Source organism: Hibiscus syriacus, unplaced genomic scaffold (genome assembly GCF_006381635.1).
Source record: "Hibiscus syriacus cultivar Baekdansim isolate YM2019G1 unplaced genomic scaffold, ASM638163v2 tig00116997_pilon, whole genome shotgun sequence".
Lineage (NCBI taxonomy): Eukaryota > Viridiplantae > Streptophyta > Magnoliopsida > Malvales > Malvaceae > Hibiscus > Hibiscus syriacus.
Window position 1 is genome coordinate 3,439,334 of NW_024063513.1, and position 67,434 is coordinate 3,506,767.

General features: G+C 34.3%; 3 protein-coding genes and 2 pseudogenes across 4 annotated transcripts; 4 read left to right on the top strand and 1 right to left on the bottom strand.

Annotated features, from left to right (window-relative positions):
- The first annotated feature begins 9,205 nt into the window (after positions 1 to 9,205).
- Positions 9,206 to 40,098, top strand: LOC120193917 (protein MOR1-like). 2 transcript variants are annotated; one of them, XM_039196338.1, is made up of 54 exons: positions 9,206 to 9,515; positions 9,631 to 9,736; positions 9,853 to 9,976; positions 10,867 to 10,946; positions 11,034 to 11,211; positions 11,299 to 11,363; positions 12,231 to 12,313; positions 12,406 to 12,491; positions 12,603 to 12,716; positions 13,307 to 13,426; positions 15,130 to 15,232; positions 15,480 to 15,616; positions 15,952 to 16,017; positions 16,101 to 16,228; positions 16,324 to 16,369; positions 17,175 to 17,246; positions 17,518 to 17,625; positions 17,713 to 17,818; positions 26,194 to 26,306; positions 26,424 to 26,511; positions 26,779 to 26,879; positions 27,052 to 27,159; positions 27,251 to 27,356; positions 27,480 to 27,559; positions 27,866 to 28,009; positions 28,105 to 28,180; positions 28,279 to 28,403; positions 28,493 to 28,603; positions 28,680 to 28,829; positions 28,925 to 28,999; positions 29,129 to 29,210; positions 29,305 to 29,420; positions 29,514 to 29,615; positions 29,718 to 29,789; positions 29,882 to 29,977; positions 30,060 to 30,161; positions 30,254 to 30,355; positions 30,772 to 30,954; positions 31,368 to 31,479; positions 31,577 to 31,653; positions 31,726 to 31,805; positions 34,740 to 34,787; positions 34,908 to 35,034; positions 35,703 to 35,825; positions 35,974 to 36,051; positions 36,895 to 37,053; positions 37,141 to 37,299; positions 38,266 to 38,363; positions 38,487 to 38,643; positions 38,743 to 38,856; positions 38,970 to 39,065; positions 39,147 to 39,218; positions 39,301 to 39,592; positions 39,681 to 40,098. In XM_039196338.1, exons 1-54 carry the CDS (start codon positions 9,356 to 9,358, stop codon positions 39,956 to 39,958), a joined length of 6,084 nt encoding a protein of 2,027 aa, XP_039052269.1. In that variant the 5' UTR covers positions 9,206 to 9,355; the 3' UTR covers positions 39,959 to 40,098. The 2 variants fall into 2 exon arrangements, with proteins under 2 accessions (XP_039052269.1, XP_039052270.1); XM_039196339.1 differs by having other exon boundaries at positions 16,101 to 16,227; positions 16,329 to 16,369.
- Positions 40,099 to 47,571: 7,473 nt separating this feature from the next.
- LOC120194422 (mitogen-activated protein kinase kinase 5-like) lies at positions 47,572 to 48,970 on the top strand. Its single transcript, XM_039196737.1, has one exon. The coding sequence runs from the start codon at positions 47,712 to 47,714 to the stop codon at positions 48,762 to 48,764; it is 1,053 nt and encodes a 350-aa protein (XP_039052668.1). The 5' UTR covers positions 47,572 to 47,711; the 3' UTR covers positions 48,765 to 48,970.
- A 2,083-nt stretch (positions 48,971 to 51,053) lies between these two features.
- LOC120194319 lies at positions 51,054 to 53,061 on the top strand (annotated as a pseudogene).
- Positions 53,062 to 53,236: 175 nt separating this feature from the next.
- Positions 53,237 to 57,334, bottom strand: LOC120194320 (annotated as a pseudogene).
- Positions 57,335 to 61,561: 4,227 nt separating this feature from the next.
- LOC120194341 (protein YIPF6 homolog) lies at positions 61,562 to 64,402 on the top strand. The gene is made up of 3 exons (XM_039196666.1): positions 61,562 to 62,259; positions 63,611 to 63,685; positions 63,888 to 64,402. The coding sequence occupies exons 1-3, from the start codon at positions 61,747 to 61,749 to the stop codon at positions 64,146 to 64,148; spliced, it is 849 nt and encodes a 282-aa protein (XP_039052597.1). The 5' UTR covers positions 61,562 to 61,746; the 3' UTR covers positions 64,149 to 64,402.
- The last annotated feature ends 3,032 nt before the right edge of the window (positions 64,403 to 67,434 follow it).

Sequence of the window (67,434 nt, forward strand, 5' to 3'; positions counted from 1 at the left end):
TTCAAAACTCCTAGAAAGTATCGAAACTAGGCAGAACAAAATGTTTAAAAGTATCGGTACTTATATAAAATATCGAAACCTTTGCAGGAGTATCGATACTTTCAGTTTGTTTTAGGTCAAAAAGTCCATTTTTGAGGGATTTAGACTCGAGATACCCCAACACTTCTTTAAATCACCAAATAAGAGTACAAGTGAGAACATAATTGATGTTTAATTCAACGTAGAAAAAATAATTAGGGACAAATAAGTTGCCTTATTTGATACTCGGTAACGATTCGGACACCCGAGTTCTTTTAGAAAAGCTAGTGGAGTCGAAAGTATAGATGCAGTCTAGATATATCCTAAGGTAGACCGCAAGACCCATAAAAACCAACTAACTAAGGCCGAGGCCTGACAAGAGATATGGTGTCCGATGCAAAAATTATGGGGGCCATATCCCATTAGACTAGAGGGGTGCGTGAGCTCTGAGATGCAATAATCCCTCAGCCACACCATGATGCCTACAGTAACGTAGAGAACGAATATCGCAAGGATATTCACTAAGCAGATCAAATCAGTGAACTTGATAGTTAGCTTTTCAGTAATATGCAGTTAGTATGTTTTAGCTATTAGTGTGTCGCTGAGCTACCTTCAGATTGTTTACATGGGCAGGTTAGTAGATCCCACAGGTGAGGAGCAGTAGACAGACCAAAACTTAGTTCATACCAGTGCAGATTCAGAGTACATCTCATAATTTTTGAAAGGGCATGTATATTTGTAAACTTTATTGTTTAGTTGAGTCGTAGTTTCAATATAGTGGTCTGCATTGTTTTGAAGTGTAAATATTTTATTTTGGATCTCCTTAGTGTACATAATTTTTATTATATTTTAGTTTATTTTATGGTATAATGGTCGTTTTAAAGAATCAGAAAGTAAGAAAAAGTTTGTCAGCCACTTTGGTGGTTTCGTGTAGCACCTTAAATCAGTCGACTGTGTGTCATACTGGTCTAAGGTGTTACAAATAATATAGATGATCTCCAAAAAGATACTCGAAAGACTCCTCACAGCACATCCTTATCTCTATCAGAACCTACGCATGAAAAACCATCACGCGCTAAGTATAACTTAGTGAGGCAGTAATAACTTAAGATGAGAAATAAACATATAAAATACCATATGTATATTAAAACATTCTGAAATAATTCATATAAAATCTCAAACCGTTTAACCCGATTATTTTAAACTATTTCTTCATCAGAAACCTAAAAAAATAATCTAATGGTTCTATCAAATATCATAATAATCCATATCAGACAGAATAATTATATTAACATTCTTTTCCGATCATATACTTTTCAAAACTTTCATATTTAATTTCATAGCCCAAAGTACATTTAAGATAATGCAAGGTACGTGAGTCAGACTAGTGTGCGCAATAAACATTTCAGTGCTTTTATTAGAATCAGACTATACACTCCAAGTGCAATCATATAATTTGCACCAATGATGCTATACATAATATACCAATGTACTAATCAGAATAAGATTCACTACACCTCATGGCATGCCAATTGTACCTAAGACTCTCAATGCAACATACAATGTGCTTCAAAATCATTTTATAATCAACATTTCATTATCCGAATCATTTTTAATTCATCATCATAAAACATAAATTTGGTCAGTTCATACCCTAAATCATTCATAAATCTTACTGAAAATATTAAGGAAACAATCCATAATTAAAAATTATAAATCATACTCGAAAATAATAATATGAGGTTGACTTATCGCAAGTCGTCCTCGATCATAATAAATAAATAAATAATATGCAATCACCTTTGCCTCACTACAAAACTCTTGTACAAACACCTACTCACGAGTTTTTTCCTTTCCTTTCGAGTCATTCGGATCGCTAGATTTTTCGTAGTCTGACAAAATTATATAATAACACAAGTATTTGAATCATATGTTAGTATCGTACTAACATAATCTAAACTTATTAATATAAAAATCTATAAAAATAAAATCAATACTTAATAGACAGGAAACTAAATCGCATTTCCAACATAATTTCAAACTTCTCAAAATATTAATTCAATTACATAAATATTTATTGTCATCATAAACCCTTTAACTTTTTCTAATTCCACAATCAAACAACTAATTATGAATTCTTTCTAGAATTCACCTTAACTTTTCCATTAACTTCACAATATCCCTTAACTATTATGACCATTTCACCTTAATTACTAAAATTTCCAGAACCTTAATAAATTTCTCAAATCAATACTTTAACATTCAAAATTCAAAATTTCATTCTAAACCTTCTTAGGATTTTCAAATTCAACATCCAATCTTTACAAACTTGCAATTTGATCCAAACTTAAATAATTAAACCAAAAATCAGCCCACCAAATGAAATTTCCAGCATTAAAATTTCTTGTTCAAAATAATACCAACATATTCCCAAACTCACAAACAAGTCCCTCAATTTTGTGACTTTTCGAATTCCACCTTGAAATTTACCAAATTTGAAATTTGGTTCCAAACACTTTACAACTTAAAAATTCTAGCCTTGCATAAATAAAATTTAACATTAGACACCCCAATTATCACATTCTTGCTATAATGTCCCTTAATTCTCACAACTTGCAAATTAGGCCCTTTTTTCAATTCAAGCTTCCAAATTATTCCAAATTGATATCCAAACCACATAGAATACTTCCAATATCAATTCTAAATTATAGGAAATTTTCAATATTTTCCATAATTAATCTCCTATGTCCGAATGCTTATTACTACCTAAGGTAGACTTTTTGTTTAATTCCAAGCATGAATTCAACCTCCTATGATCGAATACATGCATTTCCAATCATCACAACATCAAATTAAGTCAAAATCTAATAATTCCTTATAAGCCTTAAGTTGGTCGAACTTCATATCAACACGAATAAACAATTTCAATCATCTTACAAGCCTTATAATTAATCTCCAACCTTAAAAACATAATAATCTTTAATCAATTCTTCAAAATCAACAAACCCTACATAAACCCTAATCACTAAATCTCAACACACAAGCATCTTCACCATGCAATTTATATACCAATTGATAGAGAATTTCACGTAGATTAATTCTCTATCTAATAGCTTATTCCAAAAACTAATCATATAACTTGAAAAAGGAAATGAACTTCTCGATTATTCTAGTATATATATATGGAAATGAATGAATGAAAATGGAAAAAAATGAATATGAAGATTTTTCTTTTTACCACAATAGTTTCCTTATGTATCGATATAAAATAAAACCTTGACATGATGAAAAAGGAAAAAAATGAATGAAGAGTTTTATTTTTACCACAATAGGAATGAAGATATTGAATAAACAACTTAGTACTTCTCTTTCTTAATGATATATATACATATATATATATATATATCATTAAGAAAGATAATTAATCTAAAATATGGAAATAACATTTACAACCCTAATCCATCATCCTTCAAATTTTCATAAAATCTGATTACCACAAAAATTTGTGTTTTAAGCCAAACTATTCATCTACAGACTACAATATAAAACTTTTCAAAATTATATTTTTGATCCTATAACTTTTATAAAGTTTATATTTTAACCACCAAACTTTCAAAACTTACATTTTAGTCACAAATCAAATTTTGGGGTATTACAACTCTCCCCCTTTAAGAAAATCTATCCTTGAATTTTCCATATGTATTTACATACTTGAATAAAAGAGATGAGGAAACTGCATTTTAATGTCATATTCTCGTTCCCACGTCGCTTCCTCAACCTTATGGTTCCGCCAAAGAACTTACACCAGTGAAATCGTCTTGTTCCTCAGTTCTTTAACTCCATGAGCTAAAATCTTTACTGATTCTTCTTCATACGATATATCCGGTTGAATCTCAATTTCCTCTAGTGTAATGATATAAGAAGGATTCGATTGATGCTTCCGAAACATCGATACATGAAACAAATTATGAATCTTATCCATTTTCGAAGGTAAATCTAACTGATAAGTTATCGGACCAACTCTCTTTATAATCTCATACGTTTCAATGAATCTCGAACTAAACTTTCATTTGTTTCCGAATATTAGAATCTTTTCCCAGAGTGATACTTTGATAAATACCTTATCACCTTTTTGAAATTCGATTTATTTCCTCTTCAAATTAGCATAAGATTTATGTATATCAGGTTTTATCTTAAGATTATCTTGAATTACTTTCACTTTGTCTTCTAATTCCTTAATCATATATGGACTAATTATATCTCGATCTTTTAGTTCATACCAATTCAATGACGCCTGTCATTTTCTTCCATATAATGCTTCAAAAGGAGTCATTTTGATACGCGGCTGATAATTTTTATTATAAGCGAACTCTGTTAAATACATATACTGTTCCCATGATCCTTTGAAATCAATAAGATATACCCTTAGCATGTCTTCAAGAATCTGAATGGTTCACTCCGATTGACCATCTGTCTGAAGATGATAAGTTGTATTAAAGTTCAATCGAGTCCCTAAAGCTTCATGCAGAGACTTTCAAAATCTCAAAGTAAACATCAGGTCTCTGTCTGAAACTATCAAGACAAGTACTCTATGTAGTCGTACTATATATCTGATGTATAATTCAACATACTTCTCCATTGGTTAATCCTATCGAACTGGAATAAAATGTGTTGTCTTAGTCAATCTATCCACAATCACCCAGATCGAGTATTTCTTACCGGGTGTCAAAGGTAAACTTGTCATGAAATCCATAGTAACTCGTTCCCATTTCCACTGAGGAATGAAAATAGGTTGCAACAAACCCGATGGCATATGATGCTCTACTTTAACTGGTTGACAGGTTAAACATTTGGATACAAACTCAGTTATAGTCATTTTCATACATGCCCACCAATATCGGTTCTTTAGATATTGATACATTTGATTCCTTCCTGGATGTATAGTTAAAGGACTATAATGAGCTTCAGAAATAATATCTTTCTTCAATTCTTCCTCATCGGGTATGCAAACTCGACCCGATAATACAAACATCCATCAGACTTAACTTCGAAGTCTTTCGTTTCACCTTTCTTTACCTGCTCAATCATTTTTGAACATTTTTGTATTTTCTTTGAAGATCTTTAATTCAATCTAGCAATGCAAGTCTCAATCTTGATTCTACAACAAGTGCACAATCATTCTTCATTGACAATCAAACATCTAAAGTTCGTAAAGCAGAAAAAGTTTTTCGACTAAGTGCATCAACTACTACATTAGTCTTCCCAAGGTGATAATCAATAATCACGTCATAATCTTTTAGAAGCTCAATCCATCTTCTTTTCCTTAGATTCAATTATTTTTGAATGAGCAAATACTTAAAACTTTTATGATTTCTATAAATGTAGCATTGCTCACCATATAAGTAGTGGCACCAAATCTTTAAAGCAAACACCACAGTTGCTAGCTCCAAATCATGAGCCAGATAATTACGTTCATGCATCTTTAACTATCTCAAAGCATAAGCTACCACTTTACCTTCTTGCATCAAAACACATCCCAAACCATTATGGGACACATCATTGTAAATCACATAATCTTTGCCTAATTATGGTTGCACTAAAACTGGAGCTTCTGTCAAAATATTTTTAAGCGTATCGAAGCTTTCTTGGCACTTTTCAGTCCAAACAAATGGCACATATTTTCTGAGCAGTTTAGTAAGTGGAGATGCAATCATCGAGAAAATTTTCATGAATCTCCTGTAATAACCGGCTAATCCAAAAAAAATTCAAACTTCATAAACATTCTTCAGAGTTTTCCACTCAACAATTGCTTGTACTTTCTTGGGAGCTACTTTGATTCCTTCAACCGAAATCAAATGACCAAGAAAAGCAACTTCCAACAGCTAAAATTCACATTTTGATAACTTGACATAAAGCTTTTTATCCTGCAGTGTCTGAAGTACAGTGCTGAGATGCACATCGTGATCCTCTTTAGTCTTAGAATACACCAAAATATCATCAATGAACACAACCACGAATTGATCCAAATATGGTTAAAACACTTGATTCATCAAATCCATGAATGTTGTTGATTAATATATGACGATGATTAATACATTTTATAAAGAAAATAACAGTTTTACAAAAATCCCAATATGTTTTTACTATTATAGTTTTACTGTCAAATACTCTTATAATTAGAAAAATACTTCCAAGCTACTATGTAATTATAGGAGAGATTGAATTTTAGTGCCACTCTTCACGTGTTATCTAATAATTGAACCGATTTTAATTATTTTACATCCCAACACAATATAATTAATTATGAGATGTAATTTGATTGTATGATAAGTAATTGCCAGCGGTTCCGTATTTAAATTGATCGATATTTTTTATATGAAGCTAAGATGATTATAAAATAATATTTGTTTTAATTATTCTCAACCATTTGATAGTGAACACTCAATCACCCTACTACAAACGTTAGTGCTCGAACCCGTGACATCTAAGAACAAAAACGATTTTTTAACCACTGAAATGATGTCGACTTGTAATTTATATGTGATACAAAATTAAATTGTTTTTAAAAAGTTAAAGTTATAACAAATTTATTATTAGAGGTATTCACACATTTATTTTTAACAATGGTTATATTGAAAACTTATATATATATATATAATTTTACTTTAAAAAATAATAATTTAAATCGAGATGCTATATTTTCCAATTCTTAAAAAATGTTAAAAGTTTCTTCTCTAGTATAAAACGATTTCAATCATAAAATTTTCATAATATGATTATTAATATTTAATTTATTAATTATTTTTTTTTTCTGAATTAGATACAACAAATTGAGATTTCAATAGTAATTTTCGAGCTCAATCGCCTTGTTTGAACGTTTTAGAAACGAATTCAAATGTAAAATTGGAAAAAAACCCAAGAATAAATTATGGTAGTGGTCCTTTTTTCTTTTTGGTTGATCTTATTTTGGTCACTAGTTTTTAAAAATTACATTATGATCACTTTTAATTTTTACCCATTGTTCCGTTGACTCCTATTAGTTTGATGACATATTAGTAAAAATGTTTAAATTTTAACTCAACCCCTAAATTCTAGGTAGAATACTAAGCAAAACCCTAAACTTTAGATAACATATTAATTTAGGATAAATTTCACAAATGATATTCCGACTATGTGATGTTACTTTGTTGAGTCCATCAACTATTAAAACTTACAAAATGGTATCTAATTATAGGACTATGTTTTATTGAGCCCCCTGATTATTAAAAGTTATAAAACGATCATTGACTATTCATATGTTCGAAACTCGTCTTTTTCCGTTAAAAATTGATGATTGTTGAGTTGGACGTTAACTTGCTGACTGAGATGTGATAAAATCAAATTTTAATGATATATACTCGCACAATCATTACTTTCAATCATTTGCTCTACGATATAATATAAACGAATAATCAATCAATAAAATACAATTCAAACAATTATAGGATTGAATTTTAACATGTTAATGTTTAGTCTAGAAGATCGTTATTTATTTAATGAAAAAGGATGATTTTGGAACATATGAATAGTTTGGTGATCATTTTGTAACTTTGACTAGTCGGAGATCATTTTTATAACTTTTAATAGTTAGAGGTTCAACAAAATAATATCTTATAGTTGAAGGACCATTTGTGTTCTTTACCCATTAATTTAATTCATGAACCTTATAAAAAACATATGATTTTTGAATTCAATTAAAGTCTATGTCGTTGATAGTCGGTTATCTTTATTGATTGTCGTCATTGAAAATTATCGATTGCCTTCATCAACGGTTGTTGGATCTAAAAATTTATAATTTACTATTTTTTAACATCTTGAACGCGAATCTTATGTTCGTTTCACCAAAAAATAGCATAAACTTTACAAACTAATCTAAAACCATCTATTATTTTAAATAATAATAATAAATTTATCATTATATTTCTTCAAAAACAATAACACGTAATATATAAATAATAATACATTTATAAGAAGTGCAGCTGGTTTAAGAAAGAGATTTCAGATATATAAGGAGAAAACGAATACTTACTCAAATATTAGTAATATTTATTTAATTTACTTTTTTTAAATTTTAAATATTACCATTCCACGTCATAAATCAATCAATGGTCTAACCTCAATTAAATTTTAGTGACCACATCTTAATTAAATAAAAACGAATATGACCAAATATTATATTTTTTTAAATTTTAAAAAATATACAAAATCTAAACGAAAATGATCAATGATGTAGTTTACAAAAATTAAAATTTTATCATTATAATACAAAAATATCATATATAGATTTGTATTTTAAAAGTTTTTGAAGGGTTTTAGGCTAAGTTTATATTTTTTTACAATACACTAAGTTTAATTTGAAGTATTTTTCAGTGAAAAGAACGTCATATTCATATTTAGGAAGTAAAAAAAGAATGTACTAGAACATTTTGGACTCAAAGATCATCGATGACAATGGTGATCAATGACATAAATTAACGTTGACTGAAAATTGTGTTGAGCGGCAATGAGTGATGGAGGACTTTGTTTGTATTCATAGATCAAATTCATATTTTATCTAAAGTTTAATAATTAAATTAATATTTTATATGAAATTTAAGGTCAAATTAGTATTTTAAATAAAATTTAGAGATTAATTAAACTTAAACATTTTTTACTACCATATCATGTTATCAAACTAACGAGAATTAATGGTTTAATTATCAGTTTCGAAACAAGACTTATAGAAAACAATTAAAATTTAACTTTATCAAATCCTGTGACTAAAATAAGACAGACCTAAAACATAAGGGAAAAGCAGTGTAGTTTACACAAAATTTAAAGGGAAATAAACCGTGACCGGAAGAGTAACTCGTGTCCGCTCCGTGCAAATAAGGGCCCCAATATTTTCACTGTTCAACAAACGATTATAATAATATGTATTTTCACGCGTTGATTTGACGCGTAGTTCAAACGGTCCAATTATAAAGGGGGAAGCTGTTGAGGTGAAGTAGAGGGGAAGGGGTCGAGCGTGGGAAAGAAGAGGTTTTCAAAACGTAGAATTCAAAGAACCTCTCCATCGCTTTTCTGTTTTGGGGGAGGATTGATTATGTTGTTATATCCTACGCACAGCGTTTAGTCCCGTAATTGAAATTCAAAAACAACAATTTATCATTTGGTTTTGGTGTCTCTCGCCGGCATTCGGCAGGGAAACAAAAAGCGAAAAAAAAAGGGAAGAAGAAAATAGAATCCCCTTCGCCTCTTATTCTAGATCTGGATAGATCGATTCAGGAAAAAAAATTCAAGAACAAGTAGAAATAAAATGTCGGAAGAAGAAAAACTATTGAAGGAGGCAAAAAAATTGCCATGGGAAGACCGGTTGCTGCACAAGAATTGGAAGGTGAGGAATGAGGCTAACGTCGATTTAGCTTCTTTCTGCGATTCCATCACGGATCCGAAGGACCCGAGGCTTCGCGAAATAGGTCAGTTTTTTTATTTTTATTTTTTCTTAGATATCTTTTTTTTTGAAAATTCTAAACGCCTCATTACTGCTTTCCTCAATTGATTGGTGGATCTTTGTGATTTTCAAATGTACAGCTCCGTTTTTCAGAAAGACGGCGGCGGATTCGAATGCTCCGGTGCAGGAGAAGGCGTTGGACGCTTTGATTGCCTTCTTAAAAGCGGCCGACGCAGATGCCGGAAGGTGATGCCCTTTTAACTTCTACTAAACTTCTTTTGTGAAAAAAAAATCTTTTTTTGAATCTGCATTTTGTGAGGCTGCTTATGATTTTTTACTTTGAGTTTGCTTGATGTTAACAGGTATGCCAAGGAAGTATGTGAAGCCATTGTGGCGAAATGTCTTACAGGGAGGCCTAAGACTGTCGAGAAGGCTCAGGCAGCGTTCATGCTCTGGGTAGAATTGGAGGCTGTTGATGTTTTTCTGGTATGTTTGATAATTTATTAAAACAATTCTTATTCTTAAGCTAACTATGATCCAAATTAAAGTTTGAATGTTGTTGAAGTGGGTAGTAGGGAAAGAATGTTGAAATAAGAAGACCACTACTTTTATGTAGTAAAAGCGAAACTGTTTGCACACATTTGAGTGTGCCCATTCCCGCTCCACTTCTTTTATCCCTTCATTTCTTTACTTTGTTACACAGATTATTATTATTCTGTAGCTATGTACATTGTTACTCTTATTACATGGATGTAGGTTTATTAAATAGAATACTAGATATATATAACTTTTCTATACATCCATGCATCCATCTATTTCATATATCTAGACAGCTTTTATTGTTTAGTCCATTTCATTTATGTTGTTCTATATCTCTTACATTCTTTACGTGATTTATAGAAGACAGGAGCTCTAAAGAAATATCTCAAATAATAAAAGAGAAAGCATATCACTTTGGTTTCATTTATGAGAAGGGTTCTTACCTACATTTTGCTTTATCTCATTTTCTTTAGTTTTTTAAGGGCATTGTCTGTCTGGTATATTTTTTTTCGTAAGAGAGTGATTTAAGCTATTTTTTATAGGGATGCTGACATGGCTCTTTAATTATAGATCTGTGCACAATGCTTACTTTTTCCTGTATTGGGGGCCAAATATATTTTCATGTCATTTTCTTGCAGGAGAGAATGTTTCAGATCTCTTTATTTGGGATCACTAGACTCATTTTGACCTTTCCGAGGCTTTATGCATCTCATTTACTGCAATAAGTTTGTCCTTCTATTTAGTGAAAATATTTTCTCGTACTAAGGTTCTGAGGCTTTATGCGTCTCATTTCTGAGGCTTTATGCATTCCTTTATGCGTTCTGCGGTAACCGTAGGATTCAATGGAGAAGGCCATAAAGAACAAAGTTGCCAAAGCAGTGGTGCCTGCAATTGATGTCATGTTTCAGGCACTAAGGTTTGTGTTTAAGAGCCCCTTGACATGAACTATGAATCAATTCTATGGTTTGCTCCCTACAGCTGCTTATGGTCTGTTTGTATTTAGTGAATTTGGAGCCAAAGTTGTCCCACCTAAAAGAATTCTAAAGATGCTTCCTGAACTCTTTGACCATCAAGATCAAAATGTCCGTGCATCCTCCAAAGGACTGACTCTTGAGCTTTGTCGTTGGATTGGAAAGGATCCTGTAAAGTCAATATTGTTTGAGAAGATGCGTGACACTATGGTAAAATAGTATTAAATTAGTCTGTTCTAGATATGCCTTTTAATATTTATATTGAAATATATATATTTTTGGTTCTGCTGCCTGAAGAAAAAAGAGCTTGAGGCTGAGCTTGTGAATGTGACTGGGACAGCTAAGCCATCACGGAAGATAAGGTAAATTTCTTCATCTTTAGTAACGTAAGCATGCACTGTGCTGTTTATGAGTGTATTTAAAGCTATGCTTCGTTAAATCGATGCTTTTATTTAGATAAGTATTGTCGTTTCATTTCTTTGAGCATGTATTTGAGGACAGCTGTTGGTGCACTATGATAGGGTAAAAGAATGAAGTACCTTGAAGGAGTCGTGCATTTTTTCTTTTAAATCTTGAAGTTTATAGAGCAATCTTAACTCTGGTTTCTACATGCTCAAAAAAAGAAAAGAAAGGAAAACAAAGCTTATGACAATCAGAAGAAAGACAACACTTGAAACTCAATTTGACCATTATGGGATGTCAATAAAGGTTTAATAATAAACCATTAAATGACTCTGGTATAAGTTCAGAATCTTAAAGATTACTGTCAGGGATTAGTGAAATTGTTTTCTTTTATATATTCAAATAATTTATTGAATAATTTATTTGACATTTTACATTACTATTGTTTTCAGTCATAAATGTCATCTAAATGTATTAGCAAATTCAATTAAGAGCCTATTATGTTGTATATGTGATATTTCATGTCTTCTGTCTTATAGAGTTGATGATTACATGTCCCTATTCCATACAATAGTTATATTTTCATTTTTCACTTGTCTGTCTTAGCAATTTATGATTTTATGCTTAAGTTTGCAATGTTTATTTGTGATGTTTCATGTCTTCTGTCTGATAGAGTTGATGATTGCATTTCCCTATTCACTACACCAATTATATTTTCGTTTTTTCCTTGCGATTATCTGCCTTTACAATTTATGATTTTATACTTCAGTTTGCAATGTTTAGGCCAGATTTATCATTATCTTATTCCCTTCATTATGATTTTTCAGATCTGAGCAAGACAAGGAACCGGAACCAGAAACCGTGTCTGAAGCTGCTGGCCCTGGTGCTGTTGAAGAATCTGAAGCTGATAGTATGTTTTTTATTAACTTTGGATTGTACAATTTTCTTAATTTTTTTAATAAAGCTAATCTAGTAATTTTGGTTTGTATATCGTACTGGTAGCTCCTGCGGAAATAGATGAATATGACCTTGTTGATCCAGTTGATATATTAACTCCTCTGGAGAAGTCCGGATTTTGGGATGGAGTGGTTAGTGCTGTTCCCATACTATTTATTTTTAGTAATTGCAACTCTTAATTTTTATAGTAATTTTTCTGAAATTGCTAACCTCTTCCTTTATAAACACCGTCTGTCTTGTAGAAAGCTACCAAGTGGTCAGAAAGAAAGGAGGCTGTTGCTGAACTCGCAAAGCTTGCATCGACGAAAAAGATAGCTCCTGGCGATTTTGCGGAAGTTTGCCGGACCTTGAAGAAGGTTTACAATTTTCTCCTTCGTAATAAAAAGATTTCATTAGCCTGTTGTATTGGGATAATATAATTTTGTTTCAACCAGAACAGGGATGAAAGTGGTCTTGATGTTCCTACTGCATGAATGTCGATGTATTTACTACCTTCCAATCGAATTCTCTTTTTTCTGCCCCTCTTTTAGCATGCAAGCCAGGGTGTTATCATGCATCTTTCACTCGTATGAGGATGACATATGTCAGCACGAGTCACACTGTTTTTACTACTTCCTATCTAAATCCTGTTGCTTTCTTTGGTTGCATCTAAGAGGTTCTTTGATATTTCTACCATATTTGGAATGTGAAACCAAGATTGAATTGCGCTTTTCTTGATTTACTTGATGACTAGTGTAACTGCTATTTGTGGCCGCTGAGGTATTTTTGAGTACAAGGTTAAGTTGATAACAATAAATTCGTAGTATCTGTTGTGTTTGTGTTTTTTGTTATTAGATTAGTTTCTGCTTTGTTACCTTCGCTTTTCGTACTTTCCTTTATGATTTAACCTTTATGTCTGTTATGCCTTTGGTATCATGATTTGCCTAAGTTGTCTTTCATCTTGCAGCTTGTTACAGATGTAAACATTGCTGTTGCAGTGGAATCCATCCAAGCTATTGGGAATCTTGCACAGGGTTTGCGAACTCATTTTTCTGGTAGTTCGCGCTTTTTGTTGCCAGTTTTACTTGTAAGTGCCATATAACTTACATTATCATGAAAGCATTTAATTCCATGCTATGTTCCTTTTCCATTTTGCTACTGTGTCTTCGTTTATCATTTTTTAACCTGCCTCGTTTTTATTTATCATCAGATGTTTTGGTTGTGGAATTTTACTTTAGGTAAAACCGAAGTACCATGTTTGTCTGGTTGATACCCTAAGATTGAAAAGAACAATTTTTTTTTGGATAGTTAAAGCCAAAGTTAATGATCGTCTATTACAAACTGAAAAATAGAATCCTGAAAACTTTCTACAGAACTAAATTTTTGTTTTTTTGGCATGAAAGATATGATTTTATTGGGATCTTACATTAACAAATTGAGATGGAAAGACTAGATAGTTAAAAGGAATGAATATAAGATTAATGTAGTTAATTGATGAAAATAACCTAATAAATTAGGGAGGTTTAATTACTTTAAACGTTTTCATTAATGAAAATATTTTAATTAGTAATTGCTGAAACAATAACAGAATTACATAAATACTTCCGTAGAGTTTACAATTGTTTATCACATTGCTCATTAGTCCTTTTTCATTTCTTTCATATTGGTTTGGTTGGAACCATATTTGAGAACTTTACCTAGCTATTCGCTTGTTATAACTTATTGGGTATATTATTTTTACTGTTTAAGAAGTAAAGTGATGCAACTTGCGAGTTATGTTGCCTTGATATAATAGTTAAGCTCTCTTTATGTTTCACATTCTTTCTCTTTACTTTCTCTTGAGTGGTATTAACCTACATTATTATGTATTGGGCTTTCTTGTATTCTTCTATTCAAGTTAAGCCCTTCCACCTCTTGTCAATGGACTCTAGTTTTGATGCTTAGTATCAGTGCTCATGTGTGTTTTGTCTTTCTACCTAATCCCACGTGAGGTCCACTGGTAGGATCTTGTTGACTTACATGTACGGGGTAGTGTTAATTAGTGTTGTTATGTGACAAATATTAAGTCTACCTCATATTTACAAATTGTTTTTGGTTGAATGGTTTATAATGTAATGATATGTTCTTCCTGCCAACGAATTTGAGATCGTCATGTGTATGCCCTTGTTGAATTACACGTGAATAGAGTTAAGTGGTTTTATCTCACATCTATCGAGTATCGTCTTCCTTTTTTCTCTTATCTTATATTCAAGTTGGGTCTATGAGTAGGCCCATGTTGAGCTAGACATGTTGGGATGTGTTAAACGGTGTTATCTCTTATCTCTTAAGTTTTGGGTTTCTTCTGATCTTATATTGAAGTTTGACCCGTACATCTATTGTCAGTTGGTTCTAGCATAAATGCTTAACATGTTTGAAGTTTTTATCAAAAGGCTTCTCTTGTTTTTAGTATCACACTTCTCTGGACCTAACCTGGCAAATCAGGATCTTCTTAATTTTGTTTTTATGTTTTCTTCTCCACTCCCGTAGCCAAAAAGGAAAATATTAATAGAAAAATCCCTCAGCGTGTCCTTTGTATTTTTTGAGTTTCTTTGTCCCCCATCTTTGGTAACCAAGATGTTACTTTTTGTAAAAGTTCATACTGTTAAAGGTCCACAGAGTTCTCGAATTTACTTTCATATACTAGCCTGATATATAGATTTTTTTTTCAAATTCTTTTTCTCATTTATATTGGTGGAATAGGCACTTAACATAAAGTAATGGCTTGTGTATGGACTATTTCTTCTTATATAGGAAAAATTGAAAGAGAAAAAACCTGCTTTGACTGAGGCACTCACACAAACTCTTCAAGCAATGCACAAATCTGGGTGCTTAAATCTGGCGGACGTTGTTGAAGGCAAGTTTATTCTTATTTTAACCAGTAATTTTGCAAGTTGTCTTTATTGGGTAAAATAGTTTTTTGTCTCTTTTACTTGCAATGAAATCACTCTCTGAATCGTTTATTTTTATTTTCCCTGTTTGTTAGCAATTTTTTTCTTTTTTCTATTTGCATCTGCTTATTTCTTTCAAAATCTAAGTTGGATGGCAGACTTTGGTTATGTGCTACTTTCAGTGTTTATATTTTTCAATATGGTTTATTGCAGATGTTAAAACTGCAACTAAAAACAAAGTTCCACTTGTGCGTTCATTAACTTTGAACTGGGTGACATTCTGTATCGAAACAAGTAACAAAGCTGCGGTTCTGAAGGTGCATAAGGATTATGTCCCAATCTGTATAGAGGTCAGTGCAGTTTTTTTTATAATGCTAATCCCAGGTTAGAATATTTTAGGCCCGACTATTTTCATCTATCTTTGCTTAATGTCAGTCTGTCCATGCTGCATCCCTCCCCTTCCACACGGTAGTTGAAAAGGGGAACCTAGAAATATGTAATCAAGGGGAAAGGGGAATTTTGAGAACATTTTGAGTTGAATTATGATATGTGGCTGTACTGAATTTTAGAGTTCTTAAAATTAAAATTTACATATTCATCTCATTTAGAAGTTAATGCTCTTATTAGCCTTTTCTTTTGTTATTTATTGCTCTAACTATTAGAAGGTTATTAATTTGAATTGCAGTGTCTTAATGATGGGACCCCAGATGTCAGAGATGCAGCCTTCTCAGCACTGACTGCTGTAGCTAAGGTAATGTTTTCAGTTATTATGTTATCATCTCTTTAATTCCCCAAGATTTATCCCTGCATAAAGGTTCTCGTGCTCTCTCTTAGTCTGTCGGTATGAGGCCATTAGAGAGGTCATTGGAGAAACTTGATGATGTTAGAAAAAAGAAGCTTTCTGAAATGATTGCTGGATCTGGTTCCGTATCTGGTGCTGTATCTGGTGCTACTAGCTCAGGTGTATTTTCTGAATTACCATTGCAATTAATTTTGGATCAATTAGAACCCTTTTTGACTGGTTTGGTGTTTTTGTTTCTTACCTTTATTATGATATTCCAGCTGCTATAAAAACCTCATGGGGTGGTGTGTCTTCTACAGAAGTGAGTGCCCTGTTAAATCTAATGTTTTTTTTATGTTCTTACGGTATATACTATCCAAATTTATTTTTTTAATCTGTCTGACTAATTGATACATTCTTCCTTCCTTTATGTGGATCTGTAACCTTAGCAAGCAACAAATTTTCTAGAAGCTATGACAGAACCTATTTGGGGCTTAGTAACTAGCAAAGATGTTAATTTATGAATCATATTCCGATCACATATATATTCAAAAGCAAAATGAAATTGTTGAGTTTGGCACATGTGAAATAGCAATCTTCTGATCTTTTATGATTACACATGTATGATTGGAAGCATAAAAACATGATTTTTTTTAATTATGATGGAACATGGTAAACTTTGCAAAAGGCAACTTTGAACGTACCGATGATGATATTTCCATACAGTTCTCCATTTATTTACAGTTCATACAAGGCATGCTTAACCATCTTTCCTTAAACCTTCATTGATATTCTACAAACAATGGCCAAGTATGTTGATTGCTATGAGAACGAGCATCTTAATGTTAGTATAGATGGTCAACCATATAAATGAGGATGATCACCTTGCTGCCAGTATTGGTAAGTTGATCTTATAGGAAAATACATCATCAGGATTAAGATGTGGTTTTTTGTTTTATCATTTTTAATGGGATTGGTGATTCGAGTAATGATATATTTGCTGACACTTCATTTGAGACAATTATTTTTAGTAAACTTTTTAAATATTTTTATTTTGTCTGTTGTCTTTTGTATCATGTTTAAGGGATCAGAAACTTATGAATTAGCTACTCGCCTACTCCATGCAGGCTTCTGAAGGTTCATTTGTTAGGAAATCAGCTGCTAGCATGCTTAGCGGGAAGAGGCCTGTCTCTGCAGATGTAAGATTCTATTTTCTCGTTGTTATTCTAGAGCATTTTCATATAAATAATATCATCCATCCGTGAATGTTATTGAAGCATGTAATATTCTATAGCATCAAGGTTCTGTAAAAGAATTAGAGTTGACTTAATTCTGTGCAAAAAAAGATTGAGATCTTATTTCTGTTTCTCTATAAGTTTCTGCTTATTTTGCTATTATTCCTATTTTTCATTATTTTTTAAACACATTTTTCTAAGGCTATGCTGATTGAAAAGTTTAACTGTCTTTCAGCCTGCCAACAAGAAAGGGTCTTCAGTTAAGTCAGGCAACAATAAGAAGGTAGATGGAGCCGGACGGATGGAAACAGAAAAATTGAGTGAAAAGCCCGAGGACATTGAGGTTAACATATGTGTTAAAGTTTCTTTATTGCTATTACTGTAATAGCTTGAAATATCTTAGTTTCTTTGATTTGTCTGACAATTACAGCCAGCAGAAATGAGTCTTGAAGAGATTGAAAGCAGATTAGGTTCCCTTATACAGGAAGATGTCATTTCTCAACTGAAGAGTGCTGTATGGAAAGAGCGTCTTGAAGGTTGGTTTACCTTTTTGTAACTTGCAAATTCATGTAGTCATGCAAGCTAGATTTTACTGTGTATTGATAAATAGGGACATAGTGAAGCTTATATAGGATTGGTAACTTGCAAATTCATGTATTCATGCAGGCCATATATCTATATCTATGTATATGTTTATATTTTTTTTTGATAAGAATGACAGGCCTCCTTAAAAACCTCCTTCTTGATTAAAGAAGGAGGAAAAGAGTGCCTTAGAAACTTTATTACTCCTCCGAAATTACATAAGATTTAACATAAACACCATACTGAAAAAACACAACAGACTAAGCTACTCAACATACAACCAAAAACCTAAACTCAAACGATACAACGCACTGGAAACGACTAAACATCAACCAATTCCCATCTTTGCTAACCTGTCAGCCTCCCCATTACACACCCTTGGAATCAGTCTAATTGAGTGCACCCTGTCCGAGATAAAAGATGAAATCTCTTTAACTGATGGGAGGATAAAAACAAGGGCCAAAGCTGGGGTATGGACCCATTCCACAGCCGACTTACAGTCACTTTCCACAATCAACCTTCCAACCTTAACCCAACAAGAAGACATATAGATTTCAATGCCTCTCTTAATAGCCTTTAACTCAGCAACCGGCGGGGGACCCTGACCTACATTTTTTGAAAAAGTCAGAAGGGAGTTGCTATTCCAGTCTCTCAAAATACCTCCTATACCTCCATTTGAGCCATCTAGTCTAACAGCTCCATCGACATTCATCTTCAAAAAATCCATAGGGGGTGGAATCCAGCGATAAACTTGAAAATTGTTAATGTTGAGAGCTTTAATACCATCTGCAAGAGATGGATCACCAATCAACACATCCTCCTAAATAGGAAACTTAGGATACTTGGCTAGAAACCATTTAGATAACCTGAATCTAGCAATAAAAAATAGACATCCTATCCAAGGGGGAACCTTCGAACACCATTGCATTCCTAGCTTTCCAAATCGACCAAAATACTACTCCCGGGATAAATTTCCAAATCAACGATTTCCCCCTCAGCTCACCCCAAGAACATAGCAAAGAAGGTGGATCCTTTGGAAGGACTAAGGCTATATCCCAAAAGCTTGCTATCTTGTTCCAAAGTTCCCAAACATCACACGAAATAAATAAATGCTGAACTGATTCCACCTGTTTTTTACAAAACGGACATAGAATTTCATCCCCTAGCTGCAAACCTCTTTTCACCAACTCCTCTCTCACTGCCACTTTCTGATGAGCTAGCTGCCACAAGAAGACTTCAACACGAGGAGGAGATAAACCCTGCCACACCCCTTTTACCCATAAATCAGACCCCCCAGACACCTTGCCGAGTTCCTTTCTACAAGATTTCACTGAAAACAGTCCATCCCCGCTTGCAGACCAAGAAAGAAAGTCTTCAACTGAATCAGTTAGTTTAAAGTCCTTCAGTTTTGTCATTAAATCCAGCCACTGATCCAACTCCCAGTCACACAAATTCCTTCTGGTATCGATGTTCCACACCCAACCGTTCGAATCTGAACTTCCAAACTCAGCGACCATACCCCATTTATTTGTTGACAACGCATACATTCTAGGGAAAAGATTTTTTAAAGGAGACTCATCAGGCCATGGATCCGTCCAAAATGCAATAGACTTTCCATTTCCCAGTTTCAACTTGGAGTTTGATCTGATACGTTCCCCCTCCGAGTCGTTCTTTAGGAAATTGTTGGCAATCCCTCTCCAAATCCAAGAAGATTTGGGCGAAAAAACCTTGCAAATAGACATGGAATTACTACTTACTTTGTGCCTGCAACATAACACACTTTTCCACAAAGTATTTTTTTCATTGGCGAACTTCCACACCCATTTTCCCAAAAGAGCCCGATTAGATAGGTTCACATCAAGAACACCAAGGCCACCAGAATTTAGAGGCTTGCAGACTGATTTCCAATTAACCCAATGTATCTTCCTTTTGTCCTCATTATCCCCCCATAGGAAACTGGCCATTAAAGAATTAAGCTTCTTACCAATTTTACAAGGCATTCTAAAAAGAGATAAGAAGAATATTGGTAGGGATGTTAACACCGACTTTAATAAAACTGTCCTGCCCGCCAATGAGAGACAATTAGCTTTCCAGCCGGCTAGTTTGGAACTAAAATTCTTGAAAACTGGATCCCATAAGGCTTCTGAGTTTTTCTTAGCACCTAGAGGAAGTCCCAAGTAATCTGTTGGAAGGGAATCAATAGAACATCCCACCGAAGATGCCCATTCTGATAAAACTTCCTCTTCCACATTAATACCAAATAGCTTACTCTTAGCTAGATTAAGATGCAACCCTGTCATAACACTAAAAATCCTCAATACTCTCTTGACATTTTTAATCTGGGAGAGAGATGCTTGACAGAAGATGATCAAGTCATCTGCAAATTGTAGATGTAACAATCGAACAGAATTTTCAGATTCCCCAATAACAAAGCCTTGAAACAGACCCCTGTCCATTGCTTTAGATATCATCAAATTAAGCAGCTCACCTACAATGTTAAACAGTAGCGGAGATAAACTGCACCCTTGCCTAAGTCCTTTGGCCATGGGGAACTCTTCCGATGGAGACCCGTTTACGAGAACCGAGATTGAAGCTGTTGAAATACACTGAGATATCCACGACAACCATCTCTTACCAAAACCCATCTCTGACATTACTCTGATTAAAATTGGCCATTCCACGGAATCATAAGCCCTACGAAAATCTACTTTGAAGGCAACCCCTTTTAACCCTTTTTTCCTCCAGTAATCAATCCCTTCGTTTGCTATAAAAGCACAATCCAGCAACTGTCTCCTCGGTATAAAAGCAAACTGAGAGTGACTAATAATATCACCAACACAACAACTCAGTCTCTTCGATAGAACTTTAGAAAGGATCTTGTATAAGCTGCCTACAAGGCTAATTGGTCTAAATTCCTCTACACTGTCCGGATTAAGCTTCTTCGGAATAAGTGTGATAAAAGCATGGTTTATACCATGCTCCCATTTCCTTCCAAAATAGAAATCTTCAAAAAATTTCAACACGTGCTCCTTTAAAATCGGCCAGCAGTTTTTAAAGAAACCCATGGTGAAACCATCTGGTCCTGGAGCTTTAGAGCTGTCTGATGAAACTATAGCTTGCCAAATTTCCTGTTCTAAGAAGTGCTCTTCAAGCTTCTTAGACTGATCCCCTAATAGCTTAGCAAAATCCAGTAGTAAATCCTCCGTTTCCAATGTTGAATTGGAATTATAGGCTGCCTTGAAAAATTCTGAAATATGTACCTTTAATTGTTGAGGATTTGAAACCACACTCCCATTTATCTTCAAGCTTAAGATTTCATTTCTTTTGCTTCTGTTCAGAGCAGACATATGAAAAAACCTTGTGTTCCTATCCCCCTCCTTGATCCATCTAGCCCTTGACTTCTGAAACCAGATGCTTTCTTCTGTCCTATACAACCTCCATAGATTTGTCCTACACAGCCTCAACTGATCCCACTCCTGCTTCGAAAGAATTCCACCTTGAGCCTTAAGATCCAATTCATTAATATTCCTCTCTAAGTCAGAAATCGACTCAGGAATCCCAATAAATTTACTGTTGGACCAATTTCTGATTGAATTTTTAGTTCCTTTTAAGATATTGAATATACCCCTTCTATTATTTCTCCCCCTCATAACAACCATTGAAGACTTAACCAATTCCTCAAATCCTTCCTCCTCTAGTAAATAATTAAAAAATCTGAATGGTTTCGGTCCCCAATTAACAGCTTTGTCCTCTAATGAGACTGGATTATGATCAGATAGGGATTTAGGCAAGAGCCTTTGCACTACATTTGGAAAACATGACAGAAACGTCCCAGAGATTAAGAACCTGTCTAGTCTTTCCCAAGTCGAGTCTTCTCTATTATTGCACCAAGTATACCTTCCTCCCACCAAAGGTAGATCAATTAAATGTGATTGCTGTAAGAAGTTTCTAAATAAATCAATAGAATGCCAGTTTTGTGATTTTCCCAACTTCTCATCCGGATCAAGATACACATTAAAATCTCCCCCAATACACACTAACATATTTTGAGCCGAAACAAACTCCAACAATTCCCTGAAAAAATCTTCCTTTTCTGCTTCAATTGATGGACCGTATACATTGGTAATCACACACTCTTCACTTGAATTTCTGAACTTCCCAAAGACTGCTATGAATCTGCCATTAAGATGGTTGTTCAAGACTTCAAAATCATTTTCATTCCACATAATCATCAATCCACCAGCAGATCCCACTGCTGGCGCAACAATCCCTCCTTTAAGGAATCTCCCCCCTATCCTTCTTCTAAGAGCCAAAGAAACAGTTTCTAGTTTTGTTTCTTGAATTAGAATCAAGTTCGGCTTATTCTTCTTCACCAAATTAGCTACAACTCTTGACTTTTCCTTTTTTCCAAGACCCCTTACATTCCAAGAAATAATGTTGACATTTATCATAACAAGAAGAGTAAAAACAGAGGAGTAAAAACCATCGCTTTTGGGCAAACTTTTGTGTTTCTAACCGGAATACCTTTGTGTTTATTCTCAAACCAGATAATTCTCACCCTCGACCTGGTATAATATCTTTTATAGCTGGCCATTCTCCTCCTCTCTATGGGCAAACTTTTGGGACAAAGTGTTCTTCTATGCTGGAACAGCGATCTGCCTCTTTCCCTAATCAGTTCAGTTCCAACCCCCCTATAATCGTCCTTTTCCAAGACTACTACTTCCTCTAACAGATCCTTATTTGGCTTATTTGGAATCCCTTCAGATTGAGACTGTACTCTATCAATGAACCCACCCTCAATCGAAATATGTTTGTAACCTGACAAATCAGTATTCGAATTCTGCAGTTTTGAGTCTACCAAAATAGTATGCTGAAACTCTCCTTGAACCTCCACCCTACTTAATTTAACAACATGCCCCACTGGAATTAAATTATTAGCTGGTGAATCATACTCCCTGTTAGATTGTGAAGACCCAGCAAGCAACAAATTTGGATTTAAGTCTGCCGAGACATTAGCCCAATTCTGCACCTTTAGTTTATCCGAATCAGATTGCTGTTGAGAACCTGCCAATTCCACCCGAGACTCCAAACGGTTACCATATCCCAGTTTTAATAAATTAACAGCTGGCCCAGAAGGTACTATTCTGTAGATATTTGTATTAGACTCACTCGAGCCCTCTAAATGGGCTTCTTCAGATTCATTAATAGAGACATTTCTTAGACCAAGGCCCCTATAGTCCTCTTTAAAATTCAAATCTTCTGCAGAAAAACCTGACACCTTAGCACCACTAGGTTGACTTTCTCCATCCTGCAGCATTAAATGTTTACTTCCACTGCCGCCTGCCACTGTTGTGCAGACATCACCTACCAACCATCTGTCTACTGTGTCCCTATAATTCTCAGCTGGCAATTGTGGGCTGCCTTCTCCACCTGAACTCCAGACTTCTTTCTCTTCCGATGAAGAATCAACTCTAGACACACCATCTCCGGCCACCTGAAGAATTTCTGCAAAAAAACTTTCCTGTTTAGAACTGACCGATCCCACACTAATCTTAACCTTATACGATCTCCCATATGCACCCAAGGTAACAGAATCCTGTATATCATAAGGACTCGCCACCCTCAACAAAGCTCTTGCCACCGCCAAATCCTCTCTTCTGATCGTGGACTCATGAATACACACCAATTTCCCCCACCTTGAGACCAGCTTTTCCAAAAAAGATACATTACAACATAGTAAAGGGATTCCATACAACTCCACTGAACAGAAAGCCATCGGGACTCCATCTACACTCATAAGTGGATCAAGCCAGTCGAACCAAAGTGACACTTCATCCCTTCTATTTTTCCACGCCTCCTCGAACTCTTCCTTCGACCCAAAGGTTATAATGCAAGAGTTCCAGGTATAACCCCATTTAGTTCCCTTGACCTTGATCCCTTCACTAGCCAACCCCTTCACTACTGTCCCTAGATCAAAATGGGATTTAATGATCCCAGTTATTGATCTTTTCACCCAATCATATTCGTCTGGGGGAATATGCATTTCCCACAAATTCCTCACCCCTACTTCCTTGTCTTTATGGCCTTCCCAAATCACTTTAGACACCGGACCTTCTCTCCTTCCATCCAAAGATGCTAACGCATCCTTGTAAGATCTCTCATCTCTCAGTCGGCTATAAGACTCTGATCCAGCTCTTCTACTCCGATACGTATCCTTTTTCCACTTATCTACTTTCTTACTGTCGTTACTTCTAACAGCCTGCTTTAGTCTCTTCTTTTGGTACTTAGCAACTCCTACTGAGATTTTCTTACCATCAATCCAGATACCATTAATATTTGCTATCGCCTTCAACAACCCATCCTCCTTTGCAAACTGGACGAAAGCAAACGTATAATTTCTATAATTTGGCTTGTTGGAATTATTCGGGATGTAGACACGAACAACACTCCCCTGTTGATGAAAAATTTCCTTAAGAGTTTTCCTAGTTACCCTTTTACTCAGATTGTCAACGAAAACAGTCCACTCCTCACCGGAAGACTGACCAACTGAAAACCTCTCTCTCTCTCTCCCACTTTCTCCCTAACACTCTCTCTCATGTTTTTTTATATGTATATGTTTATATAAATGCATATAAATTATTAGAGTATTGAATTGGTTGCACAACTTTTGAGTTGGTTATTTATGTTCTGTGTTTGGTTTTCAAGTTTTATGTTGTAACAGAACTTCTTAGGATGGCTATGTATTATTCTGGTATTAATGAATTTTTAGGCACTCTTTTCCTCCTTCCTATGTCTTTCATGTTATTGTTGTAACATGGAGGTTAGGAAGGGGGTTTTTAACGAGGCCTATCCAATTTCTATAAAAAAATAAATAAAATAAATGCATATAAATTCAGATCAATACATCATATGCAGACGTACATCCATGGATACATGTGTATAACCATATAAAATCTGCAACTTTTTGCGATTTGTTCTCTTATACAAAAATTGGAAGTACGCATATTCTTATTGTTAGAAGAGGTGCTTTACTAAATCAATGCAGGCAACTGATGTCATATTTTTTTTTGCCTTCAATTACGTCTTGTTAAGCAGCCAACCTTAAATTAATTGGCTATAGGTTTAGGAACTTGGATGTACGACCGTGAGAATCAAGACTTGAGTTGTAGGATAATATCACTTCACTTGCCCTAATGTGTGGATCTGTATTAATTAGATGCGGGGTAACATATCTTAACGTGTCTTTTCCTATTTTGTTTATCATTAACTTCTTCTTGTTGTTGGATCTTTTTTTGGTTTGGTTATTTTTCTTAAAACAAGAGGAGGAATAATCCACTTTCCTTTTTAGATGAGACTCCTAATCTCTTATCATCAGAAACTATATTGAGCTGTAATTTTTATTATAGAGTTTCTTTAAAATGCATCAAAAGCTGGATCTTTTCTAGTCAATTGGAATGCTAATCAATTAATTAGATAATGTAATTGAAAAAAAGTTATTTTAATTTTGTGTTTATTAATCATTTGTAGCTAGAATTGCTAATATTATTTCTTGGTACTAACATGAACGTATTCTCCTCTAGTTATTTCTTTTAACTTGGATAATATTGTTGCTATGTTACATGAAAGTGTAATGCAAGATATCAATGTTTTAGTTGTTTTCTTTTATATTTTATGGCATTTAGCTTCTAACCTTTTATCTTCACATATGAGATCATCTGTTCTTAACTTGGAATTGGCTAAGCAAGGAATTGGATAGTTGGATTAGTTTTGGTTTTGTTGATAGGCCTAAGACTGTTCTCTAGGGTCTCTATTTTGATGTGTTTTGGGGTATTGTATTGTATCTCTGGTCCTTGGTGATGTCTTGTAAAAACCTTTGATTTCAATAAATTCCGAGGTACTCTTTTCCTCCTTCCGCTTCTTTTTGGCATTCTTCACTGAGTGCTGAGAAGTATTTTTTAATGAGACCTCCTAATCTTATAAAAAAACAGATTACAATTTTATCATGCTTTTATCTTTTTGGTGATTATTGGATGTAGAAGATGCTTAGTATTTTCGTTTTAAGTAATAATCATTTTTTCTAAGTTTATTCGAAATAATGGTTACACATTTCTGGTATGCTCAGTTGCATGTAATTTATATGTATGCACCCATTACATTTTTAATTCTCTGCTGAGGGTTCAGATAATGGTATCATGAGTTCTGTTCATAGTGTTATCTCTGTCTAAAACATTGTTCTCTATTTTGTTAGAATTAGCTAGATGTTTTTCCCAGTTTACATTATTTGATCATTTGAATTTTCTAATTGGGTACCAAACCTCTCTGATTGCAGCCATAGCCTCTCTGAAACAACAGGTTGAAGGTCTCCAGGAAGTTGATCGGTCTGTGGAGATTTTGATTTATTTGCTTTGCACTCTTCCTGGTTGGAATGAGAAAAATGTTCAGGTACACGATATTTGCAGTATGTAGATGGTTGCTTGTCTTCTTTAGCCCCTCTCTCTCTCTCTCTCTCCACTTTTCACTTAGTATTGGGTGTCAAGACTTTTAAATTGAATGATGCAGGTCCAGCAACAAGTTATTGAAGTTATCACTTATCTAGCCTCCACTGCTACAAAGTTTCCTAAGAAATGTGTTGTTCTTTGCCTTCTTGGTAAGTATTAGTTTGACGTACACATTTTCCAATAACAGGCTTTTAGAATTTGTTATGATTGTCCTCTTATACTCACTTTTCTGTTTACTCATTTTTGTACCTAAATTTTTGTCTATCCTGTGTCAGAATTAATTCTCTTATGATTGTCCTATACACTGTTTTCTTTTTACTCATTTTTGTACCTAAATTTTTGTCCATCCTGTGTCGAAATTAATTATCATTCAGTCTCTCATTATGGTGCCTGCTGTTATTTTGCCTCGTTAACAGGTGTAAGTGAAAGAGTAGCAGATATGAAGACTCGTGCTCATGCTATGAAGTGCCTAACCGGTTTCTGTGAGGCAATAGGTCCAGGATTTGTTTTTGAGAGGGTAATTGAAGATCAAATATTAACCTTCTGATCATTAATTCCTTTTTTTGATTTCAGTTCAGTCAGCTGAGCATTTATAGAAGCAGAGATCAAGAATATTTTGTTCTTTTAATTTTCTTTTCTACTTTTATTTTGCTTCCTCTTGAATACTGCATAACAATTATTTATTGCAGCTTTATAAAATAATGAAAGAGCATAAGAATCCCAAGGTTCTGAGTGAGGGTTTATTGTGGATGGTCTCGGCTATTGTTGACTTTGGTGTATCACATCTGAAGTTGAAGGTAATTCTTTCATGTTAATTATTTGTAATTGCTCAATTTTAATGCAACTTTTTAAATGTTTACGTACATTTCGTGGCTAACTGTAATGCAGGATCTAATTGATTTTTGTAAAGATACTGGATTGCAGTCTAGTGCTGCGGCTACTCGGAATGCTACAATTAAGCTTTTGGGTGCTTTACACAAGTTTATAGGCCCAGGTGATGGATGATACAATGCATTGTCCTATTTAGAGTTGTCCATACCATCTCTGTTTATGATTCAACATTCTATGAATTTCTTTTTTCACATTTAGCTTTTTCCTTGGTCACACATTTTCACAGATATCAAGGGGTTTCTTACGGATGTAAAACCTGCATTGCTTAGCGCACTAGATGTTGAATATCAAAAGAATCCTTTTGAGGTATGTGGAATATGTTAATTCTTGATTGCTTGAGTTGATGGACCAATAAATTGTAACATATTTGCTCAAGCCATTGAATACCATAACACATTTAAATTAGGGACAGTGAAGAAATTTCATTTTGATTTCATCCAATTTCCCCATATTTATACTTGCTTCTATCCTGTTTTCTGTCATTTCTTATTACTAATTTATTAATAGAAATATAGGGATGCTCACATCTGGTCTGTCTTTCAGGCTTATTGGCCTACATTCTAGTTAATTGTTGTGAATGGGGTACTGATTGTATTTTGTGTTACTGTTCAGGGTATTGCTGTTCCTAAGAAAACTGTCAGGTCATTGGAATCAACCTCTTTGTCTGTCGGTGGACTAGATAGTCTGCCACGTGAAGATGTTAGTGGGAAGGTCACTCCTACCCTGTTAAAGAGCTTGGAAAGTCCTGATTGGAAGGTATTGCTATCTGTTTATCTGATCACGTTTGCTACATTAATGATTGATTCCCTTAATTAGTATTTATGTTGGGTTCCCATGTTTAACAATTCTAGGTTCGTTTGGAGTCTATTGAAGCTGTGAATAAAATTTTGGAAGAGGCTAACAAGCGCATTCAACCCATTGGAACAGGTGTGCTATGGGTGTCACAACTTTCCTCGACTAATTGAGACCCTCTGTATTGTTCATTGCGGCAAACATTCTGATCATGTGGGTTATTTGATTGGCAGGAGAGCTATTTGGTGCTCTTAGGGGGCGGCTATATGATAGCAACAAAAATTTGGTTATGGCCACTTTGACTACCATTGGCAATGTTGCATCTGCAATGGGACCAGCTGTTGAGAAAGCAAGCAAGGTTCGTTGGACACACTTTATTTATCATTTAAAATGACCTTTATTCTTTTAGCAGAAGAATGTATTCATGCCGGATTTTGTTACCTGCAGGGAATATTATCGGATATTTTGAAATGCCTTAGTGACAATAAGAAGCATATGAGAGAGGGCACTTTGTCTACTTTAAATGCTTGGAATGCAGCTGTTCATTTTGACAAAATGGTGACTATTTTTCTGATTTCAATATTGTAGCTTTTATTATCTATGTTCCATATCCAGAATAATTTTGTTGTTTTAGGTTCTGTATATCACATCAGCGCTAACAGACACTAAGATTGGGGCAGAAGGACGTAAAGATCTTTTTGATTGGTCAGCTAGGCAACTCTCTGGACTCAGTGAATTTCCTGATGCTGTGCATTTGCTCAAACCAGCTGCTATTGCCATGATGGTAAATTTTGGTTGAATAGATAAATTATGTGTTTCCTCTTCCTATATGCATTTTCAATATATTTACATGTATCTGTATGTCTGGTATTCTTCCAGGATAAATCATCGGATGTTCGCAAAGCAGCAGATGGATGCATTGCTGAAATATTAAGAGTTAGCGGGCAGGAAACAGTATGTACCACCTAAATTATGTTCTCTTCATGTTTATTTTTGTTGTTGATTCTCCCTCCATGATTGTCATTCATTTGGTTTTAGAGTAATGCCTGAGCATCTTAGTTTTTGTGCATGCCATCTTGTCAGATCGAGAAGAATCTTAAAGATATTCAAGGACCAGCTTTAGCTCTTATCCTTGAGCGGGTTAAACCTTATGGGTCTTTCCAAGGTACTTTTCTTTTGTTTTCTTTGGCTTATGTCCCCCCATCATCTCACTTCCTATCCCAATATTTTTGTATGATGAATTGTTTAATGTCCCTCAGAATTTGTTGAACCACCCAAAGGAGGGTCCATTGGACTTTCGTCAAAAACCAGCACAAAGGTTGCAAAATCTACTTCCAATGGTGTCACAAAGCATGGGAATAGAACTGTAACTTTGGTAGGTTTTTATTGCTTTGGTTAGTTACTCTTTCAATCTGAAGACTGTTAACCGTCTTCTTTTGTTCTATTTTTTGAAAATGTCTCTTTAAAGAGGGCCATTCCAGCAAAGGGGTTGAAACCAGACACAATGTTGCCTGTTCAAGGTATATCTGTTCATCCCCAGGCTTTATTGAATGTCAAGGATTCAAATAAGGTACGATTGGTTGATTTATTAATTTGAAATTTGTGTGGAGCATAGGAATACAACCCTTCTCGCTTATATGGTGCATGAATTTTCATTTATTGTTTGTCACAGGAGGAAAGGGAGAGAATGGTTCGAAGGTCGAAGTTTGAGGAGCTGCGAGTTGAACAGATCCAAGAACTTGAGGTTTAGTTTTTTTAACACTTGCTTATCAGTTTATGGTTGCCAGTGATTAATATTGATTTGTAAGAAATCTGGGAATCACACCTTTATTGCAGAGTGATATGATGAAGTATTTTAGGGAGGATCTACACAGGCGCTTGTTGAGCACTGATTTCAAGAAGCAAGTTGATGGTCTTGAATTGTTACAGAAGGTTTGCCACGAGTACATTATTATTTATTTAGGGTGGTTGTGGTGATATTTTTCTTGTTTCAATTGTCTCAAAATAACTGCAGGCACTTCCTTCCATAGGAAAGGAAATAATTGAAGTTCTCGATATACTATTGCGGTGGTTTGTTTTGCAATTATGTAAATCTAACACGACATGCCTTTTGAAGGTCAAATCTATTTTATCTCTTTGTCAATGCTTCAAGTTAAAGATTCTCCTGTATAGTGGACAAATAATGGGCATTTGGTTTGCATTTAATAGGTGCTGGAGTTTCTTCCAGAACTTTTTAACTCTTTGAAGGGTGAGGCATATGGTTTGTCGGAGGCTGAAGCTGCCATTTTTCTTCCATGCTTGGTTGAAAAGGTCTTGTTCATTATCTTCAGTTACATGATGTTCCATATGTGGAAATGTCTGCAATTCCTTGAATGTGGCTTGGTGGTTACATGGATTCTTTTGAGAAGCATATTGTATGCTGCCTTGCACTTAGCCCCCTTTATAGCATCACGATTCAGCTCTATATTCAGTGCCAAATTTTAGTAATTGAATACTTGGCTACAGCAGCTTGCTAATCTAGTTAAGCTTTCGAACAACTACAAATATTTAATTACAATTATTTATATGTAATATGATCATGTATAAATAAAGCATAATAAAGCTGAGTTTCAAGTTTTTGGTCAAGATCCAGAGTCTGCAATTTTCACTTGATTAAATCATGCTCCTATGATTTTCTGATATTTGCATGTTGCACGAAGGATACTGATTTCTAGATTTGGTTGCAGTTGGGCCATAACATTGAAAAAGTTAGAGAAAAAATGCGGGAGCTTACAAAACAAATAATTCAAGTGCATTCGGCCGCCAAAAGCTACACTTACATTTTAGACGGTCTTCGTTCTAAAAACAATCGTACTCGGATAGAGTGTGCTGATCTTGTTGGTTTCTTTATTGATCATCATGGAGCTGAGGTAAGAGGGCTGTTTCTTTCTCATACATTTCTTTTTACTAAAATAATGGAACTAAAATAACTTACTTGGTAGAGTGTAGGAATTAGAAATATATGAGCTGTTACCATCCCTTCAGTTAAGGGATTCTGTAAATATTTTTTTTACAATCCCTTATTTTAAGGGTTCACATCTCCTAGGATTAGTATCTTTCCTAACTTAGAGTTTCCTAATTTAGAGATATAATTTGTGTATATAAAGATGCAATATGTCCTATTGAATTAATAAGAAAATACAGAGAATTACTCTGATTTGTAGAGTGTGTCGATCTTGTTGGTTTCTATTCTATTTTCTATTTTATTTTCATGGAGCTGATGTAAGAGGATTGGGAAGACTCTTTTCGTTATGCATTTCTTTTTGTATATTAATTCAAACAGATCAGTGGACAATTGAAGTCAATGCAAATTGTTGCAAGTTTGACAGCAGAACGAGATGGTGAAATTAGGAAAGCTGCCCTAAATGCACTAGCTACCGGATATAAGATTCTTGGTATGCCATGATGTTATGCTACTCCTATAAAGTATTAGATTACTCCTTGGCTTCTTGCTTTTTCATTTTGTTGTTGAGATGCTCTTTATCTGTTTAGGTGAGGACATATGGAGGTATGTAGGGAAGCTGACGGATGCTCAGAAAAGCATGCTAGACGATAGATTTAAGTGGAAGGTCTGTGTATGTTTTTTCTTTTTCTTTTATATGTTTGTGTTTCTTTCTTTTCAACGTAATATCTTGTGTCAGGTTCGAGAGATGGAAAAAAGAGGGGAAGGGCGACCCGGTGAAGCAAGAGCTGCACTAAGGCGTTCCGTAAGGGAAAATGGGTATCTTTCTGCCCTCTCAGCTTCTTAATGCTATTATGCTTTTAGACTTAAAACACATTACCTCCAGAGCTTTGCAACTTTAGTCAAATTGGCTCCTATAATTTTTTTTTTGTGTCAAATTGACCCCACTAAATATCAATAATACATTTTAACCCTTGAGGCAAACGCCGGTTATTTGAGATGTTAGTGAACCACTAATATGGTCACACATGTCACTAAAATTTTAAAAAATAAATTGTTTTTCAACATTAAATTACAATGTAAATTTGTAAAACATTAAAAGTTACTTCCATGTTGCTGAGAAAGAGATAAGATACATTAGGAAGAAATCTATATTATTTGTGAAATGTGTCATTGTTTTAGTGGTCTACATGACCACATGTTTTCAAAAATGACAGGACCAATGTGTCATAGTTTAATAGTTTTAAGGGCCAATTTGGTCCCCAAATAAAGTTACCAACTTCAGTGGGAAATTTCTGTTTTAGCCTATTCTTTTATTTGTATAAAATATTAAAATTACACGTAAAGAAGAATATGCTTTTCTGCTGTTAGTTTTAAGGTAGGTTCTACTAGTTTCTTCTGTACAAATCTTATGTTTTTTCTATGATTCTATAAAAAATAAAAATTTGATGGTCTGTTGTCTGCTGTCACAGGATCCTACTGAGTTGTCTTGTGTAATGTGGTGCCAAAAATTTAAATTCCTGATTTTAGTTTATGTTAAAGAAAATGAAGTTATTAATCTGCATGTGACATGGTATTGAAACTAAATTCTATTATGGCAAACTTTCTGTGGGGGGAGGGTTCTTCCAAAAGCAGAATCCACTGGGTGAACTGGAAAAGGGTGTGTCTTTCCATAGAGGAGGGTGGACTGGGAGTCTTGGATTTGAATTTTGCTAACAGAGTACTACTAGGCAAATGGGTATGGAAATTCGCTAATGAGAAAGACTCACTATGGAAGAACATGATTTGCAGTATACACAATGCGAGTACTATGTCTTTAGACCTTAACAAGGTAATCTCTCCTTCGGATTCTTGGATATGGAAGGGGATTACAAGAAATTACTTGGCAGAGGATGCAATTGGAAATGGTTTAAGATCTCACTCGAAGATACAAGTAGGTAATGGAAAGTCGATTGTATTTTGGCATGATGTGTGGCTAAATGAGGAATCCTTGAAAGGTCAATTTCCGAGAATATATGCTCTATCCAACAATAGGTGGGGAAAAGTCTCAGAGTTTGGAAGTAGAATAGGCAATAAGTGGATTTGGAACATTCAAACGAGAAGGAATATCTGTGACTGGGAGATGGAGCACTGGATTCGACTGATGACACTATTGGAGAACGTGGAGCTATCGGAATCGGTGGATGATTTTTTGGCGTGGTCGGGAAAGGGTCATGGATTGTTTACGGCTAAAGCCTGCAGGTTGACACTTTCTTCTAACTCAGGGGGCAGTCTCACTTGGAAGAAATTCGTTTGGTCAGGTTTGGCCCCACCGAGAGTCGAAACTTTCCTATGGCAGGTTTCCCATCGAAGACTGGCAGTCAGATCGGAGCTGATAAAAAGGGGTGTTATGTTGGAGGAGGTGGCTTGCCCGTTATGTGCTAAGCAAGAGGAAACAGTTCAGCATTTGTTTATCTCGTGTCAGGTTGCATGGGAGTTATGGAGCAGTTTCTGGAGGTTATGGGGAGTTTCGGCAGTTTTACCTAATGATCCAGCCTCTCTGTTGTGTTCCTGGTCGGATTTAAGGCCAAAGTCATTAATATGGTCCTTTATACCGGGGGTAGTTCTTTGGTCATTATGGAAGGCTAGAAATTCGGTGGTTTTTGATGATGGGAAACTGGACAAACATAATCTTTTCTTCATTTGCAGATTTAGGTTGGTTAAGTGGTTCCTTGCTAAATACCCAAATGATTTCATTCAGGTTGATTCTCTTGTTGGAGACCCGTCGCTTGCAGACAAGCACCAGACAAGCCACCATAAAAGGGTGAAGGTTCAGGAGTGGCTTCCTCCTCCACTACATTTTTTCAAGGTTAATGTTGATGGGGCGGTTAGTGGGGACGGCTTGTTGGGGGGAATCGGGGGTATTTTAAGGGACTCGGAAAGCAAAATCCTTGGGTCTTTCTCACTTGCTGTTGGTCCATGTCCTCCTCCACTTGCTGAGATGAAAGCAATAGAGAAAGGCATTGAATTTTTTCTATCGTCGGAATGGGTGACTCAAGGAAGGTTAATTATTGAGAGTGATTGTAAGACAGTGGTGGATTGGATCTTACAACCGATTTCTTCTCCTCCTTTTCTTAGGTTATTGGTTCTAAAAATTGCGTCCTTAATCTCGGAGAGGGCGATCATTATTAGACATATTCCGAGGAATTGTAATTGTGAGGCTGATACCTTAGCGAAACAGGGGATTGGCTGATCACACATCATAGTTTTAGAGGTCATTCAGTGGGGTTTTGGGTTATTGTGGTTGTAGGGGATGTGGTAGTTTCGCTATTGTATAGGGGCAGACTGGTTGTGATAATTGGTCTGTATTTTTTATGGTGTTTAGTCAGTTTGTGGGGTGTTTCTTATGTACTATGTTCTCTTCAGAAATAAAATCCTAAGGCACTCTTTTACTCCCTTCACTGATTAAGGAACTTTCTCAAAAGTTCCTTTAGTCTAGAAGGGGGATTTAAATGAGGCCTGTAATTCTTATCAAAAAAAAAATATTGACTTATTTCAGTCTAGTGAAAGCTATGATTCCCATTACATTTTACATGACAATATTTTTAGTTTATCACAACATTTTTTGTTGTTCGAATAGCTGCCCTGTTGGATATCAATTAGGGTATACGCCCTTCCTTGGCTTATTCACACCTGAATGTTTGTTAAAATATGACAGTTTACATCATCTATTCAACTTTTCTAATCACTATTTCTTTTTTTCTTTTTTGTCAGGCCTGATGTAGCAGAGCAGAGTTGTGGAGTTTCACAATCTATTCCCAGGTCCACATTTTCTAGGTTTTATTGACAACTTTCTAATCATGTACTGTGCTGTTCACTTTGACCTATTTATTCATGTTGTTTTCCTTACTAGCACTCTTTTTGATGTCTTTGAAACCACAGGGAAAACTTTGTGCAACCTGACCTTAACATGGAGAGACATATAATGCCTCATGTGCTTGTTGGAGTCAGTGGCCCCACAAACTGGAATGAAGCTCTTGATACTATTTCTTTTGGTTCTCCTGAGCAGGTTTCTAACTTTGTCTAATGATAGATAGGTCATTTTCTTAATATGATTTGAAACTTCTTTGATAGAGTGAGTTTTTTGGTATGAAATGCAAAATGCTGTATTGATTTATTGGGTAATATGTTACCTTTCGATCTTTAAATTTACACTGCTCAATATGATTCATCAAAATTAAATCTTTATTTGAAATAGTTGGACATCATATACTTAAGGAATATGTTTAATAATGGTAATCATAAAACAAATTATAAGTACCTGGTATCCTTTTTTTCTATTTGTTAGTGTCAGCATTTGGATTTTAATATTTCTGATTTGACCAGTTGTAGAATGCCTTTGCACCTTAGTCTTCGAATCTAATTAAGACTTTTCTATAGATGTGTGGGCTTTTCTTATATGAGTTGGGGAAGTTTCTTGTACTATTAACACACACACACGTGTATATTATATACACATTATTCGCTCAGCTTGGTTATGAGGTTATGACCTATTTTAAAATTGATGTAAACCATTCATGTGCTTCTTGTAGCTCTGATAGGCTCTGTATTGCAAAATCAGCTTTAAAATTTATGTCAATCAAGTTATTGTGATTCGTGATTTCCTTTCTCGTTCATTTTGTATGGCCACCTTTTGACTGAGAACCATCTTAGCATCATATGCATTTTGTATTGCAGTCTGTTGAGGGAATGAAAGTTGTCTGCCATGAGTTAACACAGGCCACTAATGACCCAGAAGGCAGTTTGATGGATGAACTAATGGAGGATGCAGATAGACTTGTTTCATGCTTGGCGAATAAGGCAATTGGACTTTTGGGTTTCAATATGATCTGATTGTTAATTTCCTCGAGCATTGAGTTTGCATAGCAATAACTTCATTAATTTTTTTTTGTAGAGGAACATATTTTTCCTCCATGCAATAATCTTTTTTTCTGTCTTTATTTAATAGGTAGCGAAAACTTTTGACTTTAGTTTGACCGGAGCATCGTCAAGATCTTGTAAATATGTACTAAACACACTTATGCAGGTGAGTTTACAATCTAAATTACTGGTAACTTCTCTAATAGAACTTGTGATTGTGGTTTGGATACTATATCTTGCTCTTATTTTTTGCTGCTGACAGTAGGCTGCTAGGTTGGGGGTAGACTATTAAAGAAAAGGATATGCCTTTAGTAACCGAATATAGTGAAATAATTGGTCTGCCTCATGAATAAAAAATTATTGTGTCAAATGTTACTAACTTTTTTATTTCTGAATCTAAAAATAAAAATCTTAAAATTTTAAAATTAATAAAGCATAACTTTTGACCAGATCACATAAAAGAATCTAAAAACATGAATCAAGGAGAGAAAAATTGAAGGAAAGTAATGTGAGGGAGACGGTCACCGGTGCTAGAATGGCTTACACCTGTGAGTAGAGCTGACATTTTAAAATAAGAGACTTGCACATGATGTGGAGGAAAATACACTGAAGTTTTCCTCCCTCTCCTCAAAGCTGCATTCGTCTGTTTTTTTCATGATTTTTTAATAAAAAATATTAATGTAAACTAATAAAAAATAAAGTGGAAATTTTAGACGCATGGCATTTTTTGATTGCGTAGTTTTGGACATGTCTTCCATTTGATTTACAGTGTTAATAAGCTGGTGGAATCTGCTTAATGGAATGAACATTAGAGTACCTAATTGCAAATTTTCTTTTATGTATGAAATTGATAATTTCGCTATAGCATAGGCTCCAAATTTGCAATCAGCTCCAAAAAAAATGTTAATTTGTGTACTTTGATCTAAGTAGTTGTAATTAATTCAAGCTTTCTTTCAAGTTAATTTGTTACTTTGATCTCCAAAATCTTATTTTGAATTTCTCTTGGCAGACATTTCAAAATAAGAGGCTTGCACATGCTGTCAAGGAAAACACACTTGACAACCTTATTACTGAGCTTCTTCTATGGCTTTTGGATGAAAGGGTTCCCCATATGGATGATGGCAGCCAACTTCTGAAAGCTTTAAATGTCTTGATGCTTAAAATCCTGGTTGACTGCTTTAAAATGATTATGTTTTCTTTAAACTTAAAAGTTTATGTATCTTCTTTGGGTTTTAACTGATTATTGTGCATGCAGGATAATGCTGATCGAACCTCCTCTTTTGTCGTCCTGATTAATCTCTTGCGTCCTCTAGATCCTTCAAGATGGCCTTCGCCAGCAACAAATGAAACTTTTGCAGCAAGAAACCAAAAGTTCTCTGATCTTGTTGTCAAATGCCTTATTAAACTCACAAAGGTAACTAACTCTAGGTGCTTCTATGAATGTTCATAGCGTGAAATAATGCTCTATTTATGAATAATGTCAATTTTCAAATTGTCAGAAAATTATTATTCTTTAAAGTCACTTGATAATGTAAGCCACCTAGTTCTTAAATCATACTTCTATCTGATTAATTTATTTAAGGATATTTTTTATTAAGCCATCCTGTAAATCACTATGCAGCAAAGGAATTTAAAAAATCAAAGCAACTTAATTTTCCTTTCCATGAAGTGTTTTTGTTTACAAATTAACTGGTTTAAGCCCATCTTTCTTTATGTTGTAATTCGTGTAAGAAAAAAATTGTCCAGGTTTTATGTTTTGATCTCAAGATATCTTGCCATTAACAGTACTAGTATTTGTCAACTTAATAATCCATCATACAATGGTTTGTACCCATTTCTTTTGGTGATTTGTAGCCTTGCAAAGAGACAATTTCGGCTGGCAATGGTATAGTTATGATCATTTATTTATATGCTTTCTGATGTTAACCCTAAAGGATTGGTAGGATTCCTTTGTTAGTAATAATTGCCGCTGATGAAATATGATAATTTGAGCTTGAAAATTGGATATTTTGTATTACTTATCGTAATTGAGAGACTGAATGAAGCCACCAGTGAACATCCAATTAATCTTTTTTTTTATATAGAAGTTGGAGGTCTCATTAAAAACCTCCTTCGTAGTTGACTTTTTCGAATAGGAAAAGGTCAACCAGCGGAAGGAGGAAAAGAGTACCTCAATTTATTAATAACAGAAGCATACATTATAAGCCTTTACAAAACAACAAATACTTAGCCAATCCCTGCCTTAGCTAACCTGTAGGAATTTTATTGCTGTTTATGATGAAGAAAAATATCATTTTTATCTGTAGGAATTTTTGTATTGAGCTCGTCTTTATGCATTGGTTATTCTCATTATTTTCAAGTAACATTCCCTCGGATGCAGGTTCTGCAAAGCACCATCTATGATGTTGATCTGGACCGCATCCTTCAAAGTATCCATGTCTACCTGCAAGAACTTGGGATGGAAGAAATCCGGAGAAGGTATGTCTTAAACCCAATATTTTTTTTTCCTTCTGTGTTGAATGCCAATTCATATCCTGATCTTGAATTGATACTACTGATTCCCAATTAACCTTTTTTCTTCCTTTATTTTTCTGATAAAAGAGCTGGAGCTGATGATAAACCATTGCGAATGGTAAAAACCGTTCTACATGAACTTGTCAAGCTTCGAGGGGCTGCAATAAAGGGTCACTTATCTTTGGTGCCCATAGACATGAAGCCTCCACCAATTATTCTCGCTTATATTGATCTCAATCTTGAGGTAGTAATAAGCATAATAATTGACTATTCAATTTTCTTAGGTTTAATGTGGCAGCATCTTTTTCTTAACTTCCAGTATCCCTTATGTTTAATTTAACAGACTTTGGCTGCGGCAAGAATGTTGACGTCAACTGGCCCTGGTCAGACTCATTGGGGTGATTCTGGAGTCAACAATACAGCACCTGCCACAAATTCTGCAGATGCCCAGTTAAAAGTATTATTTTATTTCTGTACTTGATGTTTGTCCATAACTAAAGTTGTAATTCTCCTTTTTATTAGTGTTATGATATTTTCTGTTTCTTAAAATGTTCTTATGTCTTCTTACAGCAAGAACTCGCGGCAATATTCAAGAAAATTGGTGACAAGCAAACATGCACCATTGGTCTCTATGAGCTTTATCGCATCACTCAGCTATACCCCAAGGTAATTAATATAGTTTCTATTGTGCATCCTTGAAAGTAGCTAAGAAAACAGTTGAGACTGATTTTTCGTATTTGTTATTAGGTTGATATATTTGCTCAGCTCCAAAATGCTAGTGAGGCATTTCGGACTTATATTAGAGACGGCTTGGCTCAGGTTTGTGTCGTTATGTGTCTGAGTAAAGTTTTAATGGCTAGATGTGATATTAAGCTTGTTAATGAGTTTTAGTTTCATTCAGATGGAGAAGAATGCTGCTGCTGGAAGGACTCCTTCAAGTGTGCCAATGGCTACCCCTCCCCCTGCTTCTCTTAATGCTTCATCGCCTGAATTTGCGCCTCTGTCCCCTGTACAAACCAACTCTTTAAATGATTCTAAATCATTAGGCGCAAAACCTGAACCAACAAACTTTAATTTGCAACCATCATATCCTGAAGACAACGGGGGGTCTGGTAATGCTATAAATACAGCAAGAGTCCGTGACCCTGAAAATGCATTGGCAGACCAAAGAAATGAGAGGCTTATGAGTGGAGGTAATTTACTCGTCTTTTATTATTATTTGTTGTTGCCATTGATATTATTTTCGGATTCACCATGGAAGCTATATTGTTGAATGTACAGTTACCAGTGGCACGTTGGATGCAATCAGAGAAAGGATGAAGAGTATGCAACTAGCAGCAGCTGGTGGGAACGTTGATGAGTATGCAACCCGGCCCTTGATGTCTGTCAACGACAAATTGAACGCCGGGATCTCTACTCAGACTCGTGCATTAGATCCTCATCCCGGCATGGATAATCCCACACAAGGAGGCGTGCTTCCTATGGATGAGAAGGCATTGTTTGGGCTCCAGGCACGGATGGAACGACTAAAAAGTGGCGGAGCACTTGAACTTCTTTAAACCCCCTTGTTTTTATGCGTCTTTTTACAGCCTGCCACCCAAAGCCATTCTTGTAAATGCAAGGAAATTAGCAATACCGCAGTTACCCATCAAATCCCAGCTTAATAGATTTAGCTGTACCAAATTTTCTTTAATTTTAGGAGATGCGATTACGATGATTTCTTGAAATCTACTTCCATCGGACTTTAGTATTTAAGGCACAGATAGGTACTTGATCATAGACTGAAATTTTGTTGCAAGAGTTGCATGGGATAGGTATCAAACGTTGGCATTTAACACTGTTGATAATTATGTAATTAACATTTGATTTTCTCGTAAATTGCAAATACACTCCGTGTTTGCTTCAACTTATTTTTGACAACCTAGTCCAAAGTATTGACTTGTATCTCATGTATTTTCTCCCTTAAAAGGGGGTCTTCTAGGACCAACCATGCGCTCTTTCCCTGCGTAGTTCATGAAATTGAACTCATACACGCCAGCTTCAAAGGAACTCGTGTTTTGAAATATTGAGTAGGTTTACTTTTACACAGTCAATACATCTCTCCCCTGACCCCTATACGCCTAATTTGTATCATTTCCATGTAACTATGTTCCTCGCGTCTTCATTCTATTGGCGTCTGAATACATGCTAGGTAATATTGAAATGATAACTTTTGGAATGTTGATAAATAGTAATTTCTAACATAAACCAACCGAATAAACAAACGGTAAATTTAAAAAAAAATTGAATTTGTTTTATTTGAAAACTAATATTAGAAACACATTTTAAAACAAACATAAGTGGTTTCAGTGGTAAAAGAGAGCGTTGTTTACTTTAGAGTTATTGGGTTTGAGCATTTACATTTATCGGTGTGTTGTCAATTATTTTAATTTTTTTTGAATATATATTATCTTATAATCCATCTATACCATTCAAAAGATAATTAAACAACAATAGTATTGATGAGCCATGCAATATGTAAAATGTTCAATGAATTAAAATAATTCAAATATGTATACAATATGTAAAAAGAGTAAATTTCTTGGAATACTTAAATCATTTTAAATAACCAATCATCTATGCCAAAAGTACTAATTGGAATCCAACTGCTTCTAGCTCATATTGCGATATTTCTATGAAATGAAAAAGACCTTATGAAAGTATTTATTAAAGCTTATCATTTCATTTATAGTGATATTTATTAAGGGTTTTATGGGCATTATTTGATCATTAATATTTTAGGTTTTAAAAAATATATAAAAAAAAGTCTACGAAAATTATAATTATTAACTGAATTTGTATTAGAATTGATTCATAGTATCAAATTCAATCATTATTTTAATGATCAATATACATACATTTTAAAAGAATATGTTTTATGTAAATAATTTAATTTGCGATCTAAAGTGATAATAGTTGAAGAGTAAAAGGTTTACGTTTAAAAGTTAATGGTCGCATTTTTTAATACTAGACAAGAAATTCTAGTAATCTTATTTAAAATTTTATATAATATAAAAATATTTATTACGCTGAAAATTAAGGTGTTCTAATTCAAATTTATTAATATTTAGTGTAAAAATCAAAGAAAATTTTGATTTTTATTGTAATTTTAGTATAAATTTGCTTCTATTAAAAGTATATTCAAAGAATAGTAATAAACTCATATTGGGATTATAGGTATTGTCAAAAACCTTAGTACCTTTTTTCCTCATTCTCTCTCCCCATTTTTTTATAGTTTGTGTTAATTTTATTAAATAATCAAATTTTTTTTTCTTTAATTTTTTTAACCAGCGATGACACTGTTTTTTATGTTGTTTACCACCTTCTGGTTATCTTTTTTCTTATTTTTTTATTTTTAATAAGAATAATTATGTTTTTGTGATATATTCTCTGTCATTATGCCACGTTTTTCTCTGTCTTTGTGGCAAATTTTTCTGTCTTTTGGTAGCTTACGGTTTTTTTACCATTTTTTGTTTATTTTTTGACAGGGTTGGATTTGACACCGCCACGACTGATCAAGATGTCGCTTATTTGTTATCATATTGATATTCCATTCTTTAGACCATCAGATTGATTTGAATACACGTTTTTTGCTCGTGGATAGTTTTCTCACGTCGTTTGACTCTGATTTGTGATTTGTCGGTGGTCTTTTAGTAATTTCATCCCCTTTTGTGGTTGTTTGCTTATGCAGTCAGATTTGTTTGTATCTTTATTTTATTCGAGCATTGGTTAGGTTTTTTAACTTTTTCCTTTTATGGTCCTTGTGTGATCGAGATGGCTAGTTTTTGTGTTAATGGTTATAGGAAAATTTAATAATTATAATTTAGTTTACGTTTACGTTTACGATTACGATTATGCTCATACATTTTTATTATATTTCTGGATATTTTTTATTTTTAATAAAACTAGCGATTATCTATAAAATATAAAAAAACTCATATTGGAGAGAGATTGCCCAAGATATTTTAACGGAAGTGTGTATATTTTTAATAATTTATAATATTTTTTGGATTTTGTATTTTTGCACTTAAAACCCTAATCGTTTTTTTCCTTCTCCTCTCTTTTCTCTTTTTTTTTTTGCTTATAACTTATGTCAATTTTATTTATCAATTCAACTTCTTCTTTTCTAATTTTACTTAACCAGCGACGGCACCGATTTTGATGTTGTTGTCGCCTGTCGGTTGTCTTCTTTTTTTTAATAAGAATAATTATGTCTTTGTGACATGTTCTCTGCCTTTGTGACACATTTTTCTCTGCCTTTTGGTAATTTACGTTTTTTTGTCGTTGTTTTCGTTTATCTTTTTTTCTCAAGGTTGGATTTGACATCGTCATGACTGATCAAAATGACGCTTATTTGTTATCATGTTGATCTTCCATGCTTTGGATTCTCATATTGATTTGGATACATGTTTTGCGTTCGTGTATAGTTTTCTTATGTTGCTTGACTCTTATTTGCGATTTGTCTGTGGCCTTCAGTAACTTCATTCCTTTTGTGGTTTGTTTGTCGATGCAATCAGATTGTTCGTATCTTTATTTTGTTGGATCATTATTTAGATTTTTTTAATATTTTATTTTTTTAGTCATTGTGTGATCTATATGGCTAGTTTGTGTCAATGTTTATAGGAAAATGTCATAATTATAATTTAGTTTACGTTTACGATTACGATTATGCTTGTAAATATTCATTGTAATTATAGATAATTTCTATTTTTAATAAAACTAGCGCCTTTATATATAAAATAAACATTTTTTGGATTTAAAGTTTTTATATTTGTAATTTATTATTTTATACCTCATTATTTTTTTAGCTTTTAATTTTTAAAATTTTATAATAGTTTTTAGTTATTTTAATAATTTTACAAATATTGTAATAATTTTAAATATTATACTAATATATTTATAAAATAATTATAATTAAAGTGATACAACTATATATATGAAATTTTTAGTGAGTGTTGTATTTGATTTAAATAATGATACCAAAAACGATATTTATAATATATTTATAAAATAATTATAATTAAAGTAATAAAACTTTATTAAAAATTGACATGTATACTTTTTAAAACCAAAAATGACTTTATTTTGAACTAAAAACCACTTAAACCTTAACTCTGATGCCATTAAATGTAACACCTCTGACCCGTACCTGACTCGACCCGGATACGAATCAGAGATATTACATTTGACTTTTCAAAACACTTGTGATTCACAAATACGAACAAATAAATTTTTTGATCAAAATACAAAGTATAATCCTTCAGTTAAATAAAAAAACATTTCGTATACACATTTATATAAAACTTGATAATTTACATGAGTACAAAATACATGAGTTTACAAAACATATTAGAGCATTTCCAAATTAAACGCATAATACATGCCAACAATTACAATATTATTTGATTTTATCAATTTGTTTTACAAGAACTCTCATTATTATTTTCGATATCACAAAGCATACTTATGAACCTTATTCACTTGGTATATCTTTGTTTAAAATGCCCAATGTATACTACTGAGAACTTTAGGTATTTGAGTACTATGAGGTTGTGAACTAATGTTGTCACCACAACTCGTAATTTGCATCGAAGTGTCACATAATTGTCCCAAATGACCACCTAGGTTTGCACCAAAGTGCCACATAGGTTTGCACTGAAGTATCACATATTTGTCTTGAAGGACCATATAAAACCCTCGACTCTTGGCATGCCAACTATACCTCTAATCTCATACATATACTTGGGTCATTAATTACATAATTATGTTCAATCATTATTCAAAGTGGTTTTTATTCACATAGTTTCTCTCTCATAGAGTTTGTTCATATTCACTGGTTCAAAGTTCACATTCCTATAATCGTATGATCATAAAACATAACTTGTATAATAGACTTGAATAAAACATGGAAATATAACATAAAAGAAATTATAAAGTTTTCGATCGAAAACACTAAGGTTTACTTATCACAAGCCTTCCTCAATTCTATTGCAAAACTGAGAAGTTGCACTCACCTTTGCCTCACGAAAGTTCTAATCCAAATCCTTAACACCTTTTGAATTGATACTTAATTTGTCGAGCTGACCCAAATTCGAATACGTTCAATCACTACACAAAACAATCGAAAATCTCTATCGTTCTTCAACTCAATTATATTGATTCAGAAAAACTTGGAATGCAATAAACCATATATTTCCATTTCATGTTTGGAAGTATCGGTACTACCGTAATAGTATCGATACTTCCCTTAAAGGGTATCGATACCTCCTCCAGGTACCGATACCAATCTGGCATTTGATGTTTCAAGGGTATCGATACCATCCTTCAGGTATCGATACTACCCTTACAGTATCGATACCTCTTCAACAGGTATCGATACTACCCTTAATAATTTCCCAGATTTTCCCTTTGAAGTATCGATATTGTTCTAATGGTATCGATACTCCAAACCCATAATTACCATTTTCACCCCGAAAATCACCCAAAATCCTCCCAAAACTCTTATATACATCATACCATAAGCCTTTGAATCCCACCTATCATCATATCAGATATGAGCCCAACATAGATGGCATATACAAGTACTTCAAGAAAAGTGAAGAAAGTAGATCTTATGCACCAAAGATAAGAAGAAACAGATCCGTTATCGAACAACACTTGAAGGGGGCCTAGTTGCGTCATTGCCCCTCGACCCCTCTACGTCTCGGCGCACTGGGATCGCTTATTCCCGCATGTAGTTTGGGTTGTTGGGTGACACGACCCGATGTCCCCGAATATCTCATTAAAACTTCAAAAACTACTCTATATCAAGATTTCATTTCAAAACCCATTTTACAAAATCCTTTCAAATTCACTTATCTTGTTGATTTAATCTTATATAAGCTTATATAACACTCCCACTTCCATTACCAAACCAAAAATTAAAGTAAAACCACAAAATTCATATTCTTACCTTTAGGAGTAAAACCCACGGTAGAAAAAGAAAGCAAGAAAGCAAGAAAGGAGTTTCCAGATACTCTCAAAACCCACGTGTCAAACACCTAATAAAGGAGATACTTATCCATTAATATGAAAAGACCATAACGCCCTCATCACTAAACCTAAATTTCTATCCTACCCTACACAAAAATTCCACCATAAATCCTTGAATATATCAAATTATTTTAATTCAACTACCGAGTTAAAAATTCTTACATTTCGGTCATTTACCCGATGATTGAGATGTTACATGTATATTTGTAGACCCCTTTCTTTTTTGCATATTCGAGTCGTATCTCATTTTAAAGTGGTCTGTATATTTTGATTTAATTATTTTGGGAGCTCATGATGTAAAGATTTTATATAACTGTGGTTAATTATTTTATTATGAGCATTTTCAAAGGAATCATTTTAATTAGGGAAAGTCAAAAAATTTTGGTTATCTATTTCGGTGGTTCTGTGTTGCATTCTAATGGTTGACTTTGTGTTGTACTAGTTTAGGGTGTTACATTTTCTATGTGTTTTCTATTGAAAATATGTTTTTACCCCTTAAAATTTTATAAATTCAAGTTTGCCCCCAACTTAAAATCTTGCGTCCATCCCGAGACACAATACATAATAATATTTTTATTAGATTTGATCTTAAAATCTGGTGTGTACATAATAATATTTTTATTAGATTTGAATATAATTTTTTAATAAAAATACAATATCCTTTATTGTTGTGATAAACCTTGACGAAAATGTAATATCTTTTATTATCGTTTTACAAACTTTAATAATTACTATATAGGGTAAATTATATCGTTTCTCACTGAACTATATTTTCTCTCTTATTTTTCTCACCCAACTTTAAATTTTTCTATTTTGCTCACTAAACTTTACACATTGAATTATTTTGCCGACTTTGTCGTTAACTATTTAACGGTATTATGACGTGTCACAAGTATAAAAACGACGTCGTTTTGAAAAACTCAATATAAACCAAAACAACAACGTTTCAAATCTTATATTGAAAGTTCAATGAGTATAATAGGAAAGGGAATAAAGTTCATCGAGGAATTGTGTAATTTACACTTTTTCATTTTCTTCATTTTCTCTCTGTCGACCACTATGTCATTTTCATTTCGACCACCGTCTACCGTCATTGACGGTGGCCATTCAGTCCCAAATTTTATGGGTCAATTCATCTTGACACCCTGAGTCCGAATATGGTGATTGTTTCACCGAAAATTATCCCAAAACCCGTAAATATCGATTGAAATGTTTCAACTTCCTCACTTTCAATCTCAAATTCATGGACTTCGAAGCAACTTCCGACAAAATGGAGTTTGGATTTGAAATCACGATGTTGAGGTTAAGTGACTCATGAAATTCGAGATTGAACGACCACCATCTACGATGGTCGATAGTGGCCGGCGATGGCATCCGACCACCTTTTGGTTTTTTGTTATTTTCTCAATTATTTTATATTAAAAATAAAAAAGGGCACATCATGCGGCCATTGGAGAGAAAACAAGAGAGTGAGTAAAATAATTCAATGTGTAAAGTTCAGTGAGCAAAATAAAAAAATTGAAAGTTGAGTGAAGAAAATAGGAGATAATATAATTTGATAAGGAACGGTGTAATTTACTCTTATATATATATAAATATATATTATTCCGAGAATTGACCAATTAAATTACACCTTTTTTTTTCCTTAAAAATGATAAAAATAACGAGGTTGAGTTGGAACATTTAAAAAACTGTAAATATGCCAGAATGGATTTGATTTATCCCAACGATAAAATCAAATAAGAAACAATAATTAATATTTTTTATTAAGCTAAAATAATTATAAAATAATATTTATTTTAAATATTTTAAATTATTTAATAAGAAATATTTAATTATTCTCACTACAGCAGCTAATGTTTAAATCTAAAATCTTTGAAAATAACCATAGTTCCTTTAACTATTACTATAATTTGGTTCGTGTTTATATTCGTTTGTAAAGAAGAGGAACAGCAGAATGAATTATAAATTAAAATTTAACAATAAATGCATAAAAAGGGAAATTCCCATTGTGTCCCTCAAACCACTTTTCTGAAATTATCAAAGGAAAATCTGATATATTAATAATAATTCTACCTCTCTTTATTTTTAAGGACTCTTTATTTAATTAATTTTTCTTTCTCCTCCTCCTCCAGGAACCTTCCTTTCTCTCTGAAAATTAAAGGGAAAACAGAACAGACTCTTTCCATCATTCATCTCTTTTTTTTTTCTTTTTCATTCCAAAATTTTTTATAGGTGGACATGAGACCCAATCTGCAACCACCCCCATCGGCCGGTGGCTCCTCCTCTGTCAATAGGAGCCGTCCAGGTCGACGAGTTGACCTAACCCTACCTCTTCCACAACGCAACCCAACCCTTGCCGTCCCTCTTCCCCTTCCTCCCTCATTTAACTCCGCTCCACCTACAGCCAACTCTAACGCCGCCGCGCCTCTGCAGGTCAACATCTCGGAGCTCGATCGTGTAAGCCGAATAGGAAGCGGGACGGGGGGAACCGTTTACAAAGTCATCCACCGTCCTACGTCTCGCCCTTATGCCCTCAAAGTTATCTACGGGCACCACGAGGAGTCCGTTCGCCGTCAGATCCGTAGGGAGATCGAGATCCTCCGTGACGTGGACCACCCTAACGTTGTGAAATGCCACGAAATGTACGATCACAACGGAGAAATCCAGGTCCTTTTGGAATTCATGGACGGCGGATCTTTGGAAGGAATCCCCATATCTCACGAGTCTAACTTATCAGATCTAGCCCGTCAAGTCCTCAGCGGTCTGAACTACCTTCACCGGCGACACATCGTTCACCGCGATATAAAACCCTCGAACCTGCTAATCAATTCGAAGAAGGTTGTCAAAATAGCTGATTTTGGGGTGAGCCGAATTCTGGATCAAACCATGGACCCATGTAACTCATCTGTTGGGACCATAGCTTACATGAGTCCCGAGAGGATTAACACCGATTTGAACCATGGGCTCTACGATGGTTACGCTGGGGATATTTGGAGTTTAGGTGTTAGCATATTGGAATTCTATTTAGGGAGGTTCCCTTTCGCGGTTGGTCGACAAGGTGATTGGGCCAGTCTCATGTGTGCGATTTGTATGTCTCAGCCACCAGAGGCTCCTCCTAATGCTTCCAATGAATTTAGGCATTTTATATCGTGCTGTTTGCAGAGGGATCCAGCCAGGAGGTGGACGGCGACTCGGTTGTTGCAGCATCCTTTTATACTCAGAGGACAACAACATCAGGCTGCTCAGAATCTTCATCAGTTATTGCCACCCCCACCTCCCTTTTCTTCCTAGTTCCCTATTTCTTTTTATTTATTTTGGGTTTAGGGCAAAAATATCATCTTCTGTAAGTTTTGATATAATGAGGGTGTTGGGGAGGGGGAGTTTGGGTGCAATGTATTTCCTTTCTTTTTCCTTTCATGTTTCTATTAATCACAGTCTTGGTCTTTTGATAAAAAAGATAATCTTTACAATATTAAAAAAAAGAACCTCTGTTATGACTTGCCCTTCTGCTGATTTTGTTTGCTGCTTTCTATGTTCTTTGTCAGCTTGCTTCGAGGCTCCTTTAATCTTGTTATATTACTATTATTATTTCTAATTCAGTAGAGAGATGTTAGATACTTAGATTTGGCTTTAGCTTTAGTGAACAAAAGGAGGAATGAATGCCTCATCTTTGTCGGATATCTTATCCTGGAAGCTTGAGAAGAATGGGGTTGAATGTATAATGGGTGAAGTTCCATATCTTGTTTTTAGAATTCTTGTGTTGTTGATTGGATACCCGTTATTTCCTGTTGCAAAAATTGTGCATTATTGGCCCCTGTTCTTCTAGTCTTTTTTGTGAAGGCATGCTTATTAGTTATATGTCTTATAATAGCTAGCTCTGTAGTCGAACAGGGTAACCAAGGTTAGGGTTGATTCCCCGTATCTTCTATTTAATTACTTTTGAGCGTGTTCCGGTTGTGGAAAGATATGCTACTTGCTGTTTTTCCCCCTTTAGCTTGTCTTGTTTCCAGTTCCTCCATCTTTTTTTAAACTTTTGTAATTACTGTACGTGGTTGGTCATTTGGCTATGGTTTTTGAATTGGGAATTTTCTGTATTACACTTAGACAATGATGGATCAGAGAGTTGTAGATGCATTTGTGTGAATAAAATTGAGGTAGAACAATGCCCCGAATAACATGGTCCGTGTCTTTGATCTGGACTTTTTTGAGTGGGTTAATGTTTTTTTTTTTATCAATTTTGATTTTTGCCCTCTTAAACTGGAAAGTTTTGTTTTGGTTTGGGCGTGTTGTTTTGTTGAGATCCCGGGGCTTCAAACTGTCTTTGTAGTCCTCTGATGAATGTCCAATAATAATAATTGAATGTGCGGAGGAGAAAGGCTCTAAAAATTGGCATTGCCATCTATTTTAGTTTGGACCTAGGTGCATGTATTGGATTTTTTTAAAAAGTTTTTTATGCGATGAACCTTGGAGGTCATGTCTGGTACGCAAAACATAGATTGCAGCCGAAAGGGTGCCTCTGGCTGGGCCACAATGAATCGGAATACCGTTTAGTAGATTTGATTAGATATCGGTACGAGTCTTGTACTGCTTATCATCATATGGAACTTTATTACTTAATAATTCAATCAGTTGGACGGTAATTAGATGAAGTTAATAATTTTGTCACTACACTACAATCTGCATTCCCAAAGGAAGGGTGGCTTGACCATTAGTCCATTAGGCTAAGATCAAATTGTTGTGCGATACACTCGATACAAGAACAAGTGTGTCTGTTCAAAATTGATCAAGAGGTCGTGGTGGCAGTGGTAGATGCAATTCCAATCATATCAATTTATTGGACACATTATTCAAGAGTGCTGCTACTGCTATAGGTTCCATCAACTCGGAACTGATGGTTACCAAAAACAGCATAGTTATTTGAACTATGTTGATCAATCAAAGAGTAAAGCAAGCTTACAATCATTTTCTGGACCAGCTCTGTCCTCTCGACCTGGGCCAATCTCAACTCTTGGGCTCTCAGTTCCTTCATTTTCTGGATTCTATCTTTTAGTTAGACATCAATACACATCATTTGCACCTAGAGGGGTAGTGTCGGTTGGACCTGGGCCACCTCTGTTTTTCACTATGGTTAGGGGAGCTGCACCTGCACGCCACTCGATTATAAAAATTCGATTTCTATCTCATAATTTTATAAATTTATTTCTACTAAAAATTACTAATAAAGTTCGAATCATAAAATTAAATTAAATAACTTAAAATTTTTAAAAATTAATATCTTGCTAATATATATATATATTAACATTATAAATATTCAACTGAATATTTATATATATATATAAAGTTTGAATCATTTGCTAATATATATATATATATATATATAGAAAGACGTTTGAAAGTACCTTAACATTATAAATATTCAACTGGAGGGGTCGATTCGGATTCTTGTGGGACCCATTTACGAAGGCGCCTAAATCAACATAACGACATTCAACTGAATATTAAACAGAAAATTTCGCTCTTTCATTTTCGAAGTCCTCCAAGAGGAATTTCTCTCTCCTCCGAGAAAAAGAATAAACAGAAATGCACAAAGCCTTGGCTTTTTGCTTTCATTGCACTTCCATCTTGATGCTGTTTTCTGCACTTCCTTCTCTCGCAAGACCACTTCCTCAAGGAGGTCAGTATGGTTCAGTTCATTAAGTTCTCCTCTTGTTCTGTTTGGGATATCCGCTTTCTTTGAATTCTGGTTTTCGATGTTTAAGCCATTTTTTGCTTTCGAGGAATTAGCTATATGTAAAAAAAAAAAGATTAATTGGATGATTTTTGTTTTGAAATGACAATTCATCTTGGGTGTTTTTTTGGTCGCAGATCCACTTTACTTGAGCTTTGCGTTGAATGCGACGTATTTTCCAACTGAGGACTACTATGACTACATCGTCGTGGGAGGAGGGACCGCCGGTTGTCCATTAGCCGCCGCCTTGTCGCAGATGTTTCGGATTCTTGTTCTTGAAAGAGGAGGTGTTCCCTATGGTAACCAAAATTTGATGAATCAATAAGGGTTCTTGACCACACTCACCGAGGTCGACACCTACGACTCTCCTGCTCAAAGCTTTACTTCCGAGGACGGCGTCCTAAATGCTCGAGGACGGGTTCTTGGCGGCAGCAGTGCCATCAATGCCGGTTTCTATATCCAAGCTGATCCGGAGTTTTACGCGAGTTCAGGTGTAGGTTGGGTTCTCAGTTTGGTAAACCAATCTTATGACTGGGTTGAGAAGGGAGTTGTGGTTAGGCCAGAGTTAAAGAACTGGCATTCAGATGTGAGGGATGCTTTGCTTGAGGCAGGGATCGATCCTTACCGTGGGTTTAGTTTGGAGCATTTAACCGGTACAAAGATCGGTAAAGTAGCAACTTATGCAAGTGTGGAAAGGGTGTTACTGGCTTCTTCTTCGTCAAATGCGATGTCTCGGCAATCAGCAATCGGGGTCATGTTTCGCGATGCGATGGGAAGGTATCACCACGCTATGGTGAAGGAGAAAGGCGAGGTGCTACTATGTGCTGGAGCTATTGGAAGTCCACAATTATTGCTGCTAAGTGGAATTGGTCCTAGGCCTTACTTGTCTTCTTGGGGAATTCCGGTTGCGTATCACCAGCCATACGTAGGCCAATCTGTCTATGATAATCCGAGGAATGGCATCTCAATTTTGCCTCCGATACCCTTACTCACTTGTACAAGTTGCCGGGATCACTGAAATGGGGGCTTATTTGGAGGCAGCTTCAAATGTTATCCCTTTTACAACCCCTTCACGCTCAGTGTTTGTCAGATCACCTTCTTCCCCTCTGCTTTTAACAGTGGCTACCATCATGGAGAAGATCGTCGAGCCTATATAGTACGCTTTAACTACTTTAGCAATCCTATAGACTTGGAGAGGTGTGAACGGTACCCGCAAGATTGGGGATATCTTGAGGAGTCGATCCATGTATGATTTTAAGTTCACTGAATGGTTTGGGGGCAGAAATTTCAGGTTTGTAGGGCCTCCATTGCCTGTTGACCAATCAAACTACGAAATGATGGCTGATTTTTGCCGGCGTACTGTGAGCACCATATGGCATTACCATATGGGTGAGTCGTGGGGAGAGTGGTTGATCAAAACTATCATGTCATTGGAATTGATGCACTCAGAGTAGTTGACGGATCAACGTTTACTATATCGCCAGGGACTAATCCCCAGGCAACTGTGATGATGCTTGGAAGGTCAGTGATTGATTGTGAAGTATGTTTCATAGTTAAACAGAACAGCTAAACTTTAAGCATTACTTTGTGTTTGCAGGTACGTTGGAATGAGGATAACCAAAGAGAGAAAGTGATTGAAATGATTACTTTTGGGAATGGGACCAAGCCTGCTGCTGGTTTGCTCTTCAGAATGCTTGGCTAATTGCTTTTACTTTCCAGTTTTAGGTTTGGTCGCAGAAGACGATTACTGGTCTTCTTTGAGAAAATCAACACGTTGTACATGAAGAAATAGTTTAGCAGTATAAAATTGTACTTATCATATGGAAAGTAGATTGGTTTGACAGTAACTGGTTTTGTGTCGGGAAGGAGGTGGATAGGCTTGGCGATGAGCTGGTCTTACACCATTAGGAATGTCTCAAGGATTTCTGTATATCTCTAAAAAAACATATTTCAGTGATCAAGATAAAATCATTGATGCTTGAATAAATTCATGCAAACATCAACTGCAGACAAGACAACCAAATAATTGACAAAGATCAAATGGAAAAAAACGATTCACTATGAACACGGTAGAGAGAGCCATATTCGTTGCTAAAATGTGTTCACTATTGAATATACAAAAGGTCAAAGAAATGACAACCTAGGAACTACCATGGATCACACAGAAGAGATTGATTGTGCTGAAACAGAGGTGGTGGGGCTGTTCAGATCCCTAACTGCTTTTGGTTTCCCGCTTAATCTTTCTATTGCGTCTTGACAAATGTCATTGAACCAGCCGTCATCAGGCAGCACGCTTACAGAACAAAAACACAAATGAGAATTTCTTATACATTCATCCAACAATTTTCAAAAAGGTATTCAACAAAACCCACACATTTCCCCATCTAAAAACACTTGGAATCCAAATCCAACTCATTCAAGCTTTCTATCAGAAGTTATAAGGCCATTAATATCAATTATACCATTTTCCTACTAGGAAAACTCTTGGCGCAACAGTGATAAAAGCATAAAGGCAGATATTGATGCAAATCTATTGTGATGAGAAACTTAAAAGTTGGTACTATTATTCCCACTATTCCTCACATTTTATATTACTCCCCCACAGAACAATGCTCTAAATAAAGTGATCTATGACTTACGACATTGGTTTTACCAATAGTATACATCCATTTAGAATATACAGGCATAGCTGGGGAGACTAACAATGATAATATCATAGCATACTGCATACCTATATGGATCCATCCCTGTAGCTGCAAATGCAGCCATGGCTTTAGCAATTATTTCATTGACAACTCTATGCATATTTCTTGATAGGTACCGACCTTGGGAAGCAAAGCATATGACAAATTTTATATCCAGATAAAGCTGCAAATGTACAAAGAAATATGTCAATTTTAAGAATCCAATACGAATTTACAAACACAAAAGGAATGATACTAAGTTTGCATGCCTGTTGTAAACCTAATAGACCTAAAGGCCTCAGTCCTTCCTCAATATCATCCCAAAAGCTTTGATCTTCTGAGAGCCATATGATAACAGTTTCGTAAGTCGCATCAATAGTAATGTAGCAAATCTTTCCCTTCCTACAAACATGTCTGCCACCAGACTAGTCATCCTGATAACAAATCCGATAACTAGGCAATAAGTGAGCAAGCAAGAGACTATGCACCCACGCCTTAATAATTATCTCATAGTTTTGTTACCCAAGATAACCAGATGAAATGATATTAAAATAAAAATAAAAATAAGAAAAGGAAAAATGATAAAAGCAACTGAAATATTGGAGATGGAAACGATTCCACCTCTTCTGCAGAACCATCCATATTAATGTACATTTCTGCAGTAAGATGGCTCTCACCCTCTTCTGTAAAAATTAGATCTAGGGCATGCTGTTGACAAAATTTATTTTTTAGTCTCTCAACGGAACTCAGAATGAGCTTCTTACATTCCTGCTGCTCAGGATGACGGTTTTGCCTATCTGAAGTTCTTCTGCGGTGGTCATCCTTGTATCTACCCTGACTTGGGGCCAGCTTCATGGCTGCACGTGGAAGAAGTTCATCTGCCAACAATGATACATTTGCTAGCAATGCAATTTGTTGGCCCTCAGTAACAGCCATCCGCACAATTTTATTTCCAGTACTCCCAAAATCCATTTCTTCATCAATTGAACCAGGTAATGCTTTTATGAGCATGTTCACATATGAGTCAAACACCTGAAACAAACCTTCCAGTGTTTGTCCTCCCAACTGCATGCTTAATAGCGGTCCAACATCCTCAAAGAATTCCTATAAGGGAAAGTAGAATATACATCAAATGAGTGGAAGTATATAATGCTGTTACATCAGAAAAATGAACCAAGAGAGATGCAGGATCTTCAATAGCTCAATAACTAGGTCATATATTAATGATATCGTAAGAGAGCTCAAAGACCATAGTCATGCACCCATAAAGAGTCTAACAAGTAAAAACAGAAAACTATTGCCAAAATGAATTAATACACCAAAATCATGAATACCAAAGAAATACAATATAAAAGAAAATGTAGTCAAACAGTTATTTTAGAATTAAACGTACCAAGGTTGAGAAATACTTAATTAGCATTTAGTAACTAAAACAAAAGACGGACAAGCAGTTCCAAAGTAATTTGTTGAAAATCACCAAATGGGGAACTAGATCCATATAAAGGAGTAATTTTATTATTGAAATTTTCTATGAAAATGTTTTCCATAATTCCATTTTCTATCTTTATGTGCCATTGTAAATGAAAAATAAGTAATAATTAAATATTGAAATCCTTGTTTTCACAAGTAATCTATAAAAGAAGACAGATTGTAATGAACTGTTTTCCAAAACATGCTGAGCACAAGATATATTTTATAATAAATTAAACGCCAAATAAAATTAATTAATTAAACCGTTCACCTAGACCATAGAATTGAATCGATGAGCACTACTTGTTAGTTTATACTGAAATCCTATTGTGTTACTAAGTGATGCACTAGAGGGCCAACCAGATTGACGAGTATTGCCTGGGGGGCATTGTAGCACTCAATCATCAGCCGCAGCCAAAGCTGCGGTGCTTTCTTCAATTCTTTTGAGATTAGCATTGAGTGCCTGCTCAACACTAGGTCTAAAGAGTTTCAAGAGTACAGGACAAAGTGCCAAGCCACGAGCTTCCAGCAATGAGCAATGACCTAGAGCTATCTGAACACATTCTGCAGCAGCCCTTAGACCACCAGCAGCTGCTGAAGAAGCCAATGCATGTATTTTAACAAGAAGGGCAAAGCATCTGCTTGCTTTGTAGCCCAGATCACAAGCTCCGAAGAATAAGCTGGTTCTTTACCAAAGATTCCTAAGGAATCACTGGCCGCTTGAGCAATAGCAAAGAACACCAACTGTGAGAGGACAGCAGTATATGCTCCTCCATATGAAGTGCTTGATGGACAAAGGCTAAGCATGCTATATTGATATCTTTGGAAATGAGCATTAAGGAGCAAACTATGAGCACGTGGTCCATCACCAAGCCTTTTAAGAGCTAGAATTGCTGCACGAAGTTCAGCACCACTGTAGAAGGTTGGCAAGCAGCCTCGGCAAGCTGGTCAGCCAACTTTTGCTTGCGCTCTGTAATAGCAGTCTGCAGATATGTAAGTGCTGCAGGACTCGATGAATCTGTTTTCTTTTCTTCAGCAACTGCCTGCTCTCCTTCATCAAGGGCTGCTAGTGCTTCATCTACTCTCTTCCCAGCTAACAAAACGGGTTAAAAACGCCTTCTACCAACATAAAGTTGAGGTCCTATAAGGGAAAAAGAATGTCCAGAATCCATTAATCAACCATTAAACAATCCTGTCTTACAACCTGAGCAATAAACTCCGGAACGTCGGACGCAAAGGAATAAAAAGCATTACAAGCAAGTGCTCTCTGAGCTAGCTTATGAGCTACCCTATTTGCTTCCCTACGCACATAAATTACAATACAACTATCAAACACGATACATTTCATTCTTATATCCCTCATGAGGACACTGACTGTGGAATCATCTCCACTTACATCATTGTACATATTAACTATGGTAGTAGAATACAACTCAATAACCACGTTTCGCCATTCCTCCGTAATTGCAAGGTTGACTGCCGCAGCAAGACTATGCAACTCTGCCAAAATAGGTTCATAAATACCTCCAGATGTGGTAACGAATCCGCCAAGAATCACTCCAAAAGAATCACGAGCAACAACATCTACCGCAACCATTTTAATAGTTGAGTTATAAGCACCATCAACATTAAGTTTAATGACTTGACTATCCGGCGGCCTCCAACGGGTGGCCTCTGCATCACCTTGCTTGTTAGGACCTGCTGTCTCATAGCATTAAGGAATTCATGATGTAAGGCTTTTGCATTTGCCACAATCACCCAAGGAGGTTGAACGCGACCATCATGCACCATTGAATTTCGAATGTTCCATACATTCTAAAGAAAGACCACAAATTCTGCAAAAGAATCAACCCCAAACGTAGTAGCACATGTGGATTCTAACTAAAGTATTGGAGATGCATAAACTGCAGTAAGGAACGCACCTGAAATACCAGCCTCTCGTAGAACATCCTATACAAAGGAGCAATCCCGAAAGGCATGCATCATTGTCTCAATTTCTACCTTGAATAATGGACAGATTCTATCGCCTAACCCGATTGCTACAACTATGCTACCAACCGACAAAGTGTCATTTGCTAGTCTCCATAGAAATATGCAAATTTTGGGGAGGACAGACAACTTCGCAATAGTCTTCCAGGTAGGAGAGATTGCCTCTATTGTGTGAGTTGGCTTTTGAAGCCACCAATAAGTAGATCGAACTGAATAAACCCTAGAATCATGATTCCCCCATATTATGCTATCAATCACAGACGACGTTATCGGAGTTTGCAGCACCGTATCCACATCAGATCCTACCAAAACTTCACGTACCTTGACTGAGTCCCAACGTGGTTGGTTTCTGTGCATCAGATATCTGCAGCGCACATTCCATAGTTGCGGAATGTTGTAGGTACCTGTAAGGGTCACCCGTTTCGTACCTCCCCACGAATCCGAAAAGAGTCTAGTATTACTATTACAGCCACTCTTCAAAATAATGCCGGTGTGAGTTCCAGGCATAAGAGCTTCTGTCTTTCAGTTTAGCATTTAGGATATCGCCATCTGGGTAATATTTAGCGCGGTACACCCTAGCAAATAAAGAATCTGGATCTTTGATTAATCGCCACAATTGATTCCCTAATTTGAGGTCCCGAAAACCTAACCCACCTACCCTCTTCGGTGTACAAATTTTTGCCCAAGCCATAAGAGGCCATCTAACTTGCAATATTTTGCTATCAATCCATCTAACTTGGATTTATTTTTTGGTGCTATCATCTGGAATCTTTGGCCGTACTGGAATGAAATAGCATTTGTAAATTCGATGGAGTTTGGTGGTTCAGTTCTCTATAAAAGTCACAACCTTCTCCTAGTGATGCAGTGTGCTTTTGTAAACCGTACCTATACTGCTGTCCGAGCTCTCTGAGTGGGCTTAGTCCGAATCTCTGGTCCTCTCTTCCGATTGTATGGATCAAGTGGAACATTGCTGGCGCTAGATTCGAGCTGGATGGTCGTGCTTCGCGTGGGGGTGTATTTCGCAACCATGAAGGAAGATGGTAATATGGGTTCTCAAAGTTTGTTGAGGTCTGTTCAATTTTAGCAGCTGAGTTATGGGGACATATACTGTTATGATTTTGGTCTGGAATCTGAAATTTCGACAACTGGTAATTGAATCAGATAGTAAAGAAGTCATTCACCTAATACAAACTGACTCTGTTCAACAATGATTCCCCACAATTCATCTACACGTTTGAGAGTTGTATAGTCAATAATGGAGCATTGTGTTTAAGCATGTGAAAAGGGATGGGAATAAGGTGGCCAGAGTTTGAAGAACTGTTGCAAGCTGATTGTGGCAGATGAGGTTTTTATAATGTTGTTTCCTCACTATTTTACTTAAAAAAAATCTAAAAACTAGCGGTAAACTTAAAAACAAACCACTTGGGAGATGGATAAAATTTTATTTACTCTTCATCATTGTCATCTATCATTCTTCTAGCGATTAAAATTTTTAAAGGATTAATGTTTTTTTTATTAAACTAACGTGATTATAAATTAATATATATTTTACATATTTTTAATTATTTGATAGTGAGTGTTCAATCATCTTGTTGCAATTATTGATGCCCGAGCCTATGACCTATATGAACAACAACGATTCCTTTAATCATTAAGATAAGTTGATTTATGCTTTAAAAGACTAATGTTAGCATTAAATTATAAACAAAATTAAGAATTTTCTTTTAATATTAATAAAGTTTAGATCAATTGAATTTGTTATCATATAATATTATATTTTTATAAAAATATATATTTATTAAAAAAATTCTTAGGTGTTATTTATATAAATAAAAATAATAATATTATTCGTATCAGTGCGGAGCCACAGCTTGGTTTCAAAAAAATTTCGATTAATTACTTATTTTATTAATAGTATTTACCCTGAAATTTTTAATGCTCCTCATGAAATCTGAGTTTTCTTAGATTTGTTACTTATTTTACGGACGATGTCCACGCTAAAATTTTATTTGTACCATCCCATTTAAAAATTTTGTTTTGTTCACATATGTGTACCTACCCTGAAAAATATTTTGAATTCGCCACTTATTAGAATAATCATATCTGATCAAGTATGTTTAAGCATTTAACTCTACAATATGTGCATTTTTTAGAATACGTTTGAATGAAGAATTTGTTTTTATCCAAAATTTTAAAAATATTTACATTTTTTCATGATTTTATTTTATTCAATATACATGATCTCGTTATAAAATAAAAGGTAAATTTTAAAATATTATTTTAAGTATTTTTTTTAATATATTTTTAATTATTTATATATTTTTAAAAATTTAATAATATTCATATTTTCTATTATTATTATTATTATTTATTTTCAAATTCATATTATTCTAATAATTTGATTTTTCAGAGGTGTAAATGAACCGTTTAAACGGATAAAATTATGTTCGTATATGTTTGATTATTTTTGAAGGTGTATATTTGATTTGTGTTTGTTTAAATTTTTAATTTCATGTTCGTTTATTTATTTTTGAAAGTGTTCATATTTATTTATTTATTTAGCGTTTGCAAACATATTCTTTTATTGTCCATGAACATGTCGTTTGTGTTTGTCAACATGTTCGTTTATCATTCACGAATAAGTTCGCTAAAATGATAAAATTACACCACTAGTCTTTAAGCTAATTAGACTTTATAGTTTGAAATCTAAAGTTCACACTACGTTCAATATATTCTATACCTTCACCAATATTTAAAACTTAAATGATAAAAGGAAAGCAAAATTAAGGAACAAGCTTATAAATGAATTTGTAAACAAACTTTTAAATGATTTTATTCGTGAACATACATGAACCGAATACAGTTTTGTTCATGTTCGTTTGTTTATTAAATGCACATGAATTCATACCCGTTTATCTAACTTAATAAACGAACGTTAACGAACTGTTCATGAACAATTCATCGAATACTTTGTTCATTTGCAATCATATTATTTTCAAAAATAATTATTTATTTTTAATATACTAACATTTTGTAGGATAAATTACTCATTTAGTACACGATGTTAAACAAGTTAAAAAAATTGTTAATATGACAATTTTTTATTTTTTCAATGATAACGTGTTATTATCTTATGGTGACGTGTCAATATAATCATTAAATTTTTAACGGTAGGGCACCAAATTGAAACTTAAAATAAATATTAAATATGATTTTGGAAAAAAATAAAGTTTAGGTACCAAAACGAAAGTAAAGTAATAGTTTAGGTACTAAATGAAAGTTTACTCAATTTTATAATGGTAAATATCAAAACCCGCGTGAATTCTCCCTACCTTGTTCATTCGGTTAAAACAGTGACCGACCGAACCGAACTACCTTTAATCGAATTAACTGAATTTTTTTTTCTTTAACCGTTAATCGAACCGAACTTTTTTTTCAAACATATTAACCGAACCGAATTAATTTCGGTTAATTCGGTTAATTTTTGAATTAACCGATTTTTTTTAAAATTTTTTTTAATTTATATAAAAATTAAATGTTTTTAATTCAAACAAAGTTTATAATTAATTTAAATAATATATAATTATAAAATAAAAATTTCAGATAAATTTTTTAATTAATTAATATTGATTTAGATTTTAAAGTTATTAGACCTTAAATTATTAATTGAGTTTTAAATTGTTTGGGCTTAGCCCAAATGTTATATATAATATATATAATATTTTTTAATTAAAAAAACAGTTTACAATTAATTTAAATAATATATAATTATAAAATAAAAAAATTTATATAATTTTTTTAATTAATTAATATTGATTTAGGTTTAAAAATTATTGGATCTTAAATTATTAATTGGGTTTTAAATGGTTTGGGCTGAGCCCATATGTTATATATAATATATTTAATATTTAAAATTTAATTTCGGTTAATTCGATTAATTAACCGAATTCAAACCGAATTAACCGTTAACTGAATTCTAAAATTACTTTTAACCGTTAACCGATCGAACTAATTCGGTAACCGAACCGAATTAATCAAATTAATTCGATTCTATCAATTAACCGAATTAGTTCAATTATTTAAACACCCTAAATAGAAGGGTTGTATGAGAAGGAAAACACCATGCCATTTTCTTTTTATTACTTTATTAGTCCTCCTCCTTCCACGTTTATTCATGCCCGTGTGTGGCTAGCATCAACCCTCGAACGACGGCGGTTTAAGAATTCAGAAGCGAGACAACAAACGATAACTTGGCAAGAGAAACGAGAGAGAAATCAAAATCCCAACCGACGAATAAACACACACACTCTTCCCTCTTAGTTCCTCGTTAGTCCCGCCTCTAGTCTCAGATCCATTTATTTTCCGAAACAAGGAAATTTCTTTGTTTCAAGAAAACAAAGAAATGTCAAATTCGCACAGCGATACGGTACCTCTTCACCCGTCGTCTCAATCGGACATCGACGAGATCGAGAATCTAATTAATGCCAGCGTCCAATCCGGCCCAGCCACAGTCCTCCCGGCCCGACCGCCAAGCCCACCTCGTGCCTCCATTCCGGTCTCCTCAACCCCCTTCATCCAATCTCAAATCCCCCCTCCACCTCCGCAGTCATCGTCGTCCAATCAGAAGGTGCCGACTGTCGCTGCCGCCCCTCCTCCTCCTCCCCCCTACGTCGGAAACTCTAGCAGCATCGCCGCTACCGGGTTCGGTCCTGCACCCAACACGCTAACGGAGCCCGTTTGGGACACTGTGAAGAGAGATCTGTCGAGGATCGTTAGTAACTTGAAGTTGGTGGTGTTTCCGAATCCCTACAGAGAAGATCCTGGAAAAGCCTTGAGAGATTGGGATCTATGGGGTCCTTTTTTCTTCATTGTCTTTTTGGGACTCACGCTTTCTTGGTCCGCCTCTGTTAAGAAGGTTTTGTTCTCACATTGGACTTCGTTTTTTACCTTTTCCTTGTGCGTGTGATAACTTGTGATTGATTAACTTGATGTACATCTAATTAATTATGATAGTTAGCTGTTAAAAGCTGAGAAACTTGTCCCAGATCTTGCAAAAGATTATTCTGAATCATGCTAGTTTAAATTAAATTGCAAAAGGGAGGCAATGATGTTATCTTGAAATCTTCTAATTGTTTTTCTATTTATTCGTTACTTCTAAGAAGTGACTTAGGAATTATAAATGGTGGTATGTGAAATGAACAAGTCTCTAAAATGCAACAGTGTTCTGGAATAATTGTTTTACCTTGGAGGATTCAGATCTATGCGTATCTTGGATGTTTATTCTTTAAGTGTAAAGACCTTCACCGTTATTTCTTTTTCCCCTTTTGTTATCTTGGATGTTATCTTTCTAGAATTTGTCGGCACTTCCATGACTCCATTATTTGATAGTTTCAAATAGAACACAGTGATACTATATGATCTTTGTAGTGGACTGCATCATGGGATAAACTTTGATTTACAATTGCTGTTGTATTTGATAGTTTTTGCAAGGGTTTTCACTTGTGTAAGTGCCAAACACCGAGTAACACCTGTCTGTGGCCTGTGTTTTTTAATATTTATTAAACTCTAACCTTGAACTCAAGTTGATTCTTAAGAATTTGATTTAAGGCTAATATATAATTTCTGCATCTTTCCTGTGGGTTGTATACTGTTATTCTCAGCTGGTCCATTTATTTTCTGTAATGTCCGTTCTTGGCTTTTAGTGATCTTCGAATGTCATTTCTTTGATCATTACCATTTACCCCTCCGTCAAAGTAATAGATTTTGCATGAGATTTGATATTCTTCCATCATGAGTTAAGAGCTATATATTAGGCTATACTTGAACCATAAACGAAGTTCTTATTCCATTTGTGGATGGAAATGTTCCAGCACATTCACTGATAAAAATTGAGGTGTTACATTGTCCATTTGCATGAAATTCCTTCCAGGATCTTTTGATGTATGACGATACTGCCTTGCATTTTGAAGAGATATCGTGTCATTAATTTTTTTGATTACTGGTAATTTCAAAGTTCTTATTTCAATGAGATCTAATCTTATTGTGTTTTCTCCTCCTGGACACTTGCTTTTTCTTTTCTACTTTTTAGTTTTCATCTGACAATGATCTTTATACACATTATTTATGTTCTGCATATTTTCACTGTATAAGATGCATCTCTTATGCCTGTACACCTTTCTTCATTTTTCTGCTGTATAATGTTTATCATATAAAATCATATTCTTTTTAAATCAGTACTAAATTTTCTCCTATTAAAAATGTTTCAGTCTGAGGTATTTGCTGTTGCATTTGCCCTGCTTGCAGCTGGTGCTGTAATCTTGACATTGAATGTACTACTACTGGTAATGGTCTCTCCTCTAGAGAGCAACTTTGGATTCTTTGCAAGCTATTTAAATTTATATTTAAATTTAATCTTATATCTGGAATTGGAATCCCCATTTTGCATGTGATTCATACCATTATTTTTGAAATTTTAATATAAAAATGCTATGCATGGATGGTGAGTGACCTCTGCTGAAGTTTTTTTCCTTTACATTGTTTCAGGGTGGGCATATTATTTTTTTCCAGAGTTTGAGCCTTCTCGGTTATTGTCTATTTCCCCTGGATATAGGAGCCCTAATCTGTATGTTGAAGGACAATGTCATAGTGAAAATAGTTGTGGTCAGTGTAACATTGGCTTGGAGCTCATGGGCTGCCTATCCTTTCATGAGTTCAGCTGTCAATCCGAGGAGAAAGGCGCTTGCTCTGTATCCCGTTTTTCTTATGTATGTATCCGTCGGTTTTCTCATCATTGCCATTAATTGAAGTTCTCTCCTTTTAGGGATTCCAATGATTTACCGAAACATTATGGAGTAACATAGTAACGTCATGTGGCTGTGGTTACTGTATTATTTTTTTTTACGCAACACAATATCTTGGAAGGCTCATTCGCCAAATATATATATACTGTCTGTATCAAATCTTTTTGTATTCTACTACTACTATCTCCATTTCTTTTGGTAGTGATGATTATGGCTAAGGCGGCAATGGGGGCATTTTAGGGATTCAGCTTTATTTTCTTCACCGTTTTCTTTTTAGTTTCTGCTTCGGGGAAGGGGGTTTGAACTCTTTATTTTGTTTTTGTTTTATATTTTTCTCTTCACCTCTGCCATGCACGTCTTTAGTATTTGATGTACCAAAAGTTCACACTTCATAGCCTTTATTTTTGAGACTTCATTTTGATTTGAGTTGAAATAGTACCATCTAACATATGTTTTTTGATTTGTCTTCTAAATTTGTCTAATTTTATAAAATTTGATAAGGGTCGGTCCAATTCTTAGGTATGTCTACGTAGAAGTCATGGTGATCCATTTCACAATGAATAGTTATGAACTTAGTGGGTAAACAAGATGGTGGTTATTGGTGGTCTCACTTCATCGTTGGTGCAAAGTTGCAAAGTTCATAGGAGTAGGTGTCAATTTGCCATGCTACTTCTTGAATTATTTGTACACTAGTGTAATGATCTAAATCTGAATGGATCTAATTTATTTAAAATTTCAAATCCGGCTATACTAAATTTAATTGGGAATGCGACAGGCATGGTGAACACAGTCGATATTGACATGACTGACTTTATCGGTACAAATATGTTTTAGGGAACGTTTGGATAAAAGGAAAAATTATCACCAAAAAAAAATAAGGGTGTTTGGTAAACAATTTTTTAAAGTGCTTTTAGTGTATTTAAGCATAAATAATTAATTGGTAGTTGAACTCTTCATTTTTAGTGTTTGGTGAACATTTTTTTGAAAAAGTTTATTGTGCAAAATAAACTGAAAATGAAAACGTTGAAAAATTCAGTGGTTTGGAAGAGCTAATTGCACATAAGATGTTAAATGACATATTTTACCTAATTATTTCCATAATTACATCCTAATATCTTTTAGTGAAATTTTATTTTATTATTCTATTTTTTAGTTGTAGATTCTAAAATATATTTTAGTCGAAAATATAGCAAAACATGAAAGTAAAAAAAATGTAGTGTTGATACTTAATACAAGGTTAACAATATGTATCAATCTCACAAGGTTAATATTTGTAAATATTAAATTTAAAAATTATATTCAAATTTTTTAAAAATATTCACTAATTTTCTTAAGGAATTTTAATTCATTATCAAAAGTATTTTATTAATAATCACCCTAATAAAGATTAAAATATTATAAAATATATATGTATTTAACAACTAAATGTATCATACCCTTATTTATCATTTTACCTATATTAGCTATCAGCTAAATTTTACCAAATACTTCTATATAAACATCTAATCAAATCAGTTGGTCAAACTAACTACTAGAACCAACTATCAATTATCAATTATTTGCCAAATACTCTCATAATCTCTCATGAAATCACATATCCTTGTCCTTGATGAAATATTACTTAATATAGTTATTTTGGTTCGGATTTTCTAGAATCTCATTCCCGTTAACATCTTTAAGTATTTGTCAATTTTTGTTAAATTATATAAAATTACCTCTAAATAAATAAATTATTTTAAAAGTACCGTCTCCTTTATTCTTTTAAATCACGTGATAGTCCTTAATTTTATAATGGAGTTTTTCCTCTTTTTTTTTTGGTTGACGAGGTAGGGTTCAGACCTAGTCTGTTCTTTCATCTCGAAGTAGTGTTTCAACCACTCCCGGGGGGGCTTTTCCATCTCATGTAATCCCTGGGTTAATGACATATTTAGCAAGCCCATCGGCAGTCCTGTTTGCATAGGTTGATACTATATGATTTTAGATATTATAAATTAAAAATCATATAAATTTATTTTATTCTTTTATTGTGATTCTAAATTTTTAATACTTATTATAAAATAATATGATTGCATATAATAAAATAATTTTTATATTATATTTTTTATGTTTTCTATTAATTTTATCCAATAATTTGATATAATATTTCGTTGTACAACTCATAAATATAACATGAAAAAATAAAAAAAAAAGTGTAACACATAACATATATTTATACTGATGTAAGTATGTACATCTCTCAATATCTTGGTACCTAAAAATAAACACATAATTATATTGATGTAAGTATGTTTCTATATTTTCAAAGAATAAAACATTAAAAACAATATATATTTATATTAAGTTGTTTGTGTGTAAATTTATTAAAAAATATATAAATTATTTAATAATATAAAGTTATATTTTCTATGAACTTTCATGTAAATATTTTAACTTTAATATTGATAATTCAATTTGTTAAAAAAATATATTTCAGGAACAATTTGTTAAAATATACATTTTTATTATCTTATATTCCTTCCATAAAACATTATATTTTTACATTCCTGTCAAATAAACCAAACAAGTTAATACAACATTTACAATGATGTGTTAAGTAATGTAATATCTCAATAATCTCATTCCTAGTAATAATTTTACATTTCGTGAATCAAGTGACCCTTTAATGAGATAAATAGTTATACAAAAATCATATGTGGTTGAATATTATTTTAAAACTAAAATATGATCATTTTGATTTTTTAAAATATAAGATTTTACAATTTACCCATAAACAATTCCTCTTTCGATATATATATATATTCATAAGCCGACAACGGTCATTACTATTATTATAATTAATGAACAAGTAAATGATATAAATAAAATGTTCGCTTTGGCTTTGGCTTTAGTCAAGTCGGTAAGAAGAAAAGAAAGGGACTGTAATTTAATCGATTGAAATATGCTTTAAGTTCAATATTCTTTGTATATTTAGAATTTAATTTTTCATATTTTTATTTTGTTTCTATTTTTTAAGAATTTGTTGTTTTTATTAAAATCTAATTATTTATTTTGTTAAAGATTCTTCTACTCCATTAAATTCATTTTATGGTATCACTTTTGCTAACCATCTATCAAATTAATCCAAATTTATATTTCCATTTTTTGATGGGTAAAACACTGGAGTTTTCTCATTCTTACAAACAATTTTAATCTTTTTCTAAGAAAATACACCAAGGTTTTCTAAATTCTGGGAATTTGGTTTATTTTTGAAACATTACCATACTAGTCATTCCAAGACTCGAATGATTTTA

What these genes read in the sequence shown, in the direction of transcription:
- LOC120193917 (XM_039196338.1), top strand. Translation starts at nt 9,356, where the DNA reads ATGTCGGAAGAAGAAAAACTATTGAAGGAGGCAAAAAAATTGCCATGG. An exon ending in GTGGTGTGTCTTCTACAGAA is followed by an intron (nt 16,370 to 17,174) that starts GTGAGTGCCCTG and finishes TACTCCATGCAG; the next exon opens with GCTTCTGAAGGTTCATTTGT. An exon ending in TGGAAAGTCCTGATTGGAAG is followed by an intron (nt 28,010 to 28,104) that starts GTATTGCTATCT and finishes TAACAATTCTAG; the next exon opens with GTTCGTTTGGAGTCTATTGA.
- LOC120194422 (XM_039196737.1), top strand. Translation starts at nt 47,712, where the DNA reads ATGAGACCCAATCTGCAACCACCCCCATCGGCCGGTGGCTCCTCCTCT.
- LOC120194341 (XM_039196666.1), top strand. Translation starts at nt 61,747, where the DNA reads ATGTCAAATTCGCACAGCGATACGGTACCTCTTCACCCGTCGTCTCAA. An exon ending in GGTCCGCCTCTGTTAAGAAG is followed by an intron (nt 62,260 to 63,610) that starts GTTTTGTTCTCA and finishes AAAATGTTTCAG; the next exon opens with TCTGAGGTATTTGCTGTTGC. An exon ending in CATTGAATGTACTACTACTG is followed by an intron (nt 63,686 to 63,887) that starts GTAATGGTCTCT and finishes ACATTGTTTCAG; the next exon opens with GGTGGGCATATTATTTTTTT.